The sequence below is a fragment of the Scyliorhinus canicula genome, chromosome 20 (genome assembly GCF_902713615.1).
Source record: "Scyliorhinus canicula chromosome 20, sScyCan1.1, whole genome shotgun sequence".
Classification (NCBI taxonomy): Eukaryota; Metazoa; Chordata; class Chondrichthyes; order Carcharhiniformes; family Scyliorhinidae; genus Scyliorhinus; species Scyliorhinus canicula.
In genome coordinates, this window is record NC_052165.1 from 94460067 (window position 1) to 94517445 (window position 57379).

A 57379-nucleotide genomic window follows, 5' to 3' on the forward strand; every position below is an offset into this window, starting at 1 on the left:
GCCCATGTGATATCAATAACTCTTTCAGGTCAGTTTGTTTTTCCTCTGGAAGGTAACTCAACAATTTATCCTAATTTTTAAGAACATCCTTATTATCCAATTTAATTTGTGGAATGTCAAATTCAGAGTCATCTGGATTTGGTTCGTCACTTAAGAATCACTAAAACCTCCTCCTTTTGATCTCCTTCCCTTTCAAAGTACCTTTTAAGCATATTCACATGACACCAGTGAGATGTCCTTCCATCTGGCGTTCTTATCAAATAATTCGCCTCACTCAATTTCCTTTCAATCTGATAAGGTTCACAAAACCTTGCTTTTACAGGTTCCTCCCAATGGCAACAATACTAAAACTTCATCTCCACTGTCAAAACTACGAACTTTTGCTTTCTTGTCCACTACCTGTTTCATCACATGCTGTGCAACTTTTAAATGTTGTCTATCGAATTCACCTGCTCTATTTAATCGTTCCCTAAAATTTGACACGTAATCCAATAATGTAATTTCCGATTTCTCACTCACCGATTTCTCCTTAATCAATTTAAGTGGTCCTCTTACCTCATGACCAAAAATTAGTTCAAAAGGACTGAATTTGGTTGACTCATGAAGTGCATCCCTAAATGCAAACAGTACAAATGGAATTCCTTTATCTCAATCCTCTGGATAATCTTGACAATAAGCCCTCAACATTGTATTTAACGTCTGATGCCACATTTCTAACGCTCCCTGCGATTCTGGATGATAGGCAGTTGATTTAAATTGTTTTATTTCTAAGCTATCCATAACTTCCTTAAATAAGCTTGAGGTAAAATTTGATCCTTGATCCGATTGTATTTCTGTGGATAGTACATATTTAGTAAGGAATTTAAGTAACTCCTCCACAATCTTTTTAGCTGTAATATTACATACTGGAATGGCCACTGGAAACCTAGCAGACACATCCATTATAGTCAAAAGATATTGATTCCCACTTTTTTTTAAGAAGCGGTTCTACGCAATCAATAAGGACCCTCGTAAACGGTTCCTCAAATGCTAGAATGGGTATTAAGGGACGCTGGTTTTATCACTGCTTGAGGTTTCCCTATCACTTGACATGTGTGACATGATCGCCAAAATTAACTACATCTTTATGTAGTCCTGGCCAACAAAAATATTTTTGTATTTTAGCTTGAGTTTTCCTTACTCCCAAATGACCTCCCACTGGTACCTCATATGCTACTCACAACACCTCCTTTCTATACCCTACCGGCAGTACCACTTGATGAACTTTTGCCCACTTTTCATCCACCTGCATATGTAAAGGTCTCCATTTTCTCATTATGACATCATTTTTAAGGTAATGACATTCTGGTACACACTCAGGTTCCTCTTCCATGCATCCTTTCTGATACATCCGTTTTATTTCTTTATCTTTCTGATGTAACCCATCAAATTTTCCTTGAAATAAAAATATCCGCCTCATACTCCACCTGTTCTTGTTCTTTTCCAACCATCTGATCAAAAATCGTTTCTGACAATTCAACTTTACCTTCACTCTTTGATTTCTCCTCCTGTCTTAACCTGTGACTTTGCGACCTTGTTACACCACAAACTGGAAAAATCCCAGGATATTCGTCCTTCAACAATTCAATTGTTTGATTTTCCACTGGCTTATCACCCACAGTAGGCATCACTCCCACCTGCGATCCAGCTAAATCATTTTGAAATGAAATGAAATGAAAATCGCTTATTGTCACAAGTAGGCTTCAATGAAGTTACTGTGAAAAGCCCCTAGTCACCATATTCCGGCGCCTGTCCGAGGAGGCTGGTACAGGAATCGAACCGTGCTGCTGGCCTGCTTGGTCTGCTTTAAAAGCCAGCAATTTAGCTGAGTGAGCTAAACCAAAATAAACCATTATCCAAAATAAACTGTATTCCTGGACAAGATAGTTTCTCTATTACCCCTACTACCACTACACCACTCTTCACTGGACTTTCCAACCTTACCTTATATAATGGAACACTACTCTTCTCACCCTGAATTCCACATATTACCACCTTTTCTGGCAATATTCTTCCCAAACTACATAACTCCTCATCTCTTACCATTAAAGATTGACTAGCTCCCGTATCTCTTAAAATTGTGACTTCTTTACCTGCTCCTTCTGGTACACATGAGTAAATTTTACCCACACAAGTAAATTCTTTAAAGAGATCTGGCACCTTCTTATCAATCACCTCTTGATCAGGCTGTACAATCTTTTGCACCTCCTTCGCTTTCCCTTGGGCTTTCCTTTACCACTTTAACAAACCCCACTGACTTATCCTTTTTTACCACATCAGCCTTCCCAGTGCTTTTCTTCAACCACCAACGCTGTGACTTTACATGGCCTAGTTTATTACAGTAAAAACATCTGAAACTTTTCATGTCTCTTCCACCCTCCTGGATTTATTTTTTAATCTGAGGTACACTCTCCTTATTATCTCCCATCAGATCACCTTTACCTTTATCACTTGAGTATTTTTCATGTCCCCAGTTTCTATCCCTCACCGGCTGAAACTGATGTCCGAACCCAAACTTTGATTTATGAACTAATTCATCATCATCTGCCATCCCTGCTGCTAATCTCGCAGTTTTAACCCTCTGCTCTTCCACATGAGTTCTCACTAAATCAGGAATTGAATTTTTAAACTCTTCCAAAATTATTATTTCTCTAGAGCTTCATACATTTGGTCTAATTTCAAAGCCCTTATCCACCTATCAAAATTACCATGTTTGATCCTTTCAAACTCCATGTATGTTTGACCAGGTTTCCTTAAATTTCTAAAGCTTTGCCTGTAGGCTTCAGGGACTAGTTCAGATGCAGCGAAGGTAGATTTTTTTTCACCTCCTCATACGTCCCAGAAATCTCCTCTGATAGTGATGCAAACACTTCACTAGCCCTACCTACCAACTTTGTTTTGATCGATAATACCCAGATTACCTGTGGCCATTTAATCTGTTTAGCTACCTTCTGAAATGAAATGAAAAAGGCTTCTACATCCTTCTCATCAAATCTTGGCAATGCTTGGGCATATTTAAATAGATCCTCACCAAGCCTTCGACTATGGTGCTCTTGCTCACTATCCTCATCACTATCCTCAGACTGTATGTTTCTTTTTACCTCTGCCAATTTTAACTGACTTTCATGTTTCGTGGCCAGTTTCTCAAGTTCAAAGTCTCTCTCTTTTTCTTTTTCCCTGATCTGTACCTCCCTTTCTCTCTCTTTTTGTTCTGCTCGGGCTATTCTTTCTTTTTCCCTCATTTCGTATTCAAGCTGCCTTAATTCTTTTTCACGTTCAAGCAGCTTGATCTGTCAGTGAATTCTTGCCATTTCCAATGATTCTGACTGTGTCTCAGGCCATTATAAATGCTCAGCTACCGCCACAATTATTTCTTTTCGTACTTTGTCAGGTAATGTGAACAGCAATGATTTTGCCACATCGAAAAGCGTGTTTTTCGTCTCTGTCCGCGAGGTACTGCGTGTGACCTTCTCCACCCCCAAAATCTTCTGAGCCTCTGAAAGAGCCATTGTCCACAGCACACTCCCTATTTAAACTGGAATACCACACCTGAAAAGCAAACAAAATATGCTCACCCTTCACTGTCTTTAAGTTCACTCAGACAATCCAATCACAAAAGACTTATCCCGGACGAGCCCCCAATTTGTTATGGGCCAAGGTTTAGAAAACCCCAAAGTTTATCACGGAGTTCACCTGACCTATAACTGTTTTTGATTTTGGTTGTGTTGAGTACAAGAGCCTGCCTTTCAGATGTTATTCAACAGAGTTCTCGGTGCTTTTAATCAAAAAAACAAGTTTTATTCTATGAATTTAGTTAACATTTTTATAAACACACACAGTAAGAATTTTTATTAACCACAAACAAGAATACCCCACACAGCTACAGTAATCTATGTTTAAGCCCTAATGAATTCAATCTCTCCTCATACGTCAGTCCCGCCATCCCTGGAATCAGTCTGGTAAACCTTCGCTGCTCTCCCTCGAGAGCAAGAACATCCTTCCTCAGATAAGGAGACCCAAACTGCGCACAATACTCCAGCTGTGGCCTCACCAAGTCCCTGCATAATTGAAACAAGAATCCTCTACTCGAATCCTCTCTGTTCTAACCCCCCACGGAGGGTAAGGAATAAGGATGATCCGATTCCCCGTGACCTCCACGGAATATGAATTTTCCCGGGAATGGGGGTGGGGCTTCCCCTTAACAAAGGGAGCCCTCACTCATATAAAAACCCTGACCTGACCAGGGCAAGGAGGGGAGTGGGGAGTGGGGAATGTGATTGTATTGCTAATAAACCTTGTTCATCGTTTTCCACCTGGTGTCTCCTGCGTGCTGATTTAGCGGGTTCAACACTGGCGATGAGGATAAAGTGGAGCTGCCATTGGTGCCAAGTATGAGAGACCGCATCGATTGGGTCTCAGCCTCAGGATATATCCACTCCCCCAGCCGAAATGCCACACATTGGGAAATTAGAATGCAGGTTCCGATGACTGAGCACAATATGTGTGTAATCCGCAGCACGGAGGCACAGCGAAAACATGTAGCTGAAAGTAACCTGGACCTGCACAGTACATAGACAGTGAGAGGGAGAGGGAGTGTGAGACAGTCTGAGAAGGAGAGACGGAGAGTGAGAGGGAGAGAGGGTGTGAGACAGTGAGAGAGAGAGAGGGAGTGTGAGATAGTGAGAGAGAGAGAGAGAGGGTGTGAGATAGTGAGAGAGAGAGAGAGGGTGTGAGACAGTGTGAGAGAGAGAGGGAGTGTGAGATAGTGAGAGAGAGAGAGAGGGAGTGTGAGATAGTGAGAGAGAGAGAGAGAGGGAGAGAGGGACTGTGAGACAGTGTGAGAGAGAGAGCGTGTGAGACATGAGGGAGAGAGAGAGGGAGTGTGAGACAGTGTGAGAGGGAGAGAGGGAGTGTGAGACAGTGCGAGAGAGAGAGTGTGTGACAGTGTGAGAGAGAGAGATGAGACAGTGTCAGAGGGAGAGACAGAGTGTGAGACAGTGTGTGAGAGAGAGGGTGTGAGACAGTGTGAGAGAGAGAGGGAGTGTGCGATAGTGAGAGAGAGAGAGAGAGAGGGTGTGAGATAGTGAGAGAGAGAGGGGGAGTGTGAGACAGTGTGAGAGAGAGAGGGAGTGTGAGATAGTGAGAGAGAGAGGGAGTGAGATAGTGAGAGAGAGAGAGAGAGGGAGAGAGGGACTGTGAGACAGTGTGAGAGAGAGTGTGAGACATGAGGGAGAGAGAGAGGGAGTGTGAGACAGTGTGAGAGGGAGAGAGGGAGTGTGAGACAGTGCGAGAGAGAGAGTGTGTGACAGTGTGAGAGAGAGAGAGAGTGTGAGACATGAGAGAGAGAGGGTGTGAGACAGTATGGGAGAGAGAGAGAGTGTGAGACATGAGGGAGAGAGAGAGGGTGTGTGACAGTGTGAGAGAGAGAAAGGGTGAGACAGTGAGAGAGAGAGAGAGAGAGAGAGAGGGATTGTGAGACAGTGTGAAAGAGAGTAAGGAAGTGTGATAGTCTGAGGGAGAGAGGGAGTGTGAGATAGTGAGAGAGAGAGAGAGGGGTGTGAGACAGTGTGAAGGGGAGAGAGGGTGTGAGATAGTGAGAGAGAGAGAGAGAGAGGGAGCGTGAGACAGTGTGTGAGAGAGAGAGGGCGTGTGAGACAGTGTGAGAGAGAGAGGAGTGTGTGACAGTGTGAGAGAGAGAGAGGGAGCGTGAGACAGTGTGGGAGGGAGAGAGGGTGAGACAGTGTGAGAGAGAGAGAGTGTGAGACATGAGGGAGAGAGAGAGGGAGTGTGAGACAGTGTGAGAGGGAGAGAGGGTGAGACAGTGTGAGAGAGAAAGAGAGTGTGAGACATGAGGGAGAGAGAGAGGGAGTGTGAGACAGTGTGGGAGGGAGAAAGGGTGAGACAGTGTGAGAGAGAGAGAGGGAGTGTGTGAGTGTGAGAGAGAGTGTGAGACATGAGGGAGAGAGAGAGGGAGTGTGTGACAGTGAGAGAGAGAGAGAGAGGGAGCGTGAGACAGAAAGAGCGAGGGAGTGTGTGAGAAAGAGAGAGGGAGTGTGAGACAGTGTGAGAGAGAGAGAGTGTGAGACATGAGGGAGAGAGAGTGGGAGTGTGAGACAGTGTGAGAGGGAGAGAGGGAGTGTGAGACAGTGCGAGAGAGAGAGTGTGTGACAGTGCGAGAGAGAGTGCGAGACATGAGAGCGAGAGGGTGTGAGACAGTGTGAGAGAGAGAGAGAGAGAGAGAGAGAGAGTGTGAGACATGAGGGAGAGAGAGAGGGTGTGAGACAGTGTGGGAGAGAGAGAGAGTGTGAGACATGAGGGAGAGAGAGAGGGAGTGTGTGACAGTGTGAGAGAGAGAAAGGGTGAGACAGTGAGAGAGAGAGAGAGAGAGAGGGATTGTGAGACAGTGTGAAAGAGAGTGAGGAAGTGTGAGATAGTCTGAGGGAGAGAGGGAGTGTGAGATAGTGAGAGAGAGAGAGAGGGGTGTGAGACAGTGTGAAAGGGAGAGAGCGTGAGATAGTGAGAGAGAGAGAGAGAGGGGGAGCGTGAGACAGTGTGTGAGAGAGAGAGGGAGTGTGAGACAGTGTGAGAGAGAGAGGGAGCGTGAGACAGTGTGAGAGAGAGAGAGTGTGAGACATGAGGGAGAGAGAGAGGGAGTGTGAGACAGTGTGGGAGGGAGAGAGGGTGAGACAGTGTGAGAGAGAGAGAGTGTGAGACATGAGGGAGAGAGAGAGGGTGTGAGACAGTGTGAGAGGGAGAGAGGGTGAGACAGTGTGAGAGAGAGAGATTGTGAGACATGAGGGAGAGAGAGAGGGAGTATGAGACAGTGTGGGAGGGAGAGAGGGTGAGACAGTGTGAGAGAGAGAGAGGGAGTGTGTGAGTGTGAGAGAGAGTGTGAGACATGAGGGAGAGAGAGAGGGAGTGTGTGACAGTGAGAGAGAGAGAGAGAGAGGGAGCGTGAGACAGAAAGAGCGAGGGAGTGTGTGAGAAAGAGAGAGGGAGTGTGAGACAGTGTGTAAGAGAGAGAGGGAGTGTGAGATAGTGAGAGAGAGAGAGAGGGAGTGTGAGATAGTGAGAGAGAGAGAGAGGGAGAGAGGGACTGTGAGACAGTGTGAGAGAGAGAGAGTGTGAGACATGAGGGAGAGAGAGAGGGAGTGTGAGACAGTGTGAGAGGGAGAGAGGGAGTGTGAGACAGTGCGAGAGAGAGATAGAGGGAGTGAGATAGTGAGAGAGAGAGGGGGTGTGTGAGACAGTGTGAGAGAGAGTGTGAGACATGAGGGAGAGAGAGAGGGAGTGTGAGACAGTGTGAGAGGGAGAGAGGGAGTGTGAGACAGTGCGAGAGAGAGAGTGTGTGACAGTGTGAGAGAGAGAGAGAGTGTGAGACATGAGAGAGAGAGGGTGTGAGACAGTATGGGAGAGAGAGAGAGTGTGAGACATGAGGGAGAGAGAGAGGGTGTGTGACAGTGTGAGAGAGAGAAAGGGTGAGACAGTGAGAGAGAGAGAGAGAGAGAGAGAGAGGGATTGTGAGACAGTGTGAAAGAGAGTAAGGAAGTGTGATAGTCTGAGGGAGAGAGGGAGTGTGAGATAGTGAGAGAGAGAGAGAGGGGTGTGAGACAGTGTGAAGGGGAGAGAGGGTGTGAGATAGTGAGAGAGAGAGAGAGAGAGGGAGCGTGAGACAGTGTGTGAGAGAGAGAGGGCGTGTGAGACAGTGTGAGAGAGAGAGGGAGTGTGTGACAGTGTGAGAGAGAGAGAGGGAGCGTGAGACAGTGTGGGAGGGAGAGAGGGTGAGACAGTGTGAGAGAGAGAGAGTGTGAGACATGAGGGAGAGAGAGAGGGAGTGTGAGACAGTGTGAGAGGGAGAGAGGGTGAGACAGTGTGAGAGAGAAAGAGAGTGTGAGACATGAGGGAGAGAGAGAGGGAGTGTGAGACAGTGTGGGAGGGAGAAAGGGTGAGACAGTGTGAGAGAGAGAGAGGGAGTGTGTGAGTGTGAGAGAGAGTGTGAGACATGAGGGAGAGAGAGAGGGAGTGTGTGACAGTGAGAGAGAGAGAGAGAGGGAGCGTGAGACAGAAAGAGCGAGGGAGTGTGTGAGAAAGAGAGAGGGAGTGTGAGACAGTGTGAGAGAGAGAGAGTGTGAGACATGAGGGAGAGAGAGTGGGAGTGTGAGACAGTGTGAGAGGGAGAGAGGGAGTGTGAGACAGTGCGAGAGAGAGAGTGTGTGACAGTGCGAGAGAGAGTGCGAGACATGAGAGCGAGAGGGTGTGAGACAGTGTGAGAGAGAGAGAGAGAGAGAGAGAGAGAGAGTGTGAGACATGAGGGAGAGAGAGAGGGTGTGAGACAGTGTGGGAGAGAGAGAGAGTGTGAGACATGAGGGAGAGAGAGAGGGAGTGTGTGACAGTGTGAGAGAGAGAAAGGGTGAGACAGTGAGAGAGAGAGAGAGAGAGAGAGGGATTGTGAGACAGTGTGAAAGAGAGTGAGGAAGTGTGAGATAGTCTGAGGGAGAGAGGGAGTGTGAGATAGTGAGAGAGAGAGAGAGGGGTGTGAGACAGTGTGAAAGGGAGAGAGCGTGAGATAGTGAGAGAGAGAGAGAGAGGGGGAGCGTGAGACAGTGTGTGAGAGAGAGAGGGAGTGTGAGACAGTGTGAGAGAGAGAGGGAGCGTGAGACAGTGTGAGAGAGAGAGAGTGTGAGACATGAGGGAGAGAGAGAGGGAGTGTGAGACAGTGTGGGAGGGAGAGAGGGTGAGACAGTGTGAGAGAGAGAGAGTGTGAGACATGAGGGAGAGAGAGAGGGTGTGAGACAGTGTGAGAGGGAGAGAGGGTGAGACAGTGTGAGAGAGAGAGATTGTGAGACATGAGGGAGAGAGAGAGGGAGTATGAGACAGTGTGGGAGGGAGAGAGGGTGAGACAGTGTGAGAGAGAGAGAGGGAGTGTGTGAGTGTGAGAGAGAGTGTGAGACATGAGGGAGAGAGAGAGGGAGTGTGTGACAGTGAGAGAGAGAGAGAGAGGGAGCGTGAGACAGAAAGAGCGAGGGAGTGTGTGAGAAAGAGAGAGGGAGTGTGAGACAGTGTGTAAGAGAGAGAGGGAGTGTGAGATAGTGAGAGAGAGAGAGAGGGAGTGTGAGATAGTGAGAGAGAGAGAGAGGGAGAGAGGGACTGTGAGACAGTGTGAGAGAGAGAGAGTGTGAGACATGAGGGAGAGAGAGAGGGAGTGTGAGACAGTGTGAGAGGGAGAGAGGGAGTGTGAGACAGTGCGAGAGAGAGATAGAGGGAGTGAGATAGTGAGAGAGAGAGGGGGTGTGTGAGACAGTGTGAGAGAGAGAGGGAGTGTGAGATAGTGAGAGAGAGAGATAGAGGGAGTGAGATAGTGAGAGCGAGAGAGAGGGAGAGAGGGACTGTGAGACAGTGTGAGAGAGAGAGAGTGAGACATGAGGGAGAGAGAGAGGGAGTGTGAGACAGCGTGTGAGAGAGAGAGGGAGTGTGAGACAGTGTGAGAGGGAGAGTGTGAGACAGAGAGAAAGAGAGAGAGCGAGAGAGAGAGAGAGGGTATGAGAGGGAGATGGAGAATGTGAGACCGTCCAGGAGGAAGAGAGGGAGTGTGAGGCAATCTGAGAGAGTGTGAGACAATGTGAGAGGGAGCGAGGGAACGTGAGACAATCTGAGTGGAGGAGAGGGATTCAGAGAGTGTGAGAGGGAGAGGGGGAATGTGAGAAAACATGGGTGGGAAGAGGGTGTGTGAGAGGGACAGAGGAAGTATCAGACGGAGTGAGAGTGAGTGTGAAACAGAGTGAGAGGGTGAGAGAGAGTAGCCTTGTATAGATCCAGTCTCACCGAAACACTTCTTAATTGTTGTTCTCCCCTCAACCAGCCTTTCAGAAAATGATTTCTGGATTTCCATCGGCCTCTAGGTTTATCCTCAAATCCCCCTCGAAACCTGCTGTATCCCCCTCTGCGTAAAACTCCAGTGTCCACCCAGGTACCATGTGCTACAGAGTGGCCTCACAGTGACACCGCACCCCTGCCCAGTCGGTATCCAGCCTCATTGGTCTGGGTGCCCGTCCCTGCTGCTAGGGGCACCATTGGCTGGCACTGCCCTCACTGGGGGCTGCCTTGGATATGGCCCTGGGTGGCTGCCGGTTGGGCGGAGGGGGGGGGGGGGGCGCGCACCCAAACGGCCGGTGCCTCTGTGGGGAGCCAGGGGCCGGGGTGGGTGGTCGGCGGGTGTTCAGAAAGATGGTGCCTGGGCACCGCAAGCTGCAGCCAGTACAACCGGTATCCGGGTCGGAGTGTCTCCACGCCATTTCCTACCTCCCTCCTCTCTCTCTCTCGCTCAGCAGCCAGGTCGGCAAGTCCGCCATTTTATAAACCGTGCCGTCGGGAACTCGGCCCATCGCAGGCGGTGAACCGCGGCGCGTCGGGTGCCAGGCCCGCTAATGACATGCCAACTGCACTTCACCCTGCCCGGCGAGCGCCGCATTTACTCCATTGCCGGGGCTCAAACCGGCTCCAACTGCGGTTTCGGCATCAGAAACTATTCTCCGCCCAATCGCGTTTCACTTGCCTCGTTACCCATCTGCATTTGCATTTTTTTTATCGGTCTCCTTGTCAAAGGCTTTGCCGAAACCTTTATAAACTACAACAACTACACGGCCCTCATCCATACACCTCCTCGAAAAGTTCAATCAGATTTGTGAGGCATGGCCTCCCTCTGACAAAGCCCTGCTGACTATTCCTGATCAAACCCTTGCCTCACCAAGTGGAGACAGATTCTCTCCTTCAGAAGTTTCGCCAATAGTTTCCCTACCACTGACGTGAGACTGACTGGTCTGTAATTCCCTGGATTATCTCGCAAAGAGGGACCACATTAGCTATCCTCCAATCCCCTGGTGCCTCCCCTGTAGCCATAGAGGAACTAAAAATTTGAGTCAGAGCCCCAGTAACTTCCTCCCTCAGCATCCTGGGATTCAATTCATCTGGACCTGGGGATTTGTCCACTTTTCAGCCTGCCAAAACTTCTGTGATGAATGTAGGAAATTGTTATATTTTATATTTTTCTGTGGTAATGTTATTTAAAATACACACAGGCAGCATGTCTGCTAAAGCTGTGATTAAGGAGTTGTAAAATTGAGATAATCATTGATTCTAACCATTTACTTCTTTACGGAGAAATGGCTAATGGAACATTGTTTTGATTGCTGGGGGTAAAGATAATTGGATGGACTGTGTTTAAGCCTAGCTAAGCATGTCATGGGATAACTTAGTGGGGTACAGATGATGTAATTCATTGGAGGAGCCAGGTCTGTCTGTAGTTTTGCTGTCTGCTGGAAGATGTTTAGTTGAACAGCAGTTTGCCACCGTATTTGAATCTGACAAAAGGATTTTCAGATTACTCCTAAAAAGGTCTCTCTCTCTCACCAAATGTCTGCACAGATAAACAAGTGACTGTTAACTTTATTTATAAGTGGCATTTGAACTGGATTTGATCCAGTATTAACTGGAATATAGTGACAGGTGTAGATAGTAAGTTCAAGTGTTGTTTTTTTTCTTTTATTTAAGAACTGTGAATTGTGTTAATTATAAATCTATTCCTTTGATGTTAATGCGGCTAATTCTGTGTTTAAATTAAAGTATGTTTTCAACATAAAAGTAACATATTGGTCAGAGTCACCAGTCCTTTCTTGTCCGGTACCCAAACAAAAGTTGGGGGTCTCTGGTCCGGCAAGCTAACACCTCCTCACTCCCTATGTCAAACTGTTCAACAATCTCACAGTTCATCTCCCTGAATTCTGTATCTGCCTCCTCTTCCTCCTGGGTGAAGACAGGTTGGACGTACTCGTTCAAGGCCCTACCAATGTCCTTCTGCACAGGTTGCCCCCTTGGTCCCTAATGGGCCGTACTATTTCCCTGGTTATGACCTTCCCTGTAATATACTTAAAGAATATCTTGGGACTCTCCAATATCCTATCCATCAATGCTTTTTCATGCCCTCTCTTTGCTCTCTTATTTCCTCTCTTAACTTCCCCCTTCGTACCTGCTAAAAGCCTCTCTTTTCCTCCCCATCCAGTCAGGAATATTTCTGGACATCCAGAGTTCATGGGCTTGTTGCTCCCGCACCCTCCCTCCATTGTTTGCATACCATCTTTTTTTCCTTTTCCATAACACTTAAGTCGTACTGTGTTGTGATCGCTATCACTAAAATGCTCCCCCACTGCCACTTTGAACATTTGTCTGACTTTGTTCCCAGAATTAGGTCTGGCACTGCGCCATCCCTTGTTGTACCTTCTACATATTGACGTAAAAAGCTTTCCAGAAATCCGCCCCCTCCAAACTCTTTACACTACGACTCTCCATAATTAATGTTGGGGAAGTTGAAATCCCCTAACAAAATGACCCTATTATTATTTTCACTCACCTATTACAACTCCGGACCCGACCCCAACAGTGACCAGGAAACTGGACAAAAACCCCAATATTTTATTTTATTTTGTAATAAATAATCTTTATTGTCACAACTAGGCTCACATTAACACCGCAATGAAGTTACTGTGAAAAGCCCCTAGTCGCCACATTCCGGCACCTGTTCGGGTACATGGAGGGAGAATTCAGAATTCTCAGCTGGTACGGGAATTGAACCCACACTGCTGGCCTTGGTTTGCATCTCAAACCAGCTGTCCAGCCCACTGAGCTAAACCAGCCTCTGATAAGATGGTGAGGAAAGAATTCCTCATTCCAGGAGGGATTTCACACAAAATAGGGATGTGATCAATTAAAACAAACTTTATTACTAACACAGTATTAAAACATCTTTAATATCACACCAGAAAATAGCCTACAATTACCCCTTAAATAATGCTAATTAATGCAGTGACACATTGCCCTTAACTGCTATCTTTATTCCCAATGAAACAAAGAAAATCTCAGATCTCAATCCAGTGTTAAAAGACAGCGAGCCCTCAGGAATGCCTGCTAACTTCCAGCTGCACAGGGGCACCAGACAAGGATGCCCACTGTCCCCGCTGCTGTTCGCACTAGCAATCGAACCGCTAGCAATCGCTCTCAGGGCAGCAAAAAATTGGAGGGGGATCCGAAGGGGAGGTAGAGAGCACAGAGTCTCACTCTATGCGGATGATCTGCTCCTCTATATCTCGGACCCACAAAGCAGCATGGACGGAATCATAGCGCTCCTGAAAGAGTTTGGAGCCTTCTCGGGCTACAAACTCAACATGAGCAAAAGTGAGATCTTCCCAGTACACCCGCAAGGGGGGGGGGGGGGGGGGGGGGGGGGGGGGGGCAGCACTAAAGGGCCTGCCAATCAGACAAGCCCGAAATAAATTCCGCTACCTGGGGATCCAAATAGCCCATGACTGGAAAGGGATCCACAAATGGAACCTCACCAGCCTGACGGAGGAAGTAAAAAAGGACCTGCAAAGATGGAACACACTCCCGCTCTCCCTCGCGGGGAGAGTCCAGACGATCAAAATGAACGTACTGCCCAGGTTCCTTTTCCTGTTTAGATCCATTCCGATCTACATCCCCAAGGCCTTTTTCAAAGCGCTGGACAAACATATCATGGCGTTCGTATGGGGGGGTAAAAATGCTAGGATCCCAAAGAAGGTCATACAAAAAACTAAATCCAGGGGGGGGCTAGCCCTCCCGAATCTACAATTCTACCACTGGGCGGCAACAGCCGAGCGAGTAAGGGGATGGATCCAGGAGCCAGAAGCCGAGTGGGTGCGTGCGGAGGAGGCCTCCTGCATGGGAACCTCCCTCCGGGCCCTCGCCACGGCAGCACTCCCATCCCTGCCCAAAAAACACTCCACCAGCCCAGTGGTGACGGCCACCCTCCAATCCTGGAACCAACTGCGGCAGCAATTTGGCCTGTACAAAATGTCGGACAAGGCTCCCATCTGCAACAACCATAGGTTCACACCAGCACTGACTGACGCCACCTTCAAAAGGTGGAGGCAGGACGGTGGGACACTGACAGTCAAGGACCTATACACGAACGACAGGATCGCAACACTGGACGAACTGACAGAGAAATTTCAGCTAGCCAGGGGGAACGAGCTACGGTACCTGCAGCTCAAAAACTTCCTACGAAAGGAGACAAGGACGTACCCACAACCGCCACGACAGACACTACTGGAAGACCTACTGGACGCAAGTATCCTAGAGAAAGGGAACTGTAGTGACATGTATGACCGACTGGTAGATAGGGACGACACCGTACTGGACGCAACAAGAAGGAAATGGGAGGACGACCTGGGGATGGAGATAGGGTGGGGACTCTGGAGCGAAGCACTGCATAGGGTCAACTCCACCTCCACGTGCGCAAGGCTCAGCCTGACGCAACTAAAAGTGGTACATAGAGCCCACTTAACGAGAAACCGTATGAGTAGGTTCTTCCCGGAGGTGGAGGACAAATGTGAGCGGTGCCAGAGAGGCCCGGCCAACCACGCCCACATGTTCTGGTCTTGCCCCAGACTTGTGGAGTACTGGACAGCCTTCTTCGAGGCTATGTCCAAAGTGGTGGGGGTGAGGGTGGAGCCATGCCCGATAGTGGCGGTCTTCGGGGTTTCAGACCAGCCAGATCTATTCCTGGGGAGGAGGGCGGACGCCCTTGCTTTTGCCTCCCTGATTGCCCGCCGTAGAATCCTGTTTGGCTGGCGGTCAGCAGCACCACCCAGAGCTGCAGACTGGCTGTCCGACATCTCGGAATCTCTCCAAATGGAGAAAATCAAATTCGCCATCCGAGGGTCGGACGACGGCTTCCACAGAACGTGGGAGCCATTCATGCAACTGTTCCGGGACCTGTTTGTGGCCAACGTACAGGAGGAAGAATAGTCGGGTGGCCAAGAACCAGGGGAAAATGGGCGGGAATCGGGGGAAGGTAGCCGGGGGGAGGGAGGGGGGGGGGGCTACGGGCTCGGTATGGGGGTTTGATGGCAAGCCAAGGCCCAAAACCAAACTATAAATAAATGCCTATAAACATGTGCCTCGGCCATATTGGGGAATGTAAAATATGTATGCTGGCTAAAGGGGGCGGCCACAATTATTGTTATGAAGATGCTTACCTGTAAATATTCATGTAAAATTTTTGTGTTTTCCTTTTTTTTTCTCTCTCTCTAATAACTTGTAATTTGTCATATATAAAATATGAAAATAAAAAAACATTTAAAAAAAAGGAATGCCTGCTATACAGTGATATCTGGATACTGTATTATGAGAAAAATAGATCTTTCGACGCTGCTTTGAAGACAAGATCTGACTCCTGTCAGAACCATGCAGGAACTATGGCTGCATTTCTTCAGAGGCTGCTCAGCTTGTTACAGTTCACCTTCTAAACACACTCTTCTGAACTGCTTGGAAAGTAACTGCTTATCTAGCTATCATTTAACTGAACTGAGATGCTTGACCTCTGCTCGCATCCCCATCTAACGCTCAACTAACACTGCTTGCCTGCAAAATACCTGATACCTTTGGTCCTCCCTGTAATTGCACCATACTAACATTTAATTAACTCCACAGGGAATCCCCCCCTAATCCAAACAACATTCCATTAGCCCAAGATTTTTACGATGCTTTAATTGCACCCCTGACTCCCAACATCTTTCAATCCAGGATTCTTTACAAACACTACTGCAGCAGTCGAACACACTAACCCAGGTTTTTAACCCTTACTCCTCTATTGCCCGCTGACTGTTTAGAGGCCTCTATTACACTCCCGGCAATGTGGCTTCCCTGATCCTATTCCTAACCTCTACCCACAAACCGCATTTGAAGACCCAATCCAAGATTTTGTCCCTCCTTCCGGCAGTAACTCACTCCTTAATGAATAATTCGACACCACCTCCTCTTTTGCACGCCTCGCCTGAAGATGCTGTTCCCGGGAACGTTGAGCTGCCAGTCCTGCCCCTCCCTCCACCATGACTCTGAGATGGCAACAACACCACAACTCCGCGTGTCAATCCACGCCCTTAACTCTTCTGCCTTACCTATGACTCTCTGAGCATTAAAGTAGAGGCCATCCAACCTCTACTAAGGGGAAATGTTCCTTCCCATCTATGCCATAATTTTGTACATCTTGATTCGGTCTTCCCCCTCAGCACTCTCCGCTCCGAGGAAAATAAAGACAAGTATCCCTTATTCCTTCGTTACCACCTTTATCTACCTGTCTTGCTGTCTTCAGCAGTCTGCCGACATTGTGCCGTGAGGTGTAGCCACCTGGGGTGACCACTGCCCAACACAAAATGGACGATTGCAAGGAATGCAGGGAAAATGGACATGTTGTAAAAAGCAAGCAGCTTGCAAAGCGATTGTATATTTGGACTGCTGCAGAAACTAGTTTTGGCTGTTGCAGAAACCAGACAGCACTATGAAAAGAAAACAGTTACCATATTAATGAGGCAATGCCGGGCGATCCCCAGGCACAAAAGAAACAAGTTAACACTAATCGATACATTCAATGGAAGGCCAGACTTTTCGGCGCCAAAGAAGCTCAAAACAATAAGTCCCATGAACCGCCCCGGTGATCGAGGGACTGCCCCGTTATTGGGGAATTCAAATCAATCGATTGGGAAGAGACCCAATCGATTGCGAGAGTATAGAGGGTCTGCCCAGATGGGCGCAAGACCCTGAGAGGAGTATAAAGCAGAGACCGCGACCCCAGCTCTCTCTCTCTGCCAGCCTCTCCTTGACCAGCCAGCCCTCCCAGCAGAACACCGTTGCAGCAGAAGAACCTTGAGGAGGAGAGGTCTGGATAGAAGCCGCCAACAAGTAAGTCACAATGCACGCTACGAGAGTAGACACTCCTGACCCCCTGTAGTCCATAACTACTGGAAGCCTGCGGACCCAGGACAAAGCTAGAAGCCGTTGTTCCCTGATCCGGCAGTCCCCTTATTCAGATAAGTATTTGGCCTATTAGTGGTAGGATTAGCCTAGCCTTATAGTTTTATATGCACGATTAGTAGATTACTGTAATATAATAAACGTGTCTTGTTTGAACTTACTAATTGGTGTATAGAGTTTATTGCTTCTGAACTTGACCTTGAAACTTGTGGCGGTATCTTAATGATACCTGGCGACTCCAGAGCTAAGTAACGAAACAGAGCCAAATTGAGTGTTAAGCACACTCACCCAGAACGAGCTAAAATGTGCAAAAAGCTGCGACTCCCTGCAGAATGAATTTCGTGTGGGCAGACAGAACATGGGCTCACAACTGGACATTTCGCTGATAAAACTTTGTTTTGGAAGAGCAGGCGAAAGGCTCTCTCGATGGCGAATGAGGCCTGTAGACCGCCAGATTGTCCGTTTGAATGAATTGTAAACTAAGACCTCAAACTTTATAAAGTAACAGGGACTTCTGAAATTCAGCAGTGGTAACGCTGGGATCAACGTTCGCAAGGCCAGAGTTTGGAAATTTACGGTGCACATCCTCCAGAGCGAGCCTGGCCAAGTTATCATAGAATTTACAGTGCAGAAGGATGCCATTTGGCCCATCGAGTCTGCACCGGCTCTTGGAAAGAGCACCCTACCCAAGGTCAACACCTCCACCCTATCCCCATAACCCCACCCAACAGTAAGGGCAATTTTGGACACTAAGGGGCAATTGATCATGACCAATCCACCTAACCTGCACATCTTTGGACTGTGGGAGGAAACCGGAGCACCCGGAGGAAACCCACGCACACACGGGGAGAACATGCAGACTCCACACAGACAGTGACCCAAGCCGGAATCGAACCTGGGACCCTGGAACTGTGTAGCAATTCTCTCTACCGGGAGGTATTTTTTTCGAGCTCCAATTGTGAGTCTTGAAGTTGGTATCATCCACTTGCCGCCAGCAGAGGGCAGCAACAGAGGTATGGACATGCACCACAAGGTTCCCTCTGGTCCTCTGAAAATCTGAGCCTCCTACCTCCCCACTCCACCTCCCACCCGGTCCAAGACCCCCTCAGGATATTAAAGGTTATGATCGAGTTGCTTCTCAGTGTTCTAAACTCCAGCGGATACAAGCCTAACCTCTCCAATCTTTCCTCTTGAGGGAAACCCGTCAATCCCTGGTATTCGCTCAGCATGAAGGTGCAGCAAGCTATTGGGAAGCCTAATGGGGTGTTAGCCTTTATCGCAAGAGGATTTGAGTTCAGGAGTAGCAAGGTCCAGCTTCAATTTTATAGACCCTCGATGATTTGAAGTCTTTAGGAATATTAGATTCTAAGTATTGGGCATTTTAAGGGTTAAACGCCTCGTGTTGGAGTGCGTTTGACTGCTGTGGTCACGTTTAATAAAATAATTATTATATTTTCGCAGGGCCTGGGAGGTGCTTTTAGCAGCCAGGTGGTGAAATACCAAAAGGTATATGTTTTTCAGTCTGGGCTAATGGACTGTGCTTTGACTGGGGGAAGTCCCTGGGGAGTTAATGTGCTTTGTAGCCAGCAGATATCATTTGTTTTTTCCAGCTTGGGGAGGTGAGGTCATTGCTGGATGGAGCCAATGAATGGAGCGATCAATAGACTGCGCCTGGAGTACTGGGTGTAGTTTTAGGCCATTTTCCCTCAGAAATTGTATTGTTACCATAGAGGGGATGTAATGATGGTTCACCAGACTTGTGCATGGCGGGACTGTCTTATGAAGTTCCTGAACAGCTTCCAGCACTGTTACGACCCCCTGGGCTAGTGTGTGGTCAAGTCCAGGCCCACCCGTCCCAGAGTGGCAACGCAAGTGACTTAACCAATAATTCTTCGAAAAACCCCCATAGTCTTTGGCCGTTGGCTGCCCATTAATTACAGTCACCAGGTTTAGACCATAAGAAATAGGAGCAGAATTAGGCCACTCGGCCCATCGAGTCTGCTCCACCATTCAATCATGGCTGATATTTTTCTCTTCCTATTCTCCTGCCTTCTCCCCATAACCCCTGATCCCCTTATTGATCAAGAACCTATCTATCTCTGTCTTAAAGACACTCAGTGATTTGGCCTCCACAGCCTTCTGCGGCAAAGAGTTCCACAGATTCACCACCCTCTGGCTGAAGAAATTCCTCCTCATCTCTGTTTTAAAGGATCGCCCCTTTAGTCTGAGATTGTGTCCTCTGCTTCTAGCTTCTCCTACAAGTGGAAACATCCTCTCCACGTCCACTCTCTCCAGGCCTCGCAGTATCCTGTAAGTTTCAATAAGGTCCCCCCTCATCCTTCTAAACTCCAATGACCCAGAGTCCTCAACAATTCCTCAATAGACAAGTTCTTCATTCCAGGGATCATTCTTGTGAACCTCCTCTGGACCCTTGAAAGAGAGAGGCAGAGTGAGAGAGATAGCGACAGATTCAGGGAGCGAGACACGCAGATGCAAACAGAGACAGCGAGGGAGAGAGTGTGTGAGAGAGGGATTCGGAACTCAGACGAGTGCAGAGCATAACGTGCGAGAGTCTGGATGCTTTACCCCACCCCCATCCTGTGGCCTCCTGTGGTCAGGCACACAGGAAGCGATGCTAAACAGCAGTCGACAGGATGTCTGTACGCTGGTAGGCAGAAGGTGTATTCAGGCCTCCGCCACACACACACACAAATCAGGGAGCGAGCTTACTGTCAGACTGACACCATACGCACCACTATTCTGAGACCTTCAATGACAAGGACACTTAAAATACAATAGGCAACAGAAGACGGTGTAGGCAGTGGGTAGGTGGGGGATTGAGGGATAGGGGGAGAAGGTGGGTAGGTGGGGGGTTGAGGGATACGGGGAGAAGGTGGGTAGGTGGGGATTGAGGGACACGGGGAGAAGGTGGGTAGGTGGGGGATTGAGGGATACGGGGAGAAGGTGGGTAGGTGGGGATTGAGGAAGACAGGGAGAAGGTGGGTAGGTGGGGATTGAGGGATACGGGGAGAAGGTGGATAAGTGGGAGGTTGAGCGATACGGGGAGAAGGTGGGTAGGTGGGGATTGAGGAAGACAGGGAGAAGGTGGGTAGGTGGGGATTGAGGGATACGGGGAGAAGGTGGGTAGGTGGGGATTGAGGAAGACAGGGAGAAGGTGGGTAGGTGGGAGGTTGAGCGATACGGGGAGAAGGTGGTAGGTGGGGGATTGAAGGATACGGGGAGAAGGTGGGTAGGTGGGGGATTGAGGGATACGGGGAGAAGGTGGGTAGGTGGGGGATTGAGGGATATGGGAAGAAGGTGGTAGGTGGGAGATTGAGGGATACGGGGAAAAGGTGGGTAGGTGGGCGATTGAGGGACACGGGGAGAAGGTGGGTAGGTGGGGGATTGAGGAATACGGGGAGGTGGGTAGGTGGGGGATTGAGGGACACGGGGAGAAGGTGGATAGGTGGGAGAGTGAGGGAGATGGGGAGAAGGTGGGTAGGTGGGGGATTGAGGGATATGAGGAGAAGGTGGGTAGGTGGGGGATTGAGGGAGACGGGGAGAAGGTAGGCTGGTGAGAGGTTGAGGGATATGAGGAGAAGGTGGGTAGGTGGGGGATTGAGGGATAGGGGAGAAGGTGGGTAGGTGGAGGATTGATGGATATGGGGAGAAGGTGGGTAGGTGGGGGATTGAGGGATAGGGGAGAAGGTGGGTAGGTGGGAGAGTGAGGGGGGAGGGGAGGGGGGGAGTGAGTGGGGGAGGGGGGGCCGTCTCTTTGTTCTGGGCTGAAGGGGCGTGTATATTTGTTCTTTGCTAATGTCTGGCGTTAATTTATTTCTTCTTTTTTGTATACAAGGGGGGAGGGGTTGTTCTTTCAGTTCTTAGTATTTTCTGTTATTGATATTTTGTGAAAATTTTAATAAAAATTATTTTTTTTAAAAGAGTGTGGCCTGTGGTGAATGTAACTTAGTAATTCACACTGTATTTACCAATACCATTGTAAGCGCAGTAGCGTTATCCAACCACTAGGGGGAGTAGCTCTGGGAATGCTCAGGAGTTTGTACAGGGCTCCACCCTTGGCTCCGCCCACGACTCCTCCCCCTTGACTGCTGTATAAATACCCTTGTCCAGAGCCAGCCTGCAGTTCCTCGAGAGTTCAACGGGTAACAGGCTGGCTCTGTAGTCAGTAGATTAAAACCATTGTTCATATCTTAAAGCACGTGTCTCGTGAATTGATGGTTCCATCATGACCCAATAGAGGACCTTGAAATTCTGAACTGTTTTTCGATGCAGTGGATGCGGATTGATTCCTCGCACGTGGGGAAAAGTATAACCGGCGGGCAAGTTATCAACATAAGATGAAGCAGTCCATGACTAAAATATATAAGCGAATTTCGTCATGGACTGCTTCATCTCATGTTGGTAACTTGCCGGCCGGTTATACTTTTCCCCACGTGCGAGGAATCAATCCACATCCACTGCATCGAAAAACAGTTCAGAATTTTAAGGGACTCGATCGGCAAAACCTGGACAATATCCAGGCTTGGGGCTGACAAGTTGCAAGTTACCTACATGCCACACAAGCCCCAGGCAATGGCCTATCTCCTACAAGAGAGGATCTAATCATTGCCCCTTGACAGACAATAGCGTTACCATCGCTGAATGAAATGAAATGAAAATCGCTTCCCTCACTACCAACATCCTGGGGGTTCCCATTGATCAGAAACTGAACTGGACCCAGCCATATAAACACTGCGGCTCCCAGAGCAGGTCAGAGGCTGGGAATCCTGCGGAGAGTAACTCACCTCCTGACTCCCCCCAAAGCCTGTCCACCATCTACAAGGACACAAGTCAGGAGTGTGATGGGACCCTCTCCACTTGCCTGGATGGGTGCGGCTCCCAACAACACTCGAGAAGCTCCACACCATCCAGGACAAAGCAGCTCCCGCTCGATCGACACGCTAACCCCCCACCTTCCACATCCGCTCCCTCCCCCACCGACGCACAGCGGCAGCCGTGTGTCCCGTCTACAAGATGCACGGCAGCCACTCGCCGAGGCTCCTTCGACAGCACCTTCCAAACCCGCCACCTCTCCCACCGAGAAGGGACAAGGGGCAGCAGAGGCACGGGGAACACCCACCGCCTGCAAGTTCCCCCTCCGAGCCACCGCCCACCATCATCACCACCCTGACTGGGAAATATATCGGCCGTTCCATCACTGTCGCTGGGTCAGAATTCCGGAACTCCCTCCCTAACAGCACAGTGGATGTACCTACACAACACAGGACTGCAGCGGCTCCAAGATGGCGGCTCACCCACCACCTTCTCGAGGGGCAGTTAGGGATGGGGAATCAATGCTGGGCTTGGGCAGCGAAGACCACATCCCGTAAAATGTCTTTAAAAAGATAGATAAATCCGATCGGGGAATTCAGGAGCAACTCAGAGAGCGAGAGACAGAGGGAGAGAGAGACAGAGAGAGAGACAGAGAGAGAGACAGAGAGAGAGAGACAGAGATAGACAGAGAGAGAGAGAGGACAGAGAGAGAGACAGGGAGAGAGAGACAGAGAAAGAGGCAGAGAGACAGAGAGAGAGACAGCGAGAGAACGAGAGAGAGACAGAGAGAGAGAGAGAGAGATAGAGAGAGAGAGAGAGAGAGACAGAGAGAGAGAGAGAGACAGGGAGAGAGAGACAAAGAGAGAGGCAGAGAGACAGAAAGAGAGACAGCGAGAGAAAGAGAGAGAGACAGGGAGAGAGAGAGAGAGACAGAGAGATGGAGAGAGAGACACAGAGAGACAGAGATGGAGAGAGAGATAGATAAAGAGAGATGGAGAGAGAGACGGAGAGAGAGTGACGGGGAGAGGGACAGAGAGAGAGAGAGAGACAGAGAGGGACACAGAGAGAGGGAGAGAGAGACAGAGACGGGGAAGAGAGAGAGAGAGAGAGAGAGAGACAGAGCGAGAGAGAGAGATACAGTGACGGGGAGAGAGACAGAGATAGAGAGAGACAGAGAGAGGGAGAGAGAGACAGAGAGAGAGAGAGAGAGAGACAGAGTGAGAGAGAGAGATACAGTGACGGGGAGAGAGACAGAGATAGAGAGAGACAGAGAGACGGAGAGAGAGACAGAGAGAGAGAGAGAGACAGAGCGAGAGAGAGAGATACAGTAACGGGGAGAGAGACAGAGAGAGATAGAGAGAGAGAGAGAGACAGAGAGAGGGAGAGAGAGACAGAGAGAGAGAGGGCTGAGAGAGACAGAGACGGGGGGAGAGAAAGAGATAGAGAGAGACAGGGAGAGGGAGAGAGAGAGAGAGAGAGAGAGACAGAGACGGGGGGAGAGAGAGAGGAACTCACCTCCAGCAGGAGGGTGTTAGGTGAAGTGCTGATGCAGTTTTAAGGGAGGGGCTTTAGTCAGAGAGAGAGTGAGGGGTCGCGGAACTAAGATGGTCGACCTGGATGAAGAAGGAAGTGCTGGCGTGGATCGTCAGCAATAAGGTTCGATGAAGCTTTGCTGTCCACTTGGAGCTCACACCTCTCAGGGGTAAGGAGGAAGTGACAAGCTTTCCGTCTGAGTTAGCAGCAGCCAGTCCCACCAATGTTTAACACACCGACACCTCACCAACTGTGGCGGCTTCCGGAGGTTGGTGGGGTGGGTGGGTGGGGGGCGGCTTCTGGAGGTTGGGGGTGGGGGACGGACGCTTGGGGGGGGGAGGGCGGGGTTGCGTCACGTCAGACGGTTATCTAAGTGCCACCAGAGGCGGAAGCAGAGTTGACACAGGTGGCGAGGCAGGAAGCAGTGGTCGATCCGGCGAGGCTCAGCGGCTGGGTAGGACCTCGACGCACAGGAGACGATGGTAGGCAGGAACCTGCGCCGTTACTGCTGGCAGAGCTGACAGCGGGCGAGGGGTGGAGGGGAGGAGGTGGGTAGGAGGTGAACAGCTCCCTCGGCACCTGGTCCTCACAGAGCCCAGAGCGGGAAGAGAACGATTCCAGAATGGGCGACAGACAGGCAGCGAAGGGATTCATCTGTGTGTGTGTGTGTGAGAGGGAGAGGAATAGACAGAGTGAGAGAGGGAGAGGGTGAGACAGGGAGAGAGGGAGGGAGATGAAGAGTGAGACAGAAAGAGAGAGGGGTGAAGGGAGGGAGAGATATGGATGGGCAAGACACAAAGAGAGACAGAGAGAGGTTGAGAGACGGGAGGGCAGCAGCGTAGCACAATGGTTAGCACCGCTGCCTCACAGCTCCAGGGCCCCAGGTTCGATTCCCGGCTTGGGTCACTGTCTGTGCGGAGTCTGCACGTTCTCCCCGTGTCTGCGTGGGTTTCCTCCGGGTGCTCCGGTTTCCTCCCACAGTCCAAAGATGAGCAGGTGTGGGCTTAAGTGTGGTACTCTTTGCCAAGGCTGGTGCAGAGTCGATGGGCCGAATGGCCTCCTTCTGCATTGTAAATTCTATGATTCTACGAGACAGACGGAGAGAGAGACCGAGACAGAGATGGAGCAAGACAGAGAGAGAAGCAAGAAAGGGAGGAAGACAGAGAGAGAGAGAGAGAGACAGACAGACAGATGAGTGGGAGGTGCAGAGATGGAGAAAGATGGTGAGCGAGCAGAGGGAATGAGACAGAAGGAGCAAGAAAAGAGAGGGGTGGAACAGACACAGACGGAGGAGAAGGAGAAAGCGAAAGAGGACAGAGAAAGAGAGATGGAGAGCGACAGAAAAAGACAGAGGGAGAAAGAGAGATGGGGCAGAGCGAGAGAGAAAGCTGGGGAGAGGGGTGTAAAAAAGAGACGGAGGAGAGGCAGAGAGAGGTGAAGGGAAAGAGAGAGGCAGAGTGAGAGAGATAGCGACAGGTTCAGGGAGCGAGACACGCAGATGCAAACAGAGACAGCGAGGGAGAGAGTGTGTGAGAGAGGGATTCGGAACTCAGACGAGTGCAGAGCATAACGTGCGAGAGTCTGGATGCTTTACCCCACCCCCATCCTGTGGCCTCCTGTGGTCAGGCACACAGGAAGCGATGCGAAACAGCAGTCGACAGGATGTCTGTATGCTGGTAGGCAGAAGGTGTATTCAGGCCTCCGCCACACACACACACAAATCAGGGACCGAGCTTAATGTCAGACTGACACCATACGCACCTCTATTCTGAGGCCGTCAATGCTAAGGACATTTAAAACACAATAGGCAACAGAAGACGGTGTAGGCAGTGGGTAGGTGGGGGATTGAGGGATATGGGGAGAATGGGGCAGCACGGTAGCATTGTGGATAGCACAATCGCTTCACAGCTCCAGGGTCCCAGCTTCGATTCCCAGCTTGGGTCACTGTCTGTGCGGAGTCTGCACATCCTCCCCGTGTCTGCGTGGGTTTCCTCCGGGTGCTCCGGTTTCCTCCCACAGTCCAAAGGTGTGCATGTTAGGTCGATTGGCCATGCTAAATTGCCCTTAGTGTCCAAAATTTCCCTTAGTGTTGGGGGGGTTACTGGGTTATGGGGATAGGGTGGAGTTGTTGACCTTGGGTAGGGTGCTCTTTCCAAGAGCCGGTGCAGACTCGATGGGCTGAATGGCCTCCTTCTGCACTGTAAATTCTATAAGGTGGGTAGGTGGGGGATTGAGGGATACGGGGAGAAGGTGGGTAGGTGGGGGAGTGAGGGATACGGGGAGAAGGTGGGTAGGTGGGGATTGAGGGAGAAGGTGGGTAGGTGGGGGATTGAGGGATCCGGGGGGAAGGTGGGTAGGTGGGTGAGTGAGGGATACGGGGAGAAGGTGGGTAGGTGGGGGATTGAGGGACAAGGGGAGAAGGTGGGTAGGTGGGGGATTGAGGGAGACAGGGAGAAGGTGGGTAGGTGGGGGATTGAGGGATACGGGGAGAAGGTGGGGATTGAGGGATACAGGGAGAAGGTGGGTTGGTGGGGGATTGAGGGATACAGGGGAGAAGGTGGGTAGGTGGGGATTGAGGGATACAGGGAGAAGGTGGGTAGGTGGGGGATTGAGGGATACGGGGAGAAGGTGGGTAGGTGGGGGATTGAGGGATACGGGGAGAAGGTGGGTAGGTGGGGGATTGAGGGATATGGGGAGAAGGTGGGGATTGAGGGACAGGGAGAAGGTGGGTTGGTGGGGGATTGAGGGATACAGGGGAGAAGGTGGGTAGGTGGGGATTGAGGGATACAGGGAGAAGGTGGGTAGGTGGGGGATTGAGGGATACGGGGAGAAGGTGGGTAGGTGGGGGATTGAGGGATACGGGGAGAAGGTGGGTAGGTGGGGATTGAGGGATACAGGGAGAAGGTGGGTTGGTGGGGGATTGAGGGATAAGGGGAGAAGGTGGATAGGTGGGGATTGAGGGATACAGGGAGAAGGTGGGTAGGTGGGGGATTGAGGGATACGGGGAGAAGGTGGGTAGGTGGGGATTGAGGGATACGGGGAGAAGGTGGGTAGGTGGGGGGATTGAGGGAGACAGGGAGAAGGTGGGTAGGTGGGGGATTGAGGAATACGGGGAGAAGGTGGGTCGGTGGGGATTGAGGGATACGGGGAGAAGGTGGGTAGGTGGGGGATTGAGGGATACGGGGAGAAGGTGGGTCGGTGGGGAGTGAGGGATACGGGGAGAAGGTGGGTAGGTGGGGGATTGAGGGATACGGGGAGAAGGTGGGTAGGTGCGGAATTGAGGGATACGGGGAGAAGGTGGGTAGGTGGGGGATTGAGGGATACGGGGAGAAGGTGGGCAGCTGGGGAGTGAGGGATACGGGGAGAAAGTGGGGATTGAGGGATACGGGGAGAAGGTGGGTAGGTGGGGGAGTGAGGGATACGGGGAGAAGGTGGATAGGTGGGGATTGAGGGACATGGGGAGAAGGTGGGTAGGTGGGGGATTGAGGGATACAGGGAGACAGTGAGTAGGTGGGGGATTGAGGGATACGGGGAAGGTGGGTAGGTGGGGGATTGAGGGATACGGGGAAGGTGGGTAGGTGGGGGATTGAGGGATACGGGGAGAAGGTGGGTAGGTGGGGGATTGAGGGATACGGAGAAGGTGGGTAGGTGGGGGATTGAGGGATACGGGGAAGGTGGGTAGGTGGGGGATTGAGGGATACGGGGAGATAGGTGGGTAGGTGGGGGATTGAGGGATACGGGGAAGGTGGGTAGGTGGGGGATTGAGGGATACGGGGAGACGGTGGGTAGGTGGGATTGAGGGATACGGGGAGACGGTGGATAGGTGCGGGATTGTGGGATACAGGGAGAAGGTGGGTAGGTGGGATTGAGGGATACGGGGAGACGGTGGATAGGTGCGGGATTGTGGGATACAGGGAGAAGGTGGGTAGGTGGGATTGAGGGATACGGGGAGAAGGTGGACATTCGATCTTGACGATATCGAGGCTGACGACCTGATGAATCGATTAACCCAGCAGGGATCCCATTTCCATTCTGTTCCACATGAGGAACCCTGGAGTAAACCTTTCACTATCTCCAGCCCACAGTCTATTTCCTCTGCAGTCTCTCACTCTGAGACACAGTACATTGCAATGCTGTTTTCAACTCAAACCGCAATTCAAAACATTTGTTTTATTCATTTCTGGGAGGTGGGTGTCGCGGTCAGGCCTAGCACTTATTGCCCGTCCCTAATTGCCCTTCAGACGGTGCAGGGTGAGCTGCCTTCATGAACCCGTAGTTCCAGAGGTGTAGGTACACCCACTGTGCTGTTAGGGAGGGTGTTCCATGATTTCGCCCCAGCGACAGTGAAGGAACGGCCGATATATTTCCCAGTCAGGATGGGGAGTGACTTGGAGGGAAACCTCCAGGTGGTGGGGTTCCCAGGTATCTGCTGCTCTTGTCCTTCTGGATGGTCGTGGGTTTGGAAGGTGCTGTCTAAGGAAGCCAGCTGACTTACTGCAGTGCATCTTGTAGATGGTACACATGGCGGCCACCGTTCATCAGTGGTGGAGGGCTTGAATGTTTGTGGAATAGGGGAGCAATGAAGAGGGAGCTTTACTCTGTATCTAACCCCGTGCTGTACCTGTCCTGGGAGTGTTTGATGGGGACAGTGTAGAGGGAGCTTTACTCTGTATCTAACCCCGTGCTGTACCTGTCCTGGGAGTGTTTGATGGGGACAGTGTAGAGGGAGCTTTACAATGTATCTAACACCGTGCTGTACCTGTCTTAGGAGTGTTTGATGGGGACAGTGCAGAAGGAGCTTTACTCTGTATCTAGTCCAGCGCTGTACCTGTCCTGGGAGTGTTTGATGGGGACAGCGTAGAGGGAGCTTTACTCTGTATCTAACCCCGTGCTGTACCTGTCCTGGGAGTGTTTGATGGGGACAGTGTAGAGGGAGCTTTACTCTGTATCTAACCCCGTGCTGTACCTGTCCTGGGAGTGATTGATGGGGACAGTGTACAGGGAGGTTTACACTGTATCTAACCCCGTGCTGTACCTGTCCTGGGAGTGTTTGATGGGGACAGTGTAGAGGGAGCTTTACTCTGTATCTAACACCGTGCTGTACCTGTCCTAGGAGTGTTTGATGGGGACAGTGCAGAGGGAGCTTTACTCTGTATCTAACCCCGTGCTGTACCTGTCCTGGGAGTGTTTGATGGGGACAGTGCAGAGGGAGCTTTCTCTGTATCTAACTCCGTGCTATACCATTTCTCATAATGACGGAAGGAGAATTGATTCTTGTGCCCTGAGATTTTACTTCCCCTATTTGAAACTGACTATTTAATATTCCTCCTCCCAGACACTGAATTAACATCAACCCAGAAAACCCTCTTTCTGAATTTATATGTGCAATCATTTCCCGCACACACCGACTGTGCACCCTCTAACTGTCCCTCACACTCCGACTGTGCACCCTCTAACTGTCCCTCACACTCCGACTGTGCACCCTCTGACTGTCCCTCACACTCCGACTGTGCACCCTCTGACTGTCCCTCACACTCCGACTGTGCACCCTCTAACTGTCCCTCACACTCCGACTGTGCACCCTCTAACTGTCCCTCACACTCCGACTGTGCGCCCTCTAACTATCCCTCACACTCCGACTGTGCACCCTCTAACTGTCCCTCACTCCGACTGTGCACCCTCTAACTGTCCCTCACACTCCGACTGTGCGCCCTCTGACTGTCCCTCACACTCCGACTGTGCGCCCTCTAACTGTCCCTCATACTCCGACTGTGCACACTCTAACTGTCCCTCACACTCCGACTGTGCACCCTCTAACTATCCCTTACACTCCGACTGTGCACCCTCTAACTGTCCCTCGCTCTCCGACTGTGCACCCTCTAACTGTCCCTCACACTCTGACTGTGCACCCTCTGACTGTCCCTCACACTCCGACTGTGCACCCTCTGCCTGTCCCTCACACTCCGACTGTGCACCCTCTAACTGTCCCTCACACTCCGACTGTGCGCCCTCTAACTATCCCTCACACTCCGACTGTGCACCCTCTAACTGTCCCTCACTCCGACTGTGCACCCTCTAACTGTCCCTCACACTCCGACTGTGCGCCCTCTGACTGTCCCTCACACTCCGACTGTGCACCCTCTAACTGTCCCTCACACTCCGACTGTGCACCCTCTAACTGTCCCTCACACACTGACTGTGCACCCTCTAACTGTCCCTCACACTCCGACTGTGTACCCTCTAACTGTCCCTCACACTCCGACTGTGCACCCTCTAACTGTCCCTCGCTCTCCGACTGTGCACCCTCTAACTGTCCCTCACACTCCGACTGTGCACCCTCTAACTGTCCCTCACACACTGACTGTGCGCCCTCTAACTGTCCCTCACACACCGTCTGTGCACCCTCTGACTGTCCCTCACACTCCGACTGTGCACCCTCTAACTGTCCCTCGCTTTCCGACTGTGCACCCTCTAACTGTCCCTCGCACCCCGACTGTGCACCCTCTAACTGTCCCTCGCTCTCCGACTGTGCACCCTCTAACTGTCCCTCACACACTGACTGTGCACCCTCTAACTGTCCCTCACACTCCGACTGTGCACCCTCTAACTGTCCCTCACACTCCGACTGTGCACCCTCTAACTGTCCCTCACACTCCGACTGTGCACCCTCTAACTGTCCTTCACACTCCGACTGTGCGCCCTCTAACTGTCCCTCACACTCCGACTGTGCACCCTCTAACTGTCCCTCACACTCCGACTGTGCACCCTCTAACTGTCCCTCACACTCCGACTGTGCACCCTCTAACTGTCCCTCACACTCCGACTGTGCACCCTCTAACTGTCCCTCACACTCCGACTGTGCACCCTCTGACTGTCCCTCACACACTGACTGTGCGCCCTCTAACTGCCCCTCACACACTGACTGTGCGCCCTCTAACTGTCCCTCACACTCCGACTGTGCACCCTCTGACTGTCCCTCACACTCCGACTGTGCGCCCTCTAACTATCCCTCACACTCCGACTGTGCACCCTCTAACTGTCCCTCACTCCGACTGTGCACCCTCTGACTGTCCCTCACACTCCGACTGTGCACCCTCTAACTGTCCCTCACACTCCGACTGTGCACCCTCTAACTGTCCCTCACACTCCGACTGTGCACCCTCTAACTGTCCCTCACACTCCGACTGTGCACCCTCTGACTGTCCCTCACACTCCGACTGTGCGCCCTCTAACTATCCCTCACACTCCGACTGTGCACCCTCTAACTGTCCCTCACTCCGACTGTGCACCCTCTGACTGTCCCTCACACTCCGACTGTGCACACTCTAACTGTCCCTCACACTCCAACTGTGCGCCCTCTGACTGTCCCTCACACTCCGACTGTGCGCCCTCTAACTGTCCCTCATACTCCGACTGTGCACACTCTAACTGTCCCTCACACTCCAACTGTGCACCCTCTAACTATCCCTTACACTCCGACTGTGCACCCTCTAACTGTCCCTCGCTCTCCGACTGTGCACCCTCTAACTGTCCCTCACACTCCGACTGTGCACCCTCTAACTGTCCCTCACACTCCGACTGTGCACCCTCTAACTGTCCCTCACACACTGACTGTGCACCCTCTAACTGTCCCTCACACTCCGACTGTGTACCCTCTAACTGTCCCTCACACTCCGACTGTGCACCCTCTAACTGTCCCTCGCTCTCCGACTGTGCACCCTCTAACTGTCCCTCACACTCCGACTGTGCACCCTCTAACTGTCCCTCACACACTGACTGTGCGCCCTCTAACTGTCCCTCACACACTGACTGTGCACACTCTAACTGTCCCTCACACACCGTCTGTGCACCCTCTGACTGTCCCTCACACTCCGACTGTGCACCCTCTAACTGTCCCTCACACTCCGACTGTGCACCTTCTAACTGTCCCTCACACACTGACTGTGCACCCTCTGACTGTCCCTCACACTCCGACTGTGCACCCTCTAACTGTCCCTCACACTCCGACTGTGCACCCTCTAACTGTCCCTCACACTCCGACTGTACACCCTCTAACTGTCCCTCACACTCCGACTGTGCACCCTCTAACTGTCCCTCACACTCCGACTGTGCGCCCTCTAACTATCCCTCACACTCCGACTGTGCACCCTCTAACTGTCCCTCACTCCGACTGTGCACCCTCTGACTGTCCCTCACACTCCGACTGTGCACACTCTAACTGTCCCTCACACTCCAACTGTGCGCCCTCTGACTGTCCCTCACACTCCGACTGTGCGCCCTCTAACTGTCCCTCATACTCCGACTGTGCACACTCTAACTGTCCCTCACACTCCAACTGTGCACCCTCTAACTATCCCTTACACTCCGACTGTGCACCCTCTAACTGTCCCTCGCTCTCCGACTGTGCACCCTCTAACTGTCCCTCACACTCCGACTGTGCACCCTCTAACTGTCCCTCACACTCCGACTGTGCACCCTCTAACTGTCCCTCACACACTGACTGTGCACCCTCTAACTGTCCCTCACACTCCGACTGTGTACCCTCTAACTGTCCCTCACACTCCGACTGTGCACCCTCTAACTGTCCCTCGCTCTCCGACTGTGCACCCTCTAACTGTCCCTCACACTCCGACTGTGCACCCTCTAACTGTCCCTCACACACTGACTGTGCGCCCTCTAACTGTCCCTCACACACTGACTGTGCACACTCTAACTGTCCCTCACACACCGTCTGTGCACCCTCTGACTGTCCCTCACACTCCGACTGTGCACCCTCTAACTGTCCCTCACACTCCGACTGTGCACCTTCTAACTGTCCCTCACACACTGACTGTGCACCCTCTGACTGTCCCTCACACTCCGACTGTGCACCCTCTAACTGTCCCTCACACTCCGACTGTGCACCCTCTAACTGTCCCTCACACTCCGACTGTACACCCTCTAACTGTCCCTCACACTCCGACTGTGCACCCTCTAACTGTCCCTCACACTCCGACTGTGCGCCCTCTAACTATCCCTCACACTCCGACTGTGCACCCTCTAACTGTCCCTCACTCCGACTGTGCACCCTCTAACTGTTCCTCACACACTGACTGTGCACCCTCTAACTGTCCCTCACACTCCGACTGTGCACCCTCTAACTGTCCCTCACACTCCGACTGTGCACCCTCTAACTGTCCCTCACACACTGACTGTGCACCCACTAACTGTCCCTCACACTCTGACTGTGCACCCTCTAACTGTCCCTCACACACTGACTGTGCACCCTCTACCTCCGCCTCACTCTCTGCGTCTGCTCCCTCAACCTGTGCCTCACTCTCTGCGTCTGCTCCCTCTACCTGCGCCTCACTCTCTGCGTCTGCTCCCTCTACCTGCTCCTCACTCTCTGCGTCTGTGCCCTCTACCTGCTACTCATTCTCTGCGTCTGCGCGCTCTACCTGCTCCTCACTCTCTGCGTCTGCTCCCTCTACCTGCGCCTCACTCTCTGCGTCTGCTCCCTCTACCTGCTCCTCACTCTCTGCGTCTGCTCCCTCTACCTGCTCCTCACTCTCTGCGTCTGCTCCCTCTACCTGCGCCTCACTCTCTGCATCTGCTCCCTCTACCTGCGCCTCACTCTCTGCGTCTGCGCCCTCTACCTGCTCCTCACTCTCTGCGTCTGCACCCTCTACCTGCTCCTCACTCTCTGCGTCTGCTACCTCTACCTGCGCCTCCCTCTCTGCGTCTGCTCCCTCTACCGGCGCCTCACTCTCTGCGTCTGCGCGCTCTACATGCTCCTCACTCTCTGCATCTGCTCCCTCTACCTGTGCCTCACTCTCTGCGTCTGCGCGCTCTACCTGCTCCTCACTCTCTGTGTCTGCTCCCTCTACCTGCGCCTCACTCTCTGCGTCTGCGCTCTCTACCTGCTCCTCACTCTCTGCGTCTGCTCCCTCTACCTGCGCCTCACTCTCTGCGTCTGCGCCCTCTACCTGCTCCTCACTCTCTGCGTCTGCTCCCTCTACCTGCTCCTCACTCTCTGCGTCTGCTCCCTCTACCTGCTCCTCACTCTCTGCGTCTGCCCCCTCTACCTGTTGCTCACTCTCTGCGTCTGCTCCCTCTACCTGCTCCTCACTCTCTGCGTCTGCTCCCTCTACCTTCTCCTCACTCTCTGCGTCTGCTCCCTCTACCTGCTCCTCACTCTCTGCGTCTGCCTCCTCTACCTGCTGCTCACTCTCTGCGTCTGCTCCCTCTACCTGCTCCTCACTCTCTGCGTCTGCTCCCTCTACCTGCTCCTCACTCTCTGCGTCTGCGCCCTCTACCTGCTGCTCACTCTCTGCGTCTGCTCCCTCTACCTGCGCCTCACTCTCTGCGTCTGCTCCCTCTACCTGCTCCTCACTCTCTGCGTCTGCCCCCTCTACCTGCTGCTCACTCTCTGCGTCTGCTCCCTCTACCTGCTCCTCACTCTCTGCGTCTGCGACCTCTACCTGCTCCTCACTCTCTGCGACTGCGCCCTCTACCTGCTCCTCACTCTCTGCGACTGCGCCCTCTAACCGCTTCTCTCTCCTTCAGGATCGAGACAAAGAATATGTCGGGTTTGCCACGCTGCCTAACCAAGTCCACCGCAAGTCGGTCAAGAAAGGTTTCGACTTCACGCTGATGGTGGCAGGTAAGCACAGCGTCAACCTCCTCTGCCCTCACATTCCCCCCCTCACTGCCCTCCATCCTACCCCCCCCACAGTCATTCCACACTCCCCCCCCCCCCCCTCCTCCTCAACGTCTTACCAGATCCCTCATCCGGTATCCGGCTATCCGGAACGTTTCAGCCAGTCCACCCCAAAGGCCTGCCAATCGCAGCCCCTCCTCCAACACCTCGAGGGGAGCCGATGGGGGTGGTGCCAATGTCGGGGACATTAAATCCAGAGGCCCGATCCGGTGCTGTTAATAATAATAATCACTCATTGTCACGAGCCGGCTTCAAATGTGAAAAGCCCCTAGTCGCCACATTCCGGCGCCTGTTCGGGGAGGCCGGTACGGGAATTGAACCCGCGCTGCTAGTTTCGTTCTGCATTGCAAGCCGGCTGTTTAGCCCACTGTGCTAAACCAGCCCCTGTCACCTTGTGGGCCATGTCACCCTGGAACCTCCATCGACAGTCACGGAACAAGCCGCTCGCTGATGTTCGCCCTGCGGATCGGGAACGCTGCCCGCCTTTGCCCGCTCCGACCTACCTGATTCCAGGCCATGGGGGTTAACCCCTTAACTGTCCCCCGCATTCCCCCTCTGTCAGGGTCCGAGCGAGGGGCGGTCAGGGAAGTCCCCCCACCCCCGGCACCACCCTTGGAAGGCCGACGGCGAGGCCGAGAGGCCTGGAGACTCACAATGGACGTTCCTCACCCTCCCCCCCCCCCCCACCCCCGAGTTTGATATTGCACAAATTCACCACAACATGGATACCTCTGTCTCTCTCTCGCTCACCCTCTGTCTCTCTCTCTCTGCCTTTCTCACTGTCACTCTCTCTCTGATCCTCTGCCTCTCTCTCTCTTTCTGCCTGTCTCCTTCTTGTCTCTTTCTCTCTGTCATTCTTCAAGTGCGTGTGTCTCTCTCTGTTTCACTGTCGCTTCCTCTGTATGTTTTTCTTTCTCTCACATCCTCTCTCCGCCTGTCTCCTTCTGTCTCTCTCCTCTTTCTCTCTGTCATTCTTTGAGTGTGCGTGTGTCTCTCTCTCTGTCTCACTGTGTGATGCGCGATCAATAACTACTGAAACGAGGATGTAGTCCGAATTGAAGGCTTTAATCAACAAGGCGTTTCCCCAGCAGCTCGAGTAAGAAAGAGGCCAGGCTGCTGGGTGACACGGGTTCTTATACCCCGCGTCATTGGGCGGAGCTACCTTACGTTCCGACCAATGAAATGCAAACGTTTGGGTCAATGAGCAGCGAGCCTTCTCCACCAATGGTCGCTCACACTCCCAGGTACCGTAGTGCCTCTGGTCATACTACCACGCTGTGTCTGTTCCCCTGTATCTGTTTTTCTCTCCCTCTCTTTCTCGCTCCCTCTCAGAGAGACAGGGGCTTCTGTTAACGTGGCGAGGCTGGAGGAGGTGAGACTATTTTGGACTCGGAGCAGAGGAGATTAATGGGGAGATTTAACGGCCAAGGAGGATGTGTCAGCAGGAGTGGAGGAGGAGTGCCAGTTTCTGGAGGCGCGGGACGAGAGGGGGCAGAGATTGAGGAGGATCGGTTAAAGAATCGAGTGCGCAGGTGGGAGGAGAATTATTTGTTGACGCGGCGAGACGTGTTTGGAAAGGGCGGTGGAAGTGGATCGAATCGGAAGGCTGACGATGGAGAACTGGATAAACACTGACGGGGAGAATTGGCAGAGCGATTTGCAAAGAGCAGGGACAAGCTCGTGCTCTCCCAGGGGCCGGCAGTGGGCCGAATGGTCGCACAGGGAAGGTTCAAACGCACGGAGCAGTCTCTGTCAGCTCTCATTTGGTGGAGGGACAGTCGGGAGCCCTTGACTGATCGGGACTCCGCTTCCTTCCGCAGGCGAGTCGGGACTCGGAAAGTCTACCCTGGTCAACAGCCTCTTCCTGACGGACCTCTACAAGGAACGGATCATCCCTGACGCTGACGGTAAGGAATGTGCAGGGGAACGACCAGGACTCTCTATCGTTCCACTTCCAACAACAGGATATAGAAGTAATTGTGAATTAACATCTGACCCCAGGAGACAGGATAGAGGCAGAGGGAGGGAGAGAGAGAGAGACAGACAGAGAGAAGGACAGAGACAGGGAAAGAAACAGAGTGTGAGTAAGAGAGAGAGAGAGTGAGAGAGGAGAGAGATAGACACACAGGGACAGAAAGACACAGATAGAGAAAGAAAGGGAAAAAGGAAGACACAAAAAGACAGAGTGAGACACAAGAAAGGGAGACAGACAGAGAGAAAGAGTGCCCAATGCAGGGAGCTTTACTCTGTGTCTAACCCCGTGCTGTACCTGTCCTGGGAGTGTTTGATGGGGACAGTGTAGAGGGAGCTTTACTCTGTATCTAACCCCGTGCTGTACCTGTCCTGGGAGTGTTTGATGGGGACAGTGTAGAGGGAGCTTTACTCTGTATCTAACCCCGTGCTGTACCTGTCCTGGGAGTGTTTGGTGGGGACAGTGTAGAGGGAGCTTTACTCTGTATCTAACCCCGGACTGTATCTGTCCTGGGAGTGTTAGATGGGGACAGTGTAGAGGGAGCTTTACTCTGAATCTAACCCCATGCTGTACCTGTCCTGGGAGTGTTTGATGGGGACAGTGAAGAGGGAGCATTACTCTGTATCTAACCCCGTGCTGTACCTGTCCTGGGAGTGTTTGATGGGGACAGTGTAGAGGGAGCTTTACTCTGTATCTAACCCCGTGCTGTACCTGTCCTGGGAGTGTTTGATGGGGACAGTGTAGAGGGAGCTTTACTCTGTATCTAACCCCGTGCTGTACCTGTCCTGGGAGTGTTTGATGGGGACAGTGTAGAGGGAGCTTTACTCTGTATCTAACCCCGTGCTGTGCCTGTCCTGGGAGTGTTTGATGGGAACAGTGTAGAGGGAGCTTTACTCTGTATCTAACCCCGTGCTGTACCTGTCCTGGGAGTGTTTGATGGGGACAGTGTGTAGGTAGCTTTACTCTGTATCCAACCCCGTGCAGTACCTGTCCTGGGAGTGTTTAATGGGGACAGTGCAGAGGGAGCTTTACTCTGAATCTAACCCCATGCTGTACCTGTCCTGGGAGTGTTTGATGGGGACAGTGAAGAGGGAGCATTACTCTGTATCTAACCCCGTGCTGCGCCTGTCCTGGGAGTGTTTGATGGGGACAGTGTAGAGGGAGCTTTACTCTGAATCTAACGACATGCTGTACCTGTCCTGGGAGTGTTTGATGGGAACAGTGAAGAGGGAGCATTACTCTGTATCTAACCCCGTGCTGTACCTGTTCTGGGAGTGTTTGATGGGGACAGTGTAGAGGGAGCTTTACTCTGTATCTAACACCGTGCTGTACCTGTCCTGGGAGTGTTTGATGGGGACAGTGTCGAAGGAGCTTTACTCTGTATCTAACCCCGTGCTGTACCTGTCCTGGGAGTGTTTGACGGGGACAGTGTAGAGGGAGCTTTACTCTGTATCTAACCCCGGGTTGTACCTGTCCTGGGAGTGTTTGATGGGGACAGTGTCGAGGGAGCTTTACTCTGTATCTAACCCCGTGCTGTACCTGTCCTGGGAGTGTTTGATGGGGACAGTGTAGAGGGACCTTTACTCTGTATCTAACCCCGTGCTGTACCTGTCCTGGGAGTGTTTGATGGGGACAGTGTAGAGGGAGCTTTACTCTGTATCTAACCCCGTGCTGTACCTGTCCTGGGAGTGTTTGATGGGGACAGTGTAGAGGGAGCTTTACTCTGTTCCTTTAGTCTTCACGTAAAGGAAAAGTATTTGATGTGAAACCTTGTTCTGTCTTGGTGCAAATCGCTCCCTTTAATCCGTAGAGCGCATCACAAAAACACTGGCAATTACCAAGCACGCAGTGGACATCGAGGAGAGAGGGGTGAGAGTCAAACTGACCATTGTGGACACACCAGGGTTTGGGGATGCGGTGGATAATTCTGACTGGTAAGTAAGACCCTCTGACAGTCCGGCGCTCCCTCAGTACTGACCCCCGACAGTGCAGCACTCCCTCAGTACTGACCCTCTGACAGTGCAGCACTCCCTCAGTACTGACCCCCCGACAGTGCAGCACTCCCTCAGTATTGACCCTCTGACAGTGCGGCACTCCCTCAGTACTGACCCTCTGACAGTGCGGCGCTCCCTCAGTACTGACCCTCTGACGGTGCGGCACTCCCTCAGTACTGACCCTCTGACAGTGCAGCACTCCCTCAGTACTGATCCTCTGACAGTGCAGCACTCCCTCAGTGCTGACCCTCTGACAGTGCGGCGCTCCCTCAGTACTGACCCTCTGACAGTGCAGCACTCCCTCAGTACTGACCCTCTTGACAGTGCGGCACTCCCTCAGTACTGACCCTCTGACAGTGCAGCACTCCCTCAGTACTGACCCTCTGACAGTGCAGCACTCCCTCAGCACTGACCCTCTGACAGTGCGGCACTCCCTCAGTGCTGACGCTCTGACATTGCGGCACTCCCTCAGTACTGACCCTCTGACAGTGCGGCACTCCCTCAGTACTGACCCTCTGACAGTGCGGGGCTCCCTCAGTACTGACCCTCAGTGCGGCACTCCCTCAATACTGACCCTCTGACAGTGCGGCACTCCCTCAGTACTGACGCTCTGACAGTGCGGCACTCCCTCAGTACTGACCCTCTGACAGTGCGGCACTCCCTCAGTACTGACCCTCTGACAGTGCGGCACTCCCTCAGTACTGACCCTCTGAGAGAGAGAAAGGGTTAGAGTGACCTCCCCTGATACAGGAGTGTGTGAGGGAGAGAGCGAGAGAGAGGTGGGAGGTGGTGAGAGACAGAGAGAGAGAGAGAGAGAGAGGTCTTGATGGTTCTGTAATCGCTGTCGCTCACTTTACAGTTGGAAGCCCATCGTCACCTACATTGACCAGCAGTTCGAGCATTACTTCCACGACGAGAGTGGCTTGAACCGCAAGAACATCCAGGACAACCGCGTGCACTGTCTCCTGTACTTCCTGTCCCCTCTGGGACACGGGTAAGTAGAGATGGGATATCCCCCCCCAGCTCTCCACCAGATGTAGTATTCCGGACCCTCCCCAAACATTTTCAGGAGGGCTGGCAGTGGTGGTGGATGAACCAACGGCCCACACAGCTCTACCCCATAGACAGGCCCTTCCCCCCAGCATCTTGGTCGAACCCGGGTCCTCTGCGCTGTGAGGCAGCAGTGCTAACCACTGAGCCACTGTGCTGCCCCCTGTCCTGGAGAATTGGACTATAGCTTCTCAAATCCCATCGCCTGGTCCCCTCGCGATACAGGACAACTCACATGTCAGCAGAGAAGGTTCACTAGATTGACCCCGAGTACGGAGGGAGTTTCTCATGAGGGGAGGTTTGAGTAGGCCGGGGCCTGTACTCATTGGAGGGAGTCCAGAGAAGGTTCACTCAGTTTACCCCGGGTAGGGAGGAAGTTTCTCATGAGGGGAGGTTTGAGTAGGCCGAGGCCTGTGCATTGGAGTTTAGCAGAATGAGAGGCAACCTGATTGAGACATATCGGATTGTCAGGGGGGCTTTGACAGGGTCGATGCTGAGAGGATGTTTCCTCCTGTGGGAGAGTCTGGGACCAGAGGGCAGAATCTCAGAGTCAGGAGGCCGCCCATTTCACACAGAGATGAGGAGGAATTCCTTCCCTCAGAGGGCAGTGAATCTGTGGAATTCTTCACCGCAGAGAGCTGTAGAGGCCGGGGCGTTAAGTATGTTCAAGGCTGAGAGAGAGACAGATTTATAATCAGTGCGGGGATCGAGGGTGATGGGCGTGAGGTGGGAAAGTGGGGAGGATGATCAAATCAGTCGCAATCCCATTGACTGACGGAGCAGACTCGATGGGCCGAGTGGTCACCGTTTGTTGCTGCGTCTCATCGTCTCCAGCACCACCCTGTAAATGTGGGTGCTCAGACAGCCGAGGGAGCTCGCTGCAGTTTGGGAAAGCTAAAGGACGCTGTGATTGTTGGAGTGTTTGGAATGAAAGCAGATGGCAACTCAACCTCGGTCTCTCTCTCTCTCTGATTCTCCCTCTCTGTTCCTCTCACTCCATCTCTCTCCGATTCTCCCTCTCCGTCCCTCTCACTCCATCTCTCTCTGACTCTCCCTCTCCGTCCCTCTCCCTCTATCTATGATTCTCCGTCCCTCTCACCATCTCTCTCTCTGATTCTCCCTCTCCGTCCCTCTCACTCCATCTCCCTCTATCTATGATTCACCGTCCCTCTCACTCCATCTCTCTGATTCTCCCTCTCCGTCCCTCTCACTCCATCTCCCTCTATCTATGATTCACCGTCCCTCTCACTCCATCTCTCTGATTCTCCCTCTCCGTCCCTCTCACCATCTCTCTCTCTGATTCTCCCTCTCCATCCCTCTCACTCCACCTCCCTCTATCTCTGATTCACCGTCCCTCTCACTCCATCTCTCTCTGATTCTCTGTCCGTCTCACTCCATCTCTCTTTCTCTCTCTGATTCTCCCTCTCCGTCCCTCTCACTCCATCTCTCTCTTTGATTCTCCGTCCCTCTCACTCCATCTCTCTTTCTCTCTCTGATTCTCCCTCTCCGTCCCTCTCACTCCATCTCTCTTTCTCTCTCTGATTCTCCCTCTCCGTCCCTCTCCATCTCTCTCTCCCTCACTCTGATTCTCCCTCTCTGTCCCACTCACTCCATCTCTCTCTCTGATTCTCCCTCTTCTTCCCTCTCACTCCATCTCTCTCTCTGACTTTCTCTTCCCCTCGGACTCTCTGAATCCATCTCTCTCTGACTCTCCCTCTCTCTGTCTGTCTCCCTCACTGTCTTCCTCTCTCTGTCTTCTCTCTCTCTCCATCCCTCTCCTTGTTTCCCTCTCCATCTCTCTCTCTCCCGTCTCTGTCTCCTTCTCTCCGTCGCTGTCTCTCTCTCTCCGTCTCTGTCTCTCTCTCCCTGTCTCTCTCTCTCTCTCTCCGGCTCTCTCTCTCTCCCCGTCTCTCTCTCTCTGCTGTCTCTCTCTGTCTGTCTCTGGCACTGTCTGTGTCTGTCTGTCTCTTTCTCTGTCTCTCTCTGTGTCTCTCCCTCTCTCTGTCTCTCTCTGCGTCTCTTTCTCTGTGTGTCTCTCTCTGTGTCTCACACACCGTCTCTCTCTATCTCTGTCTCTCTCTGTCTCTCACTCTCTCTCTCTGTCTATCTCTCTATCTCTGTCTCTTTGCCTCACTCTCTGTATCTGTCTCTTTCTATCTCTGTCTCTCTCTCTCTATCTCTTTCTCTCTGTGTCTCTCTCTCTCTGTCTCTCTCACACACAGAGTCCGGCCCCTGGATGTGGAGTTTATGAAAGCTGTTCACGAGAAGGTGAACATTGTGCCTGTGATCGCCAAGGCCGACACACTGACCCCAGGCGAGGTGCAGAGGACGAAACAGAAGGTGAGGGCTGATGTGTTGGGTCAGCTGAGTCTGCGAGGACTGGGTTTCCTGCAGCAGTGAGAGAGACAGGCTTCCAACACTTGGAGAAATGCAACTTGATTTTATTGAACTCTTAACTATTAAACATGCTTTAACTGTGGGTTGACACTATGCGGAGTTGACTGGAGACCTGAGGCTAACCTGACCAGACTATCTGACTACCACATGGTGTATGTTCTAGTTGTTGCTCACGGGCTCTGTCTGTCTCAGAGGCTGCATCCCGAGAGAGCGGGGAAACTGGTGCCCTCTGGCTTTATAGTGACCGTGCCCTAACTGGTGATTGGCTGCTGTGTCTGTGTGTTCATTGGTCATCCTGTGTGTCAATCAATGTCTGTCTGTGCACCATCATATACTTGTGTGTATATTATGACATCTCCCCCTTTTTTTTGCCTTTTTAAAAACATGTGTATCGGTCAATAAATAGTGTGTGTGTGTGTAGGAACCTGACTATATACAAAGTATGTAACGTATTTACATGGGAAGGTGTCCAGTGCAGATAGAGGGCAGATAACAAATTAGGAAGAAACGATATGTACAGATGTGTAAACGGATCACAAGGTAATGCAACATTCAGTCTATAAATTCAGTCTCTGTGCGGGCGATGAATTCTGGTTGACCGCCTCAAGGGTGGGTCAGGGGCTGCCGGCACTTGAACGGGCGGAACTGCCACCAATGTAGAGGTCGGTCAAAGAACTGGCAGATCGGTGGCCTCATCGTCCGTAGTGTGCGGTTAATTAGGAGCTGTGCTGGGGACAGGCCAGCGGACAAGGGAGTCGCACTGTAGGCCAACAGCACCAGGTTGAAATCCGAACCCGAGTCAGCAGCTTTGCACAACAGTCGTTTAACAATGTGTACCCCCTTTTCAGCTTTCCCAGGAACCAGCGTGCGAGGCGGGACATCACGGTCAGGCGGTGGGCGTGGAAGTCTACGCGGTGCCCGCCTGTTATGCCGGAGAAAGGAGCCATCAGGCATGTGGACGCGGAACGATCTGGGGGCCACTTGCTTGACCATCACAGCCGTGGCAGACCAGCCACCGTCAGGCAGCTGAACACAAACTCGGTCAGCAGGGACCAGGTCAGGGAGATCTGTGGCGTGGGCGTCGTACACCGATTTACACTGGGCCCGAGACTGCTGCATCCTCTGTATGACCGGGAAGTTGTCAAGGTCCGGAATGTGGATTGCCGGCACCGTCGCTCGCAGTGTGCGGTTCATTAGCAGCTGTGCAGCGGACAGAGGGGTCACTCTATAGGCCAACAGCGCCAGGCTGAAATCAGAACCCGAGTCAGCAGCTTTGCACAACAGTCGTTTAACGATGTGGACCCCCTTTCTCGGCCGTCCCATTCGACTGGGGGTAGTGGGGGCTTGATGTGACGTGCCGAAAGCTGTACAGCCGGGCAAAATCCATCCACTCCTGGCTGACGAAGCACGGGCCATTATCAGTCATAACTGTAAGTGGAATCCCATGACGGGCAAAGGTCTCTTTGCACGCCTTGATGACTGTTGCTGATGTGAGCTCAGTCAGTCTGACCACCTCGGGGTAGTTAGAAAAGTAGTCCGCGAGGAGGACATAGTATCAGCCCTTTGCATGGAACAGGTCAACACCAACTTTGGACCATTGGGAGGACACCAGTTCATGCGGCTGTAGAGTCTCTTTCGGCTGAGCCAGCTGGAACCTTCAACACGTCGGGCAATTGAGGACTGTGTCGCCGATATCCTGACTGATGCCTGGCCAATATACTGCCTCTCAGGCTCGACGGCGACACTTTACAACCCCCAGGTGACCCTCGTGGATTTGGCCGAGGACCAACTCTCGCATGCTCTGTGGGATTACTATCCTGTCCAGCTTCATAAGGATGCCGTCCACTAACGCTAGATCGTCCTTTACATTATAAAACTGTGGGCACTGCCCCTTTTGCCAACCATCCGTGAGATGTCGCATGACCCGCTGGAGCAGAGGACCCTTGGCCGTCTCCTGACGAATCTGAACGACCCTTTCATCAGTGGCCGGAAAGTTGGAGGCACAAAACTTCACGTGTGCGTCGATCTGACAGATAAAGTCCGACTGCTCAGACGGTGTGGTGATAGATCTAGAGAGTGCGTCTGCCACAATAAGCTCTTTGCCCGGGGTGTAGACCAGGTTGAAATCGTAGCTGCGGAGTTTGAGGAGGATACGTTGTCGCCGTGGCGACATGTCATTGACGTCTTTTTGGATGATGTGAACCAATGGCCTGTGGTCCGTCTCGACTGTGAATTTGGGGAGGCCATACACATAATCATGGAACTTGTCGATCCCTGTGAGGAGGACCAGGCATTCTTTCTCAATCTGAGCGTATTGTTGCTCAGTGGGTGTCATGGCTCTGGAGGCAAATGCGACTGGGGCCCAGGAGGAGGAGTCATCCCGCTGGAGGAGCACCGCCCCAATGCCAGCCTGGCTCGCGTCGGTGGAGATCTTCGTCTCCTTGGCGGGGTCTAAAAACGCCAGCACCGGGGCCTTGGTGAGTTTCGCCCTGAGCTCATGCCACTCTTGTTCATGAGTGGGGAGCCACTGGAAGTCGGTAGTTTTTTTAACGAGATTGCGGAGGGCTGTGGTGTGTGATGCAAGGTTGGGGATAAACTTCCCAAGGAAGTTAACCATCCCTAGGAAGCGGAGGACCGCCTTCTTGTCCTACGGGGTCTTCATGGCGTTGATCGCCGACACCTTGTCTGCATCTGGCTGCACAATGAACTGCGAAATGTGGTCGCCAAGGAACTTGATTTCTGATTGACCGAATGAGCATTTGGCTCTGTTGAGTCGGAGGCCATGCTCGTGGATCCTCTGGAACACTCGTTTGAGGCGATCGATGTGCTCCTGAGGAGTTGTGGACCAGACAATGATGTCATCAACGTACACTCGCACCCCCTCGATGCCCTCCCTCATTTGCTCCATTATGCGGTGGAACACCCCTGAGGCGGAGATCATGCCAAAGGGCGTCCGGTTGTAGCAGTAGCGACCGAATGGGGTATTGAATGTGCACAGCTTGCGACTGGACGCGTCCAGCTGTATTTGCCAAAACCACTTGGAGGCATCCAGCTTTGTGAAAAACTTGGCATGAGCCATCTCGCTGGTTAGCTCTTCTCGTTTAGGTATTGGGTAATGTTCCCGCATGATGTTACGGTTCAAATCTTTGGGCCGATACAGATTCGAAGTTCCCCTGACAGCTTTTTGACACAAACCATGGAGCTGACCCAGTCCGTGGGTTCCGTGACCTTTGACATGATGCCCTGGTCCTGGAGGTCTTGCAGCTGCTGCTTGAGGCGGCCCTTAAGGGGTGCGTGAACCTCAGGGGTGGCATTCGGCTTCAGCAGCATCTTGTATCGGTAGGGGAGTGTGCCCGTACCTTCGAAGACGCTGTGGTATTGCGCTGTGATGTCATCTAATTGGGTTTGGAAGTTGACATCTGCCGAGGCTGTTACCTCTGCGGGCGACATGGTGTGAACCCTCTGCACAAGGTTCAGGGGTTTGCAGGCCCGAGCACCGAGCAGGGAAGCTCTGTCAGGCCCGGGCACCGAGCAGGGAAGCTCTGTCAGGCCCGGGCACCGAGCAGGGAAGCTCTGTCAGGCCTGAGCACCGAGCAGGGAAGCTCTGTCAGGCCCGAGCACCGAGCAGGGAAGCTCTGTCAGGCCCGGGCACCGAGCAGGGAAGCTCTGTCAGGCCCGGGCACCGAGCAGGGAAGCTCTGTCAGGCCCGAGCACCGAGCAGGGAAGCTCTGTCAGGCCCGAGCACCGAGCAGGGAAGCTCTGTCAGGCCCGAGCACCGAGCAGGGATGCTCTGTCAGGCCCGAGCAGGGAAGCTCTGTCAGGCCCGAGCAGGGAAGCTCTGTCAGACCCGAGCACCGAGCAGGGAAGCTCTGTCAGGCCCGAGCAGGGAAGCTCTGTCAGGCCCGGGCACCGAGCAGGGAAGCTCTGTCAGGCCCGAGCACCGAGCAGGGAAGCTCTGTCAGGCCCGAGCATCCAGCAGGGAAGCTCTGTCAGGCCCGAGCAGGGAAGCTCTGTCAGGCCCGAGCACCGAGCAGGGAAGCTCTGTCAGGCCCGAGCACCGAGCAGGGAAGCTCTGTCAGGCCCGAGCACCGAGCAGGGAAGCTCTGTCAGGCCCGGGCACCGAGCAGGGAAGCTCTGTCAGGCCCGAGCACCGAGCAGGGAAGCTCTGTCAGGCCCGAGCACCGAGCAGGGAAGCTCTGTCAGGCCCGGGCACCGAGCAGGGAAGCTCTGTCAGGCCCGAGCACCGAGCAGGGAAGCTCTGTCAGGCCCGAGGAGGGAAGCTCTGTCAGGCCCGAGCACCGAGCAGGGAAGCTCTGTTGGTTCCAACAATTTCAAAACGCAGCGTTGCTTTTGAAGAACGATGGGACACCGCAAGATGGCATGAGCCACTGGCAGCAATGGCATTGCCATTGTAGTCAAGGGGCTGGCAGGCCGGTGGAAGAATGCTTGGCCTGAAGCGGATGGTGTCAAGGTCAGACTTTGAAATGAGGTTCGCTGAAGCGCCGGTGTCCAGCTTGAAGCGTTTGCGAGCCTTGTTAACCGTAAGGGTGGCACACCACTTGCAGATCTGCAGAGGGCTGCGTAGTGGCCAAGCTTGCCACACTGGAGACAGCGTCGAGATTTCGCGGGACATTAAATGGGCGGAGCCACAGTTGTTGCACGTCATGGCGCCGACGTCAGGACGCTCCATGCGCCACCGCGCCTGCGCGGCTGAACGATGTTCGCACCTGCGCAGTTCGGTCGTCGGCCTCGGCATCCCCTTGGTCGTGGCGTGCATGCGCAGGAGCCCAGGAAAAGCGCGCAAAATGGCCGCCCTCATCCAGACTCAGGCCTTGCCGCACCGTCTCTGCCGCCCTGATATGGGAGTACCAGTTGTTAGCGTGCTCGTGTAGGACGCAGGTCTCCATGGCGATGGTAAGGGTGAGCTGCTTAACTTTAAGGAGCTGCTGGCGAAGGGAGTCGGAGTGGACCCCGAAAACTATCTGGTCGCGGATCATGGAGTTGGAAGTGGAGCCGTAGTTACAGGATTGCGTGAAGATGCGGAGATGGGTTAAGAAGGACTGAAAAGGTTCATCCTTACCCTGAAGCCTCTGCTGGAACACACAGCGTACAAAGCTCTCGTTGACCTTGATGTCACAGCGGCTGTCGAACTTCAGCAGGACTGTTTTAAACTTTGTTTTGTCCTCACCTTCAGCAAAGGTGAGGGAGTTGAAGATGTGGATAGCGTGGTCCCCGGCTGTAGAGAGGAAGAGAGCGATCTTCCTGGCATCCGATGCGTCCGATGCGGCTTCGAGGTCAGTGGCTTCAAGGTACAGCTGGAACTTCTGCTTGAAAACCTTCCAGTTGGCAGCGAGGTTGCCGGTGATGCGGAGCGGCGGGGGGAGGGTGGACGCTGTCCATTTTACCAGATGGCTGATCGCTGGTCAAAGGCAGATTATCTCAAGGTAGGTCCGTCAAACTCTAAGATCACGCACTGGTACCATGATGTGTTGGGTAAGCTGGGTCTGCGAGGACTGCGTTTACTGCAGCAGTGAGAGAGACAGGCTTCCAACACTTGGAGAAATGCAACTCGATTTTATTGAACTCTTAACTATTAAACATGCTTTAACTGTGGGTTGACACTATGCTGAGTTCACTGGAGACCCGAGGCTAACCTGACCAGACTATCTGACTCCCACATGGTGTATGTTCTGGTTGCTGCTCACGAGCTCTGACTGTCTCAGAGGCTGGATCCCGAGAGAGCGGGAAACCTAGTGCCCTCTGGCTTTATAGTGGGCGTGTCCTGTCTGGTGATTGTCTGCTGTGTTCTGTGTGTTCATTGGTCATCCTGTGTGTCAATCAATGTCTGTCTGTGCACCATCATATACCTGGATGTACATCATGACAAGGGCGAGCAGGGAGCAGCGTGGGGCTTTGGGGGGGCAGGACGCAGAGGGCCCACCCTCTCCGACTAGTCAGGCTGGGCCCTGGCGATGCCTCCTGCAGTTCAATGGCTGGGGTACGGCAGGAATCGACGCGGGGGGGGGGGGGAAGCTGCTGCTGAGGGGGGGGGGGGGGGGGGGGGGGGGGGCGGGAGACCGCAGGGAAGGGGGTGGCAAAGTGGGCGGGAAGGGCGAATGGAACTATCAGGTGAGGGGCACGTCATTTAAACTCTCCCCTGCCAAATCTACAGATACGTCAGGAAATCGATGACCACGGGATTAGCGTTTACCAGTTCCCAGACTGTGACTCCGATGAGGACGAAGATTTCAAGGAGCAGTATGGCGAGTTGAAGGTGGGTCAGTGGGAGGGAGAGAGAGAGGGTTGGAGAGACCTCCCCAAATACAGGAGTGTGTGTGTGAGAGAGAGAGAGAGAGAGAGAGGGAGAGGGTTAGAGAGACCTCCCCAGATACAGGAGTGTGTGTGAGAGAGAGAGAGAGAGAGGGTTAGAGAGATCTCCCCAGATACAGGAATGTGTGTGTGAGAGAGAGAGAGAGAGAGAGAGAGACCTCCCCAGATACAGGAGTGTGTGTGAGAGAGAGAGAGAGACGGTTAGAGAGACCTCCCCAGATACAGGAGTGTGTGTGAGAGAGAGAGAGAGAGAGGGTTAGAGAGACCTCCCCAGATACAGGAGTGTGTGTGAGAGAGAGAGAGAGAGAGAGAGAGAGAGAGGGTTAGAGAGATCTCCCCAGATACAGGAATGTGTGTGTGAGAGAGAGAGAGAGAGAGAGAGACCTCCCCAGATATAGGAGTGTGTGTGAGAGAGAGAGAGAGACGGTTAGAGAGACCTCCCCAGATACAGGAGTGTGTGTGAGAGAGAGAGAGAGACGGTTAGAGAGACCTCCCCAGATACAGGTGTGAGAGAGAGAGAGAGAGACCTCCCCAGATACAGGAGTGTGTGAGAGAGAGTGAGAGAGACCTCCCCAGATACAGGAGTGTGTGAGAGAGAGAGAGAGAGAGAGAGAGGGTTAGAGAGACCTCCCCAGATTCAGGAGTGTGTGTGTGTGTGAGAGAGAGAGAGAGAGAGGGTTAGAGAGACCTCCCCAGATACAGGGGTGTGTATGAGAGAGAGAGAGAGAGGGGGTTGGAGAGACCTCCCCAGATACAGGAGTGTGTGTGTGAGAGAGAGAGGGAGAGAGGGTTAGAGAGACCTCCCCAGATACAGGAATGTGTGAGAGAGAGAGAGAGCGGGTTGGAGAGACCTCCCCAGATACAAGAGTTTGTGTGTGAGAGAGGGAGAGAGGGTTAGAGAGACCTCCCCAGATACAGGAGTGTGTGTGAGAGAGAGAGAGGGTTAGAGAGACCTCCCCAGATACAGGAGTGTGTGAGAGAGAGAGAGAGAGAGAGACCTCCCCAGATACAGGAGGGTGTGTGTGTGAGAGAGAGAGAGAGAGAGGGTTAGAGAGACCTCCCCAGATACAGGAGTGTGTGTGAGAGAGAGAGAGAGAGAGAGAGAGAGGGTTAGAGAGACCTCCCCAGATCCAGGAGTGTGTGAGAGAGAGAGAGAGAGGGTTAGAGAGACCTCCCCAGATACAGGAATGTGTGAGAGAGAGAGAGAGAGCGGGTTGGAGAGACCTCCCCAGATACAAGAGTTTGTGTGTGAGAGAGGGAGAGAGGGTTAGAGAGATCTCCCCAGATACAGGAGTGTGTGTGAGAGAGAGAGAGAGAGTTAGAGACACTTCCCCAGGTACAGGAGTGTGTGCGAGAGAGAGAGAGAGAGAGAGGGTTAGAGAGACCTCCCCAGATAGAAGAGTGTGTCAGAGAGAGAGAGGGTTAGAGATACCTCCCCACATACAGGAGTGTGAGAGAGAGAGAGAGAGGGTTAGAGAGACCTCCCCAGATACAGGAGTGAGTGTGAGAGAGAGAGAGAGAGAGACCTTCCCAGATACAGGAGTGTGAGGGAGGGTGGGCTAAGGGGATTGTCGCTGGTTTCTGTCCTATCTCTGACCCTGCCATTCTGACTGTGTTCTGTTGTAGAACAGTATCCCGTTTGCTGTGATTGGCAGCAACACCCTGATCGAAAGCAAGGGCAAGGAGGTGCGAGGCCGTCTGTACCCCTGGGGTGTGGTGGAGGGTATGTACCTTACCGTGATCTGGGGTGGGGACAGTCTGGACATGGGGGGAGATGGGGAGACTGGTGGTGGGTGGGATTTGGCAGTGGGGGGGGGGGGGGGGGGGCTGTGGCACAGGGTTCAGTCTGAGTCTGAACCACTAGATTCTGAATCAAGTCCATTTGAGTGACTCCAGTGATCAGCACAGCTTGCTGAATGGATTCCCAGATAGAGGAGTGTGGATTACAGAGTGGATCCTGGTGATCAGTGTGGATCACAGAGTGGATCCTGCTGATTAGTGTGGATTGTAGAGTGGAACCTGGTGATCAGAGTGGATTAGAGTGGATTATGGTGATCAGTGTGGATTGCAGTGGATCCCGGTGATCAGAGTGGATTACAGAGTGGATCCTGGTGATCTGTGTGGATTACAGTGGATCGTGGTGATCCGTGTGGATTACAGAGTGGATCCTGGTGACCAGAGTGGATTGCAGAGTGGATCCTGGTGATTAAAGTGGATTACAGAGTGGATCCTGGTTATCAGAGTTGATTACAGAGTGGATCCTGCTGATCAGTGTGGATTACAGAGTGGATCCTGGTTATCAGAGTGGATTACAGAGTGGATCCTGGTGATCAGTGTGGATTACAGAGTGGATCCTGCTCCTGGTGATCAGTGTGGATTACAGAGTGGATCCTGGTGATCAGTGTGGATTACAGTGGATCCTGGTGATTAGGGTGGATTACAGAGTGGATCCTGATGATCAGTGTGGATTACAGAGTTGGTCCTGATGATCAGTGTGGATTAGAGTGGATCTTGGTGATTAGGATGGATTACAGAGTGGATCTTGGTGATCAGAGTGGATTACAGAGTGGATCCTAGTGATCAGTGTGGATTAGAGTGGATCCTGGTGATCAGTGTGGATTACAGAGTGGATCATCGTGATCAGAGTGGATCCTTGTGATCAGTGTGGGTTACTGAGTGGATCCTGGTGATCAGTGTGGATTACATAAGAACATCAGAACTAGGAGCAGGAGTCGGCCATCTGGCCCCTCGTGCCTGCTCCGCCATTCAATGAGATCATGGCTGATCATTTGTGGACTCAGCTTCACTTGCCGGCCCGAACACCATAACCCTTAATCCCTTTATTCTTCAAAAAACTATCTATCTTTACCTTAAAAACATGTAATGAAGGAGCCTCATCTGCTTCACTGGGCAAGGAATTCCATAGATTCACAACCCTTTGGTGAAGAAGTTCCTCCTAAACTCAGTCCTAAATCTACTTCCCCTTATTTTGAGGCTATGGCCCCTAGTTCTGCTTTCACCCGCCAGTGGAAACAACCTGCCTGCATCTATCCTATCTATTCCCTTCATAATGTTAAATGTTTCTATAAGATCCCCCCTCATCCTTCTAAATTCCAACAAGTACAGTCCCAGTCTACTCAACCTCTCCTCATAATCCAACCCCTTCAGCTCTGGGATTAACCTAGTGAATCTCCTCTGCACACCCTCCAGCGCCAGTACGTCCTTTCTCAAGTAAGGAGACCAAAACTGAACACAATACTCCAGGTGTGGCCTCACTAACACCTTATACAATTGCAACATAACCTCCCTAGTCTTAAACTCCATCCCTCTAGCAGTGAAGGACAAAATTCCATTTGCCTTCTTAATCATCCGTTGCACTTGTAAACCAACTTTCTGTGACTCATGCACTAGCACACCCAGGTCTCTCTGCACAGCGGCATGCTGGTGATCAGTGTGGATTGCAGAGTGGATTCTGGTGATCAGTGTGGATCCTGGTGTTCAGAGTGGATTACAGAGTGGATCCTGATGATGAAATGAAAATCGCTTATTGTCACAAGATTACACAGTTGATCCTGCTCCTGGTGATCAGTGTAGATTACAGAGTGGATCCTGGTGATCAGTATGGATTACAGAGTGGATCCTGCTCCTGGTGATCAGTATGGATTACAGAGTGGATCCTGCTCTTGGTGATCAGTATGGATTACAGAGTGGATCCTGATCAGTTTGTATTACAGAATGGATCCTGGTGATCACTGTGGATTACAGAGTGGATCCTGATGATCAGTGTGGATTACAGGGTGGATCCTGATGATCAGAGTGGATCCTGGTGATCAGTGTGGTTTACAGTGTGGATCCTGGTGATCAGTGTGGTTTACAGTGTGGATCCTGGTGATCAGAGTGGATTCCAGAGTTGATCCTGGAGATCAGTGTAGATTACAGAGTGGATCCTGATGATCAGTGTGGATTACAGAGTTGATCCTGGTGACCAATGTGGATTACACAGTTGATCCTGCTCCTGGTGATCAGTGTAGATTACAGAGTGGATCCTGGTGATGAGTATAGATTACAGAGTTGATCCTGCTCCTGGTGATCAGTGTGGATTAGAGTGGATCCTGGTGATCAGTATGGATTACAGAGTGGATCCTGCTGATCAGTGTGTATTACAGAGTGGATCATGGTGATCAGTGTGTATTACAGAGTGGATCATGGTGATCAGTGTGGATTACAGAGTGGATCCCGATGATCAGTGCAGATTACAGGGTGGATCCTGATGATCAGAGTGGATCCTGGTGATCAGTGTGGATCCTGGTGATCAGTGTGGTTTACAGTATGGATCCTGGTGATCAGTGTGGATTACAGAGTGGATCCTTGTGATCAGTGTGGATTACAGAATGGGTCCTGGTGATAAGAGTGGATTACATAGTGGATCCTGGTGATCAATGTGCATTACAGAGTGGCTCCTGCTGATCAGTATGGATTACAGAGTTGATCCTGCTGATCCGTGTGGATTACAGAGTGGATCCTGATGATCAGCGTGGATTACAGAATGGATCCTGCTGATCAGTGTGGATTACAGAATGGATCCTGCTCCTGGTGATCAGTGTGCATTACAGAGTTGATCCTGCTGATCCGTGTGGATTACAGAGTTGATCCTGCTGATCCGTGTGGATTACAGAGTGGATCCTGATGATCAGCGTGGATTACAGAATGGATCCTGCTCCTGGTGATCAGTGTGGATTAGAGTGGATCCTGATGATCAGTGTGCATTACAGAGTGGATCCTGCTGATCAGTGTGGATTACAGAGTGGATCCTGATGATCAGTGTGGATTACAGAGTGGATCCTGATGATCAGTGTGGATTACAGAGTGGATCCTGATGATCAGTGTGGATTACAGAGTGAATCCTGATGATCAGTGTGGATTACAGAGTGGATCCTGATGATCAGAGTGGATTAAAGAGTGGATCCTGCTCCTGGTGATCAGTGTGCATTACAGAGTGGATCCTGCTGATCAGTGTGGATTACAGAGTGGATCCTGCTGATCAGTGTGGATTACAGAGTGGATCCTGATGATCAGCGTGGATTACAGAATGGATCCTGCTCCTGGTGATCAGTGTGGATTAGAGTGGATCCTGATGATCAGTGTGCATTACAGAGTGGATCCTGCTGATCAGTGTGGATTACAGAGTGGATCCTGATGATCAGTGTGGATTACAGAGTGGATCCTGATGATCAGTGTGGATTACAGAGTGGATCATGATGATCACTGTGGATTACAGAGTGAATCCTGATGATCAGTGTGGATTACAGAGTGGATCCTGATGATCAGAGTGGATTAAAGAGTGGATCCTGCTCCTGGTGATCAGTGTGCATTACAGAGTGGATCCTGATGATCAGTGTGGATTACAGAGTGGATCCTGATGATCACTGTGGATTACAGAGTGAATCCTGATGATCAGTGTGGATTACAGAGTGGATCCTGATGATCAGAGTGGATTAAAGAGTGGATCCTGCTCCTGGTGATCAGTGTGGATTACAGAGTGGATCCTGCTGATCAGTGTGGATTACAGAGTGGATCCTGCTGATCAGTGTGGATTACAGAGTGGATCCTGCTGATCAGTGTGGATTACAGAGTGGATCCTGCTGATCAGTGTGGATTACAGAGTGGATCCTGATGATCAGTGTGGATTACAGAGTGGATCCTGATGATCAGCGTGGATTACAGAGTGGATCCTGCTGATCAGTGTGGATTACAGAGTGGATCCTGCTGATCAGTGTGGATTACAGAGTAGATCCTGATGATCAGTGTGGATTACAGAGTGGATCCTGATGATCAGTGTGGATTACAGAGTGGATCCTGCTGATCAGTGTGGATTACAGAGTGGGTCCTGCTCCTGGTGATCAGTATGGATTACAGAGTGGATCCTGGTGATCAGTATGTATTACAGAGTGGGTCCTGCTCCTGGTAATCAGTATGGATTACAGAGTGGATCCTGCTGATCAGTGTGTATTACAGAGTGGATCATGGTGACCAGTGTGTATTACAGAGTGGATCATGGTGATCAGTGTGGATTACAGAGTGGATCCCGATGATCAGTGCAGATTACAGGGTGGATCCTGATGATCAGAGTGGATCCTGGTGATCAGTGTGGATCCTGGTGATCAGTGTGGTTTACAGTATGGATCCTGGTGATCAGTGTGGATTACAGAGTGGATCCTTGTGATCAGTGTGGATTACAGAATGGGTCCTGGTGATAAGAGTGGATTACATAGTGGATCCTGGTGATCAATGTGCATTACAGAGTGGCTCCTGCTGATCAGTATGGATTACAGAGTTGATCCTGCTGATCCGTGTGGATTACAGAGTGGATCCTGATGATCAGCGTGGATTACAGAATGGATCCTGCTCCTGGTGATCAGTGTGGATTAGAGTGGATCCTGATGATCAGTGTGCATTACAGAGTGGATCCTGCTGATCAGTGTGGATTACAGAGTGGATCCTGATGATCAGTGTGGATTACAGAGTGGATCCTGATGATCAGTGTGGATTACAGAGTGGATCCTGATGATCAGTGTGGATTACAGAGTGAATCCTGATGATCAGTGTGGATTACAGAGTGGATCCTGATGATCAGAGTGGATTAAAGAGTGGATCCTGCTCCTGGTGATCAGTGTGCATTACAGAGTGGATCCTGCTGATCAGTGTGGATTACAGAGTGGATCCTGCTGATCAGTGTGGATTACAGAGTGGATCCTGATGATCAGTGTGGATTACAGAATGGATCCTGCTCCTGGTGATCAGTGTGGATTAGAGTGGATCCTGATGATCAGTGTGCATTACAGAGTGGATCCTGCTGATCAGTGTGGATTACAGAGTGGATCCTGATGATCAGTGTGGATTACAGAGTGGATCCTGATGATCAGTGTGGATTACAGAGTGGATCATGATGATCACTGTGGATTACAGAGTGAATCCTGATGATCAGTGTGGATTACAGAGTGGATCCTGATGATCAGAGTGGATTAAAGAGTGGATCCTGCTCCTGGTGATCAGTGTGCATTACAGAGTGGATCCTGATGATCAGTGTGGATTACAGAGTGGATCATGATGATCACTGTGGATTACAGAGTGGATCCTGCTGATCAGCGTGGATTACAGAATGGATCCTGCTGATCAGTGTGGATTACAGAATGGATCCTGCTCCTGGTGATCAGTGTGCATTACAGAGTTGATCCTGCTGATCCGTGTGGATTACAGAGTTGATCCTGCTGATCTGTGTGGATTACAGAGTGGATCCTGATGATCAGCGTGGATTACAGAATGGATCCTGATGATCAGTGTGGATTACAGAGTGGATCCTGATGATCAGCGTGGATTACAGAGTGGATCCTGCTGATCAGTGTGGATTACAGAGTGGATCCTGCTGATCAGTGTGGATTACAGAGTAGATCCTGATGATCAGTGTGGATTACAGAGTGGATCCTGATGATCAGCGTGGATTACAGAGTGGATCCTGCTGATCAGTGTGGATTACAGAGTGGATCCTGATGATCAGTGTGGATTACAGAGTGGATCCTGATGATCAGTGTGGATTACAGAGTGGATCCTGATGATCAGTGTGGATTACAGAGTGGATCCTGATGATCAGTGTGGATTACAGAGTGGATCCTGCTGATCAGTGTGGATTACAGAGTGGATCCTGCTGATCAGTGTGGATTACAGAGTGGATCCTGATGATCAGCGTGGATTACAGAGTGGATCCTGGAGTGGTTTGCACTCTGCCCACAGTAGGTCTGGACTACAGTGATCCCAGCTTCCTCCTCCGTGGTGCTTTGATGAGTGGATTCTGCTCTGTGAGTAGAGCGGGGAAAGTTGATCCCTGCTTTTATTCATTCCCTGTGTCCGTTTTGCCAGTTGAAGATCCCACACACTGCGACTTTGTGAAGCTCAGGAATATGCTGATCCAGACTCACATGCAAGACTTGAAGGATGTGACCCAGGAGGTTCACTATGAGAATTATCGAGCAGAGTGCATCCAGAGCATGACCCGCATCGGAGCTAAGGACCGCAGTCGAACGTATGTACTCACTCTACTTACCCTGCCTCACTGTTCAGTTTACAGATATCTCCCTGAGAGAGAGGGGACTAAGAGACACCAGTCAGTGTACAGATATCTCCCTGAGAGAGAGGGGACTGAGAGACACCAGTCAGTGTACAGATATCTCCCTGAGAGAGGGGACTGAGAGACACCAGTCAGTGTACAGATATCTCCTTGAGACAGAGAGGGGACTGAGAGACACCAGTCAGTGTACAGATATCTCCCTGAGAGAGAGGGGACTGAGAGACACCAGTCAGTGTACAGATATCTCACTGAGAGAGAGGGGGGGGGGGGACTGAGAGACACCAGTCAGTGTACAGATATCTCCCTGAGAGAGGGGACTGAGAGACACCAGTCAGTGTACAGATATCTCCCTGAGAGAGGGGACTGAGAGACACCAGTCAGTGTACAGATATCTCCCTGAGAGAGAGAGGGGACTGAGAGACACCAGTCAGTGTACAGATATCTCCCTGAGAGAGAGAGGGGACTGAGAGACACCAGTCAGTGTACATATATCTCCCTGAGAGAGAGAGGGGGGACTGAGAGACACCAGTCAGTGTACAGATATCTCCCTGAGAGAGGGGGGACTGAGAGACACCAGTCAGTGTACAGATATCTCCCTGAGAGTGAGAGAGGGGACTGAGAGACACCAGTCAGTGTACAGATATCTCCCTGAGGGTGAGAGAGGGGACTGAGAGACACCAGTCAGTGTACAGATATCTCCCTGAGAGAGAGAGGGGACAAGGGCACCAGTCAGTGTACAGATATCTCCCTGAGAGAGAGTGGGGACTGAGAGACACCAGTCAGTGTACAGATATATCCCTGCGAGAGAGGGGACTTAGAGACCCCAGTCAGTGTACAGATATCTCCCTGAGAGAGGGGACTGAGAGACACCAGTCAGTGTACAGATATCTCCTTGAGACAGAGAGGGGACTGAGAGACACCAGTCAGTGTACAGATATCTCCCTGAGAGAGAGAGGGGGGGGGGGGGGGGGGGGGGACTGAGAGACACCAGTCAGTGTACAGATATCTCCCTGAGAGAGAGAGGGGACTGAGAGACACCAGTCAGTGTACAGATATCTCCCTGAGAGAGGGGACTGAGAGACACCAGTCAGTGTACAGATATCTCCCTGAGAGAGAGGGGACTGAGAGACACCAGTCAGTGTACAGATATCTCCCTGAGAGAGAGAGGGGACTGAGAGACACCAGTCAGTGTACATATATCTCCCTGAGAGAGAGAGGGGGGACTGAGAGACACCAGTCAGTGTACAGATATCTCCCTGAGAGAGGGGGGACTGAGAGACACCAGTCAGTGTACAGATATCTCCCAGAGAGAGAGAGGGGACTGAGAGACACCAGTCAGTGTACAGATATCTCCCTGAGAGAGAGGGGACTGAGAGACACCAGTCAGTGTACAGATATCTCCCTGAGAGAGAGAGGGGACTGAGAGACACCAGTCAGTGTACAGATATCTCCCTGAGAGAGGGGACTGAGAGACACCAGTCAGTGTACAGATATCTCCCTGAGAGACAGGGGACTGAGAGACACCAGTCAGTGTACAGATATCTCCCTGAGAGAGAGAGATAGAGGGGGGG

At 51.9% G+C, this 57379-nt stretch overlaps 1 protein-coding gene across 1 annotated transcript; it reads left to right on the plus strand.

Moving 5' to 3' along the window:
- Positions 1-24780: 24780 nt before the first annotated feature.
- LOC119954955 (septin-4-like) lies at positions 24781-55824 on the plus strand (the record flags this gene model as incomplete). Its single annotated transcript, XM_038780703.1, has 9 exons — positions 24781-24920; positions 33790-33886; positions 35764-35850; positions 37726-37849; positions 38769-38903; positions 41182-41299; positions 47529-47630; positions 49313-49409; positions 55601-55824. Coding segments are annotated over exons 1-9 (1020 nt in total), but the record flags the coding sequence as incomplete, so codon positions are not given.
- Between the last annotated feature and the right edge of the window lie 1555 nt (positions 55825-57379).